Below are 72,089 nucleotides of genomic sequence, written 5' to 3'. Positions count from 1 at the left end.
ACAAGTCATGTGTATACATTTTTTTGGCACCTCCGATATTTATATTAATATTACACTATCAATTTAAGAGAGAGAGAATTACATACAGAGAGTTATATCATGTAAAATAGATTCCAACTAATCCATACTTTCGGTGGTTTTTATCTTTAGTCATACATACCAGAGGTGCCAAGAAACTGTATACACATGACTTGTATTCATCTTTTCTTATCGGTATATTGAGTATTATAGTTTAACACAGATTTTTCCATTCATAAAATGTGTATACATCTTTTGGCACCCTCTATACATCTCAAAGGAAATTATATGATTTTCAATTTACTTTGAGATATTTTTGTTGTGTCTTTATATTTTCTGATCATCGTTGTCATTAAGTGTAAATGCCAGAAAAATCAACCCATATTATTGCATATAATCAAGTGTATGATGTATATCATTATTTAAATCAAAATATCAAAGTGGATGTCTGTAGAAATAGTGGACATAAGTATCTTCAATTTTAAGAGCGCAATAGAGATATACAATGATAATACAATGATTTCATTGTATTAATTCTCTAATTTGTGTAATAGCAACAGTAGAGCAAGAATATTATTAATTTACTTCATGAAAATATAATAAATGGAAAAACAATTATTTCTAATAAATAGAAATGCATGCAACCATACATAAATATGATTATTTAGTTTATGAAAAATAATAAAACATAATTAACAGATGTACACATATAGCAAGCCAGCCTGAGCAATTGTTATTAAGGTCACAAATATTAGTTTTGATTCCAGAGACAGAACTAAGGCTTTAAATGCCATTTTTCTAGATTTAAGATAACTTAATATTTGGGTTTGAATCTCAACTCAATTTCTTAGAGGCTGCATGGAAGTGAATATGAATATTCTTAGGAATGATGGGGAATAAACAATTCTACCCTTTCTTGACACAAGATAAAAAATGATTTAAAAATTATATTTTATACACTATAGATATTTTGAATTTAAAAATTTGTTTTTTGATGTCTCTGTGTCATTTATCTTGTGGTTCAAGTCTTCTTTTTGGGACTTCACATTAGTTAGGTGACTTTTTTTTCCCTTAATTACCTTTTCTTTTTTTAAATTAAATTTATTGGGGTGACAATGGCTAGTAAAATTATGTAGGTTTCAAGTGTATAGTTCTATAATACATCATCTATATATCATATTGTGTGCTCCCCAGCCAGAGTCAGTTCTCCTTCCATCACCATATATTTGACCCTCTTTACCCTTTTCTACCATCCACCCTCCCCCCTTACCCTCTGGTTGTACCTGGCACAAATGGTTGTATGTGTCTATGAGTTTTTGTTTCTTAGTTTGTCATGTTCCTTTGTTTTTTTTAGTTTTATATCCCACATATGAGTGAAATCATATGGTTCTTGACTTTCTCTGTTTAACTTATTTTACTTAGCATAATAATCTTGAAATCCATTCTTGTTGTCGCAAATAGCAGTATTTCATATTTCTCTTGGCAAAGTAATATTCCATTGTGTATGTATACCAAATCTTCTTTATCCAATCATCTATTGAAGGACCTATTCTCTAAAAACAAGGCTTTTAAATTGGGTATCAAGTGAAAAAAGAAAGCTGGAAGAACCACAAATATGTGGAGATTAAACAACATTCTATTAAAGAACAACTGGGTCAAAAAAGAAATAAAAGGAGAGATCAAAAGATACATAGAAACAAATGAGAATGAAAATACATTCTATCAAAATTATTGGGATGCAGCAAAAGCAGTAATAAGAGGGAAATTTATATAATTACAGGCCTATCTCAAAAAAAAAAAAAAATCCCAGATAAACAATCTAACATTACACCTTAAAGAACTAGAAAAAGAAGACAAATGAAACCCAAAGTCAGCAGAAGGAAGGAAATAATAAAAAGCAGAGCAAAACCAAATGAAATAGAGAAGAAAAAGGCAATAGAAAAAATTAATACCACAAAGAGCTGGTTCTATGAAAAGATTAATAAAATTGACAAACTCTTGGCTAGATTCACTAAGATAAAGAGAGTGAAGACACAAATAAACAAAATCAGAAATGAAAGAGAAGTTAGCACGAATACCACAGAAATACAGGGATTATACAACAATACTATGGTGGACTATATGCTACCAAATTACATCTTCTTGTGCCACATAGTTTGACTTGGGGTTTGTCATTTACAGCAAATATTCCTAGTAAAATACAGACAAATAGTCATGATTGGAAGATGAATTAATGAATGATTTTATGAGTAGTTATTTAATATTTCCATGTCAGGCATAGATCAATATTATATACATTTTATCCTTCCAAGGGATATTTATTTTTATCAGAGGAAGTCTGCAGATTAAATTAGTTATTTAAAAAGAATAAAATTGAAGGCAAAAACTAGGGCAAAGAAATAGTTATGCAATTTTGGAAATGATGGACTTTGTGCCAGGTACATTATAGTTAGGAATATAGTAATTTCTCAGAATAATTAATGACTAATATTATTAAATACTTGTTGATAATGTGATTATGATTTGCAGAATTTTTTCCACGATAATACAAATGAAATAATATGAATATAAATAATAATATGAAAAGAAGTACTTAATGTCAACATTTAGCAACCAAGTTCTAAAAGTAATAGTTAAGATACTTAACAGGCATAAATTTGCAGTGTTTGTGATTGAGATGGAAACAAATTAACTGCATGGGTGGTTAAGCTTCTGTTTCCCTATATCCGTAGAACATGAAAACAATTTCTCAGAAGCATTTGAAAATGGGCAATTTAAGTGACACACTTAGAAGTCTATTTGTTCTTTCAGCTGTAGCCCAAAGTTTCCTATATTCTGGAGGTGTGTGATGAGATGAACTGATTTCAAAATAGCCAAAGTGTGAGAATTTCCTGTTCAGACCTTAAGTGACACATTGATGAAATATTTACTTTTTCCACTCTTGCTTCACTCTGAGCCTTCACAGGGCAGTCTGTGAAGGTCACAGATGTTGTTTGTACTTGGTCCTGAATTTCTGTTTTCATGTTTCTCCTTTTATGACCCAGCTATAGCAGGCCTCTTTTATGAGAGTCACCTGACCTCCCACTAAAGGATGCCCGACTTTTTGGCCAACAGAAGGTATGTGTCGCTACTCTCCTGTCTCTACTAGCCCATCTCAGATAGTGGGAGATTCCAAAGAATGTATGTGAAGCATCTGAGGTACAATTAATATACATCAAAGTCAAAGTGGAACATTGCTGTTTTCATTTGAATAATTTAGAGTAAAAAGCAACCTTAAAATATGAAATATGTTGAAAGAGTTCTTAAAACATTCAAGTTATTGCCTGCAGGAAATAATCAAGTGCATATACACATACCTATTTGGGTTTGTATATCAATGTAATTTAGACTGAAACCCACAGATACCAAGACAAGGAATAATTAGTTTTGGATTTTATAATCAGTGCAAGGTGCTTTGTTTTATAGTAAATGTTAATTTATATTTTGCCCAACTTTTATGAATAGATTCTTAAAAAAGAATTCATTGCATGATGAAGGCCAAACACAATTCCTTACATACTTATTTAGATGGAGTAAAAGCAGCTGGATTTTAAATAAAATTCAGGATGAGGTAGCTTCTGTAAAATGCTAAACTAAACTTCATTATAAACAAAAAAGAACTTTTAAAAAACTGAACAAAGTTGCAAAAAAGATGCACTATACTGATTATAGTCCTGCTTAATGATTTTTTTTTACAAGGTATAACTCATATGAATAAGAAAAAAAACCACATGGAAATTGTCACTAAAATAATAATTAAATATCTAATATTTATCGAGAGCTTGTAAGTGCCATGTTGAGTGTTAAGAGTTTTACATGCATCAGATCTTGCATATTATTATTTCCATTTTAAATTACTTCAGTAGGTTACCTGACAGTAAGTAACTTTTTAAAGACCACACATTGTAAGTTTAAAGGCCAAAGTTATTCCTGTCTCTCTGACTATAGAGCCCATTGACTGAATTATTAAATTACATTTTCTGGATTATTACAAATGCTTACACAACTAAAGAGGTCATCACTGACTTTGACAACCGAAGATTCAGCTTCGGTTGAATCAACAGTGTTTTTCCATAATGACCTATACTTTATTTATGATTTTATATGTTCATATCACACTCAGTAAATCAATTATTATTTTGTAAAATAACTTTTTAATACTTTCTTGTTAACTTTTTAATAACAATTTTTGTTGTTTTATTTTCAATATTGTTTGAGTTATGAAAAAGTAATAGTGTGTTGTGAAACATTTTCCAACATATAAAACATTTCTTTAAATTTTTACTTATTTCTCAGAACTCCTCAACCATTCAAAATAAAGGACCATTTGGTAACCCCTTCAATAAATAAAGGTAGCTCAGTAAATAAATGGAATTTAGTGCAGGAAATTACTATATAAACCAACACTACTATTACCCATCTTTGGAGCACTTAGTCTGTACTTTTGGATTTCAAAACCATCATAAACATCATGTCTCCTTTTTCTAATAAAACATTTCAATTTTTATTACAATCATTGTAATGGTGTTAAAATATTTCTGTGGACTCTGACTTTAAATTAATGAGGGTGTTATTATTCAAGAACTATGTTTCTTACTAATTATGCTCCAACAAATAATACATCGACAAATGTAGAATATATTAAAAATGTATTTAACCATAACACCTATTTAAAGTTCTAAAACATTACAGCATTTAAAACAAGACCTTTAGATTCTTCTACAGGGAAATGAGCCCACCTCACCCTCTACCCCACCCCTCTTTTACTGCAAGGATCTCGTCATTTGCATGTGCCATTATTCTTCAGTACCCTTATCTTAGAGCACAGTCTCTGACACCACTCAGCTGCAGAGATGAATAACCAAAGAGTAACCTATGCAGAACTGAATCTAGCTAAGGACTCCAGGAGACAGCAAATAAAACCTAAGGGCACTAAGAGTTCCATTTCAGTAACTGAGCAGGAAATAACCTATGCAGAATTAAATCTTCAAAATGCTTTTCAGGATCTTCAAAGGAATGACAAGAGCTACCACTGCAAAGGTAAAATATTTATTAGATACACAGTATAATTGTTCTAGGACGTGCAGAGATGTGGGGGACAGTAGGGAATATGTGGAGAAACACTTTTTATTTGTGGGGATCAGAGCTTGAAGTTGGAATACAGCATTCTAATGTGAAATCTGAGGACTGATTTTACTCAGGCATCGTTGTATTGTGTAGTCTTTGACCCACGACTCATGGAGCATTGTATTTCCATGGAGCACAATGCAGTGGTATATTCTGAGAGGAAGACTGCAATGGTAGATATTAGACTGGGATCCAAGTTTATGTATATGATTCCCTGTTCAGGAAGGTTCTCTGTGTGTAAACTGTCTAAAAAACTGTTTCTATCTCATTCCTCAGTGTTTCCCTTTCTCTCTTCCTGTAGATTTTCCATCATGTCCAGAGAAGCTCATTGCTGGGATTCTAGGAGTCACCTGTGTTGTCTTGCTGTCCACTGTGGTAACGATAGCTGTTACTACTTGTAAGTCAATTTTTGAAAGATTATAAGGAAGCCTTTTATTTCAATGATCATCAGTGCCTCTAAACATTTCATAATATGGACTAGAACTCTCATTTTAAGTATGCATTTAGACTAAATGTGGATGTTTTTCAGAATTTGTCAAAGGTATAAAGAAAATGATTCTAGACAGTAATATATATATATATTATTATATAAATATATATATATATTCAGATTTCATAACTCAAAGACATTCTTTAAGAGACTAAAAGAACTTATTGAAAAATACAGACTAATTCTTTAGATTGGGTAAACCAATACTGGAAGAAATGGTGATGTTTGTCTATAATCTTTTGAAATAGACTTCCTCCAAATCTTCATTATTTTATTTGTTGGTAAAATCAATTTTATTTCAAATGTTTCTCAACTTAAACAATACACCAAACTTCAAACTAACAGCCTAAAATTATTATGATTTATTTATATCAAAATTAAGTTTTTTATAAGAATTATTTTTTTCTAGCTTCTGGAATATCAGAGCAGAGCAATTCATCCCCAGTAACAGGAAATGAGAAAGGTACATTATGATTTTCAAAGTTCTGATATTGGTATAGTTTACATTTTTCTCTATCTCAAGGAATGCAAAATATATTTTTTGGGAGAACGCAATTATAAAATTTGGCAATAAGTGTTCATAAATAATGATTATAAGTGTTTCTTCTCATGCAACAATATGAAGAAATCTTCATTTAAAACACCATACCTATTGTTGCCAATTGGCTCAAATTTCCTGCTGCTTTAATAAGATGAGATAAATATCATTGCTATTCTAAAAAAGTGGGTTCATTCATTGACACTCAGGACATTAAAGATGGATATATTTGCTTATGTGTTTGCTCTATATGAGCACGTAAATTAGGGAAGGCGAGGTGACCCTTCTCTGGGAGTGTGTTAGTGTGTTTTGTTTTATAAGTGCCAGGCTTTGAGGGTGCATGGATACGATATGCACATATATGTTTATAACTATGCATATATGTAGATTAATGTTTGCTTTTTAAAACTCTAATTCTTATTGAATAATAATTCATAATCTTTCTCAGCCCATCATTGTGGTCGTTGTCCAAAGGAGTGGTTTACATATTCCAACAATTGCTATTACATTAGTAATGAACGTAAAACATGGACTGAGAGTCACATGGCCTGTGCTTCCAAGGACTCTAATCTGCTTCTTATAGAGAATGAAGAAGAAGAGGTAACATTTTAAATGTTTTAAAAAATTTATCAAAAGCTTGTATATTTGATGTTGTATTACCAGAGTTCATACATAGTTTTGTACATATTTTTAGTTTTTATTTTAAAGTCCATTAATAGTTCATTGACCCTATAATATTCTATTTATAATTTATACCACTAATGCACATCTGATAAGATCCAGTTCATGCTTTTCATAGGAAACCAGTTTTCTACAAATACTTTTTTTCTAAAATAAACTTTGCTATTTAATTTTATCATACATCAAAGACACTAAGCTTATCATAATTGTGCAGATTTATTATCAAGTAAATAGAATCACATAATTATTAATCAGATTACAAATAGAAGTTTCCAGCCCTCAGCAGCCCTGCTCTTCTTTATTCTCTTATTGCTTTTCCTCCCTTCTTATTCAACCACTGTCCTGACTTTTCATATGATGGGATGTCGGTTTGTTTTTGAACTTCATATAAATGGAATCATACAGTATACTTTTTTAATCACCCTGTCTTTTTCAATTCCATATAATAATTTTGTAATTTATCCATACTATTGTATTTTTCTGCACTTCATTCATATCTAATGCTGATTATATAAACGCAACATTTTAAAATCCATTCTCTCTGATGTCTCTGGATGGGGATGTGAGTCTCATGCCCTCAAGGATGAACAAGCTTCCTGGGTCCAGTTCTTTAGTCATAAGATCCCCTTTGCTGGTCCAATCCCCAAACCCCCTACCCTGGTGGGGGAAGGAGAAGCACTTCCTCTGGCTGCTTCTCTTAGCAGGTGTCCTGATGGATCACCATGCACACCTACCTGAGGAAGTTGCTGGACAGGATTCTCTCTCCAAAGCAGAGAAGGAATGTCTTCCTTGAGCCACCCCTATTGCTAGGTTGGGTGCTGGGAACAGCAGGCCTAGGTCACTTTCTTCTGTTGGGAGGGGATATGATTCTCTGTCACTCTGTTGTTCCCAATTCTGGGAACATTTCCCTTTTCTTCTTCCACCTTTCAGAGTTCTTCTTTACTTGTATCTTTCATTAGTTCTAAAATTTATCGTTGTACTTAGGAGGCAGTGGCAGGAAATGAGTCTCTGACACCTTTTATGGACCATTGGATTCCACCAACACGGAAATAGGTTGATGTAGTGCTTATCAGGTTAAAGAAAGGTATGGGCACAGAAAACCAAATTTTGGCTTCCATGTCATTTATTTTATTAATTGTAATACCTTCATTTTTTCTAAAACCTGAACTCTGAGAAACATAGAAAACTACATTGATTTTGTCACAGTATCAAATACATGCAATAAGTATTTGGAAACTTATTGCAAGCCCTGTTATGTTAGTTTTTTCAACATGGGTAACTACTAAATTACACAAATCAGAATTTTCCTTATTAACAGAACTATTAAGCCTAAATGTTTAAGACTTAATTTTAAATGTTAAATGTGGTTTTTGTCTTTAACACATATGGTTAGTGTTAGATTAGGATTCAACACTCTTAATTTGTTCTGCAATTAAGGATCCTATGAAAGAATACGCTACTTGCATTTAAAAAAATAATATAAACTTTCACAGTGATTATTTAAATAAAATTTCTTTATTTTGGGGTAGCAATTTCTGAGTTCCATATCACCTGTATCATGGATTGGAGTCTTCCGTAACAGCAGTGATCATCAATGGATGTTGATAAATGGTTCACCTTTCAAACTAAAGTAAGTTGTTTTCTAAATGCTACATGAAGAAAAATGTAAAAAAGAAAAATTCAGAAGAATGGTATTAATGCATTTGTTTAAGTTGAATTATAAACATGAGGAATAATGGTCAATGGTAATGAAATGTTGATATAAATATTAAAAAACGACAATCCAGTTTTCCCAATAACAAACTCTTTTTAATATTATATGAAAAATGTTGTTACCCATTTTGAAAATATTTCTCTATTACAGTTACATTGAAAATGCTATTGTTTCACGGAGTCCGCCCATATGATATAACAACAGAATATTCATTTTTCTCCATTACAGGATAGCAGAATTATCATCAGTCGGTGATGACTGTGCTGTGCTATCCTTATCTGGCCTCCAATCAAGTGTTTGTGGGTCTCCAAAAACGTATCTTTGCAAGCGTAAGCTTTAGAGTTAAAATACTTCAGTTGGGTTACTTAATTTTTCAAGTAATGGAAATAATATTATGATTGCATACACTTAAAATTTATTATATTATTTGTTCTAATAATGAAAAAAAGTTTTTGTAATAATTATTGGAAAATAATATACATATGCAAAAGTACAGATATCATTACTCTTAGTGTATTGCTTTTATTGTTCAACGTTATGTTTGTGGTATTCAATCTTTCGAAAAGATCATGTTGTATGAGTTAATTTATAGTAAATACCAAGAATAGGCAAACCTGTAGAAGGAGAAAGTGGATTCGTGGTTCCCAAGGGCTGAGGGTGTTGGGCACAGGAAATGACTGCTAACTGGTACACTGTTTCATTTGGGGGAGGAAAACATTCTTTTTTTTTTTTCACTTTTTAAAAACTTATTAATTAAAAAATATTTTTATTAAATTCATTGGGATAACATTGGATATTAAAATTACATAGGCTACAAGTTTACAATTCTATAATACATCATCTGTATATTGCATTGTGTGTTCACCACCCAGAGTCAGTTCTCCCTTCATCACCATATATTTGAACCCCTTTATCATCTTTTACCACCCCCTCCCCCATTTATCATTGGGAAATCTTTCTAAATTTTGATAGAGGTGATGGTTGCAAATTCTGTGAATACACTAAAAATTACAGATTTTTACACTGTAAATGGATGAATTGTATATAAACTACACCTCAATAAAACTTTTTTTTTAAATTAAAATTTATTGTGGTGACTATTGTTAGTAAAGTTACATATGTTCCGGGTGTACAATTCTGTAATACATCATCTATATATCACTTTGGGTGTTCACCACCGAGTCAGTTCTCCTTCCATCACCATGTATTTGAACCCTTTTCTCATCTACTATGCCCCTCCCCCAAACTCTGGTAACCACTATTGTCTTTATCTATCAGTTTTTGTTTCTTTATTTGTTTGTCTTGTTACTTTGTTGTTTTCAGTTTCATATCCTACATATCAGTGAAATCAAATGGTTCTGGACTTTTTCTGTCTGACTTATTTCACTCAGCATAATAATCTCAAGATCTATCCATTTTGTTGTAAATGGCACTATTTCATCTTTTCTTATGGCAGAATAGTGTTCCATTGTGTATATATATCACAACTTCAGAAAATATAGGTACTAAACTTACGAACCTTGGGTTCAAAGAGAGTCAATAAAACTGTTAAAAAAAACAAACCACCTGGCTTTATATATTTGGGGCTGCATTTGAACTTTATTTATAAAGATTAATCATTTTACAATATTGACTCTTTCAATCAATATCGTGCTTTATCCTTCCTTGTATTAGGTTTTCTTTAATTTCACTACTATATTTTTTATTTTTCTATATGGAAGTCTTACACAAACATGGGTATTTCACAGTCGTGATTTTGTAAATAGCATTCTTATGTGTGAATTTTCTTTAGCAATTTTTGCTGCTTTACACAGAAATGCAATTGAGGTTTACATGTTGATCTTATATCCAATGTCTTCACTGATTGTTTGTATTCATTCTATCATTTCAAATATATATATTCTTCTGAATTTTTAAACAGCTATTTCATTTGTAAATAATCACACTTTTATTTATTTTTCCCTGGTGCAGTTACTTTTTTCCTTGGCTTATTTTCACATGGTAGGGTTTTATTTCCAGTGTTGAATAGAAAGGACAGTAAACGTTATCCTTCCCTATTTTGGGCGAAAATATTTAAATGTTTCATCCATAAGTGTGAGGTTCGTTTTAAAGTTTTTTGCATCATACCTTCCCCATATAAATGCAATTCCATAATATTGCTGTTTTTCTGACAGAGTTTATAATTAATCAGTTTCATTTTTATTATTTTTGTATCAATCGGAGTGATAAATGTTTTCTCTGTATAACGTTTATGCAGTAAACCACCTTTATTTCTTTCAAATGTTAAACCAATCTTGTATTTCTTTTTTTTTTTCCAATTAAAGTTTATTGGGGTGACAATTGTTCTTAAAGTGACATAGGTTTCAGGTGTACAGTTCTGTAATACATCATTCTGTATTGTCCCTCTTTAAAAATCAGTGATTATATTACACATAGATTATGTTGTTTTTCTTCATCCATATTGACAAAGAGATTATAATGAATTTTTACTTATGTTATATACTAGACAGGTTTTAATATCAAGACTAATCAGGATGTGTTCCTCTTTTTCTATTACCTGGAAGCCTTTGTATAAGAGAACTGTCATATTTTTAATGTCATTTTTCACTACTGATCCAATCTGAACGTGAAGAATTTTTTTGTAGGAAAGTTTGTAAAACGAACTCAATTTCTTTAATACATGCAAGTTTTACTGAATTTCCTATTTGTTGTACTGCATTTTCATAATTTTCTATTTCATATAGATTTTAAAATGTATTCATAATATGCCTTTATTCTCTCCATAGTATCTGTAAAAATGATAATGCTATTCCTGAGTTTATTCTAGGTATTAAAGATCTGTATCTTCTCACTTTTTTCAATAGCTATTTATCAATTTTATTAAGTATTTTCAATGACAATAACTTTGACCTGTTGATCCTCTCTACTGGAATTTATTCTTGGTCTTAATTTTGTATTTTTTTCTTCTTCATTTGGATTAAATTCACATAATTTTATCTTTTTAGTTTAAATTTTTTGATATGCATGATTTTATTTATTTATCCTTTATTTGTAAGATATGTACTTAAGGCAATTAATATTTCGCATGACAGTTTTGCTGTTATGTTTTCCCTGTAATTCATATAAAAATTGTGATTGATCATTGTGATAATTTCGTTGGCCCATATGTTATTTAGAAATTTATTACTAAATTTTAAACCATCTAAGAATTTTTTAAATTAGATCAACACCACAGTTTGTTTGTAAACATATTATATGTGTCAATAATCAAATTGACCACACTTCATACATTTCATTGTATAATATTAACAACATACCAGAAACATCCACTGTACTTAGTTATAGTTTTGGTACTTTAAAATCTTTAAATACAAACTATATTTGAAGAACTGAATATAAAAGAAAAAGATGAATGGACATAAAAGAAAAAGGATTTTTAAATTTTTGATTATTGACTCTTATTTTTGGCAAAATCTAGTTAGAGAATTTTCAGCGAAAATGAATATCTATGGGTCTATTTAAATGTGGCTCGTGTGACTGAGAGATCATCTTAAAATTTTATTTATTTTTAATTAGTTAAAATTAAAATGTTAATAGTCACATTTCAAGTGCCCACCTGCCAAACTTGGTGAGTGGCTACTGCAGTGATACTACAGTGCTGTATATTTTATTTTAATATTCTTGGAATACAACTATATAGTGTATTTTTTAATACTTTCATGTGAACTTAAAAATATGAGTATTTTATACTAATCTACTCTGTGTGTTTGTGTGCGTGTGTACTAGATAATTGTCTGGTTTAACACTATAGTATTTCTGATATATCTACTTCTCCGATGGTGAGAGAGAATTGTTTAAAGCTCCATTTATAATTATTTACTTGTCATTTTTTTACCCATTGTGAACTAAGGACGTGATATATATAACATTGTTTAATTGAAAACATCCAAGTGATGGCTATAGGGATAAGTGTATCAATTTTAAAAAGACAAAGTTAAGGAACTTTGCATTGTTTGACATCATTAACAAATGATTTGTTATAATTCTATAATGTGGTAATGGAAAAAAAAGATTATTAAATTAGTTTATGAAAATGTTTCTTGAGATAAATGAAATTGGAAACACAATATACCAGAACATATGGGATGCAACAAATGCTATTCTAAGAGGTAAGTTTATGGCAACAAATACCTACATTAAGAAGTAAGACAGAATCCAAATAAACAACCTAAGTCTACAGCTTAAGGAACTAGAAAAAGAAGAACAAACTGAGCTCAAACTTAGCAGAAGAAAGGAAATAATAAAAAGATTAGAACAAAAATAAATGAAACAGAGTGCTGAAAAACAACAAAAAAAATTAACTAAAGTAAGAGTTGGTTCTTTGAAAAAATAAACCAGTTTGACAAACTACTAGTTAGACTAACCAAGCGAAAAAGAGATAGGACCAAAATCTACAGAATTATAAATGAAAAAGATATATTACAACTGAAACCACAGAAATTTAAAGGATCATGAGAGACTACTATGAACAACTATACACCAAACAACTTAAAAGAAATGGGAATATTGTAGAAACAGACAACTTACCAAGACTTAATCAGTATAGAACAATTACTAGTAAGAAGATTGAATCAGAAATCAAAGCTCCCAATGCAGACAAGCCCAGGACTATATGACTTCACCTGAAAATGTTACCAAACATTTAAAGAAGAATTAACACTAATCATTCTCAAACTCTTCCAGAAAATTGAAGAGGAGTGAACACTTCCATATCCGTTTTAGGTGGACAGCATTATCCTGACAGCAAAACCAGAAAAGGTCACTACTAGAAAAGAAAACTACAGACCAACATCCCTGATAAATATAGATGCAAAAAAGTCTCAATAAAATGCCAGCACCTCAATTCAGCAGCACTTTAAAAGGATCATTCACCATGATCAAGTGGGATTTATCTTTGAGATACAAGGATGGTTCAACATATGCAAATCAATCAATATGATACATCGCATTAATAGAAAGAAAGAAAGAAATATATGATTATGTCAATGAACGCAAAAAAGCATTTGACAAAATTGAACATTTATCATGGTAAAAACCTCAATGAATTAGGCATCAAGGAAATAGATCTCCACATAATATAGGTAGTATATGACAAGTACACAGCTAACATTATACTCAGTGGTAAAAGAATGCAAGTGTTTTGTCTAAGATCAGGGGGGTGACAAGGGTGCCCACTCTCATCACTTCTTTTCACAGTAGTGTCGGATTCTTAGAACAATCAGGCAAGATAAAGAAATAATAAGTATCAGAATTGGATAGGAAGAAGTAAAAATGTTTCTATTTGCAGATGACATGATTTTACATGTAGAAAATCTTAAAGACTCCACTAAGAAATGTAAGATCTAATAAATGAATTCAGTAAAGTTGCAGGGTATAAAATTAACATAAAAAATCCAGTAGTGTTTCTATATGTTAACAACAGAACTTCTGAAAAAGAAATAAAGAAATCGATTCCATTACAATAGCATTGAGAACAAAAACACACTTAGGAATAAATTTGACTAAGGAGGTGAAAGATCTCTATGCTGAAAGCTGTGAGACATTGATGAAAGTAATTGAAGACACAAATAAATCAACAGGTATCCCATGTTCACATATTGGAAGAATTAATATTGCTAAGTTGTCAACACTACCAAAAGCCATCTATAGATTCAATGCAATCCTTATGCAGACTCCAATGGAATATTTTACAGAAGTAGAAAATACTACTCCTAAACTTATGTGGAACTACAAATGATCTTGAATAGTCAAAGAAATCTGAGGAAAAACAGAGCAAAGAAAATAGTATCACACTTTCTCATTTCAAGCTATCTTTAAAACTATAGTCATCAAATACTGTATGATCTCATATGCAGAATCTAAAACAACAACAACAAAGAAGACAATTATAAAAATTAATCAGACTTGCGGTTACCATAGGTGGAGGATTAGTGGAGGGATTGAAGAAGGTACAAATTCCAGCTTTAAAATAAATATTATAATGTAATGTACAACATAATGACTATAGCTGACACTCGTATGATATACAGTTGTTCCCCTGTTTCTGCAGGAGATACTTTATAAGACCCCCAGAGGACTCCTGATACCATGAATAGTGCCGAACCCTACATATACTATGTATCATTTTCCTGTAATTACATACCTAAGATGAAGTTTAACTTATAAATTAGGCACAATAGGAGAATAGCAGCAATAACTAACAATAAAATAGAACAATATGAAAAATATACTGCAATTAAAGTTTTGTGAATGTGGTCTCTCTCTTTCAAAATGCCTTATTGTACAGTACTAATACTCCTTTTTTTGTTTGTGATGATGGGAAAGAATAAAATGGCTACATGATGACATGAAGTGAGGAGAAGGATGTATGTATTGTGACACAGCATTAGGCTACTACTGACCTTCTGTCATATGTCAGAAAGAGGATCATCTGCTTAGAATGATGCTGGATCATCAAGCCTTGACAATGTTGATGGTTGAATGGCAGGAGCAGACAATGTCAACAGTTAGGGATCCTCAGTAGTTGAAAGTTTTTGCTGAATGCTTTTGGAAGAGCATTGTAACTGCAAGTTTCTTTGTCTTTTAAACTCATCAAAGTATTGCTCCAGAGGTTGTAAGCCTTTGGTTATTGTGCAGGTGATATCAATCCTGAATTCCATCTGGTTATCTTATTCCATAATTTTTATAAAATAAGGGTTATTGGAACACAAGCCCTGTGAACCACAGCAGTCTCTCTCATAACCAAAATGGCTATTATGTGACAAACAGGCAGGTAGCAAACACACTGTGGAAATACAGATGGAAAAAGGGACGATTCGAGTCCTGGCCCCAAGTGAACAGGATAGTGTGAGATTTCATCATGTAAGGCAGAACACACACAATTTAAAACTTATAAATTATTTATTCCTTTTTCATTTAATACTTTGGGACTTTGGTTGATCGGTTTTAATTGAAACCATGGAAAGCACAGCTGAGGATAAGGGGCAACTATTGTATAGTAAAGGTGTAAATAGAGTAAATCCTAAGAGTTCTCTCATAAGGAGAATTTTTTTCTTTATTCTTTTCATCTTTATTTTTTTTTAATGTACTATACGAGAAGGTGGATGTTAGTTAAACCTATTATGACAATCATTTCAGAATATATGTGAATCAAACCATCATGATGTAAAGTTTAGTTTCTTTCATTGCTCATGTGTCATTTAATTGAGTTCTGAAAGTCTACTATTTTTCAAATAAGTCAGACAGAGAAAGACGAATACCATATGATTTTACTTATATGTGGGATCTAAAAAAATAAACAAAGCAGAAAATCTCATAGATACAGAGAATATTTTGATGGTTGCCACATGTGAGGGGGCTTGGGGTGGGCGAAAAAGGGGTAAGGATTAAGAAGTACAAATTGGTTGTTACACAGTAGTCATGGTGATGTAGGGTATAGTAAAGGAATATAGTCAATAATATTGTAAGAACTATGTATGAAGCCAAGGGAGTAGTAGATTATTGGGAGATCACTTTGTAAGTTATATAAATGTCTAACCACTGAGCTGTACACCTGAAACTAATATAGTATTGAATGTCATCTGTAATTGATAAACAAATAAATAAATAAATAAATATCTACTTTTTCTGCCCTTCCCATTTTTTTTTTCGTATGGGAAAAAAATTTTAATTACCTTTGTCTTACTACTACATAGTAAGACTTGGAATTTTGTCTTTTACAACAAACATTTCTATTAAAAAAAAGACCATTGTGACTTGAAGATGAATCAACAAAAAACATAATTTGTAGTTATATAATATTTCAATATCTGCCATAGTGATATAGTTCAATATTGTTGCATGTTTTATCTTTCATAGAGATATTAATTTTGTCAGAAGAAATCTAAATAACATATAAGAATGATAAAAGGAAGGAAGGAACTTTAAGAACTAGGGCAGAGGAATTGAGAAGGTAAGTGTGGGAGCTCATGATCATTGTGACAGTCACCATAAGTTGAAAACGTAATAATTCTTCAGAATATTAGTGACAAATATCATTAAATAACTATTGTTAATGGGATTATGATTTTAGATTTTTTTCTATTATAATGGAAATGACATAATGACAGTTTAAGGAAAAGTGTGTAATGCCAGAATTTAGCAGCCCCACCTAAGAGCAGAATTTAAACATCTCCGTTACTCTTAATAAGGCCTAAGTTGTCAGTGTTTGTGATTAAGATGGAAGCAAGTTAACTGCATGTGTGGTCAGGACTTTTGTCCCCAGAAATCTTTTAGAATAAGAAAATAATTTCTCAGAGACACTTGCCAATGGGCAAACTAAATGATGCACTACCAACCCAAAGTATCCTATATTCTGGAGGTGTGTGAGGAGATAAATCGTCTTTAAAAAACCCCAAATGTAAGGATTTCCTGTTCAAACTTTAAGTGACACATTAATGAGAAATCTGCTTTTTCCACTCTTGCTTCACTCTGAGCTTTCACTGGGCAGCCTGTGAAGACCACAGATATTGTTTGTTTACTAGAGTAACGTGGTCTCCCACGGCAGGATGCTCACCTTTCTGGCCTGAAGAAGGTATGTGTCTCTACTCTCCTGTCTCTCTACTGGCCCATCCTATGAAGTGGGAGATTACAAATGCTAGATATGATGCAACTGAGGTATAATTAATATGCAAATAAAAAAGAATAAATAAAGTATCTTTATTTAAGTAATTCCGTGTAAAAATCAAGAATAAAATATGGAATATGTTGGAGGATTTCTTAAACTACTCAAATTGTTGCCTGTGGAGAATTACTCAAGTGCATATACTCATTCATATTTGGATTTGAAAATTGAAACAATTTAAAGTAAAATCCCATGAGAATCATAACAAGGCAGAGTTATTTTTGGATTTTTGTAATTAATATATGTAGATATAATTATATGTTATATTTGGTATTTAAGCCAGCCTTTAAAAATTCTTAAAATGAATTCTTTGCACTGTGAAGGTAAACATAATTCTTCATAGACTTACTTAGATTAAATAAAAGCAGTGGCTTTTAATAAAAATACAGATGAGATAGCTCCTGTAAAATGCTACTTTAAGCTTAATTTAAACAAAGAAAAGATTTTTTAAAAAATTAAATGAAACATTGCAAGAAAAGACATCATATTGATAAAAAGATGCTTGTCTAATGCATTATGTTAGAGTCTAACTGACATAAACTAGAAATAATAACATATTAAATATATTAAAATAATAATTAGCATAACTAACATATTCTTGAGAGTTTATAAAGCCAGATTGAGTGTTTCACCTGCATAGTATCTACATATTTGTATATCTAATTTCCATTAGTAATCTAGGTTTCTAGACACTAAGGAACTATTTAAAGGTCATATATCATAAGTTTTGAGCCAGATTTAATTCTAGAATTCACTGACCACAGAGCCCATTGACTGAATTATTCAATTACATAATTTGATTCATTTCTTTGCTTTCAAAACTAGAGCTACCCTCACTGACTTTGATAGCCATAGGAATTTTTTGGAAGTTTCAAACACCAGTGTTCTTCTATAAACGATCCGGATATGTATTTATCATTTTATAATTGTATATCTTTACCATTAAATCCAAATTTATTGTGTTACATAAGTATTTAAAAAAAATTGTTGTTTTGTTCTCAATATTTTTTAGGTTTTGAATAAGCATAGTCTGTCTGTAACAGTTTTCAAAATATGACATATTTCTTTTTTAAAAAAATTAAAGTTTATTGGGGTGACAATGGTTAAAGTTTCATAGGTCTTAAGTGTAAAATTCCACAGGATCAAATATAAGGTGATGGAAATATTTCTTTAAAATTGTAATAATTTCTCATAACTTCACAATCATTCAAAATAAAAGATCATTTGATAACAACTCATTTCCTTTAATAAGTAAATGTAAGTCACTAAATGAAATTAATTTAGTGCAGGGAATTACTATATATGCCAACACTACTAATTCCCCATCTTTGAGCACTCAGTCTTTAACCTTATTGTATTTCAAAATTGTCATAAATATTGTGAGTCACTTTTTTCTAATACAGAATTTTAATTTTTAATACAGACATTATAATAGTGTTAAAAATAATTCTCTGTCATCTAACTTAAATTGAAGATATTTTTATTTATGAACTTCTTTTTTCTCACTAATTTATCACTTTTCATTGCTCCAACCAAAAATATATTGTCAAATATAGAATATCTTAAAAATGTATTTAACCATGACACACTTATTTAAAGCTCTAAAGCATTTAAAATAAGACCTTTAGACTCTTCTACTGCAAAATGAGGCCAACTCACCCTCTACCCCACCCACTTTTACTGCAAGGGATCTTGTCATTGCATATATTAATACCATTCATTGTTAAGTACCCTTACCTTAGAGCACAGTCTCAGACACCACTCAGCTGCAGAGATGAATAACCAGAGAGTAACCTATGCAGAACTGAATCTGGCTAAGGATTCCAGGAGGCAGCAAATAAAACCTAACGGCTCTAAGAGTTCCATTTCAGTAACTGAGCAGGAAATAACCTATGCAGAATTAAATCTTCAAAATGCTTCATGTGATCTTCAAGGGAATGACAAGAACTACCACTGCAAAGGTAAAAAATTTAATAGATATATCGTATAACTATTCTAGAATGTGCAGTTGGGGTGCAGAGATGTAGGGAAACAGTAGGGAATATGTGGAGAAATATTTTTTATTTGTGGGGTTCAGAGCTTGAAGTTGGAATACAGCATTCTAATGTGAAATGTGAGGACTAATTTTACTCAGGCATCGTTGTAATGTGTAGTCTTTGACCAACAACTCATGGAGCATTGTGTTTCCTGACAACGCAATGGTACATTCTGAGAGGAAGATTGCAATGGCAGATATGGGTCTGGGATCCAGTTTATGTATATGATTCCCTGTTCAGGAAGGTTCTCTGTGTGCAAACTATCTAAACAACGGTTTCCATCTCATTCCTCAGTGTTTCCCTTTCTCTCCCTGTAGATTTTCCATCATGTCCAGAGAAGCTCTTTGCTGAGATTCTGGGAGTCATCAGTGTTGTCTTGCTGGCCACTGTGGTAGCAATAGCTGTTAAAACCTGTAAGTCAATATTTGAAAAATTATGAGGGAACTTTTCACTTCAGTGATTGATTTTCAATGGCTCTAAATGTTTCATAATATTATGGAATAGGCCTCTAATTTTAACGTATGCATTTAGATTAAATGTGAAAGGGTTGACAGAATTTGTCGAAGATTAAATATCAGGATGATTGTAGAGAGCATTTTACAAATATACGTACATATATATGTACATATTTAAAAATGTATATACTTATAAATTCTGATTTCATAAATCAAAGTCATGCTTTAGAAGAGTAAAAGAGCTTATTGAGAAATACAAACTAATTCTTGAGATTGGTTAAATCAAATACTGCAATGCAGTTTAGTCTTTAGCCTTTTGAAATATATTTCGTCAAATATTTTAATTCATTAATTTTTCTTGTAAATTTAATTTTTTTCAGATTATTCTAATCCTAAACATTACACTAAATGTGAAAGTAAGAAACAAAAAGTGTTATGATTTATGTAGATAAATATTAATGAAGATCAATATTAATTAGAATGACTCCTTTTTTCTAGCTATTGTAATGCCAGAGCAGAATAATTCTCCCTTGACAACAGGGATCCAGAAAGGTACGGAATAATTTTCAGAGTTCTGATATTAGTACAGTTTATAGTTTGCAACTCAAGGTAGGCAAAAATAATAATGGGGTTTTTTGGGGGAGTATATAAATTATAATATTGGGCAATAAATGTTCAAAAATAATAATTTTAGGAGAATGCTCCTTCTTATGTAAGAATATGGAGAAATGTACATTTTAAATCACCATACTTATTGTTGCCGATTGGCTGACATTTCCCCCTGCTATATACTATGAGAAATAATTTTGCTATTCCAGAAATGTGGTTTTGTTCATTGACTTTCATGACATGTGTTAAAGTGGACATTTATGTTTGTGTTTTCTTTATTTGGGTACATAAGTTAGGGAGTGAGAGGATAACCCTTCTCTGTGAGTGTATGATTGTATTTTATTTTACATGTACCAGCCAGTGAGGGTGCATAGGAATGTTATGCACATATATGTTTACAGTTATGAAAATTAATTTTTACTTTTATAATTCAAATTGTTTTCGGATAATAATTTCTTCAGCATATCATCGTGATTGTTGTCCAAAAGAATGGTTTACATATTCCAACAACTGCTATTACATTAGCACTGAAAGAAAACTATGGAATGAGAGTCAGATGGCCTGTGCTTCCAAGAACTCTAAGCTGTTTTATATAGATAATGAAGAAGAAATGGTAAGATTTTAGTAAGATTTTATTAAAAGATTATTTTGGTCTGCATTAGATTTTTAGTATTCATTCACATTTTTGTATACATTGGTAGTTTATTTTAAAGTCTGTTAATACTCTATTGTTTAACTCTTTAATATTTTATTTATATTTCATGCTATTAATGTACATTTAGTAGTTTCCAGTTCTCATTTTCCATAGACAACAATGCGTGTATACGTGCTTTTTGTCTAAAATAAGCTTTGCTATTTAATTTTGCTGCATAATTTTAAATTATAGCAAGGAAAATGAACATATCATGATTGTGTAGATTGATATAAAATGAAAGGACCCATATAATTACAAATCAGATCATGAAAAGGAAGTTTCCAGTCCACAATATCTCAATCCTGTGTATTCTCTTAACTTTCCCTCCCCCTACTTAACCACTATTCTGATTTTCAATATTCTAAATTATCTTTGCTTAAATTTGAGCTTCATGTAACAGGGATCATTCATGATGCATTTTACGTGTCTCCTTTCATTCCCATATGATATTTTTGCCATTCATCCGCACTGTTGCATTTATCTGTAGTTAATTTTTGCTGCTGTATTACATGTACATGACATTTTTAATCTACACCATTCAGAATGCAGTTGTTTTAATGTGGGTATTGTAAATAATATGAAAATCCTTGTGTACATCTTTTTTCCAAATATTATATTTATAATTTACATATTATATATACATCTTATGTAGAGTATATTGTATTTATATAAATATAATACGCATTTATATAAACACAGGTGTATGTTTATAAGTGTGTTTATAAATAAAATTATATTGTTATAGTTGTATATTGGTGTAATTATAATATAACGTCTTCTATGTCTCAGAATAAAATTACAGGGTGATAAATGTATGTGTATGTCAAATATATTAAATTATTATAGCACTTTTTGGTTTATTGAGTAAAGACACATTTTACCAAATGGGCCTTTGATTTAAAACTTAGTACTATGAGTAATTTTAATGTTATCATTTTTTGTCATTATAGAAAAGTATCACAATGACATTAATAGGTCTTTTCCTAATTACTATTTAGTTGAACACATCCTTCTGGGCTACTAATCATGACATTCTCTTCTGTGAGAATGACAAATACTTGCTCATGTCTTTTGCCCATTTCTCCTATATGTTGTCTTGTCATTTTCCTTCCTGGCAGTTCTTGTTATATTTTGGATATGAGCTCTTTTTTGAATTTATGAGATGCAAAAAGCTTTTTTGACCTTGTGACTTACATTCTTATTCTCATATTGGCGTCTTTTAATGACCAGAATTTATTAATGTTAGCAGAGTCTACTATATCATTTTGGGTGTTACTGATCATTTTGGACCTACTTGTGAAATCAGTCAAGGTTCATGAAGACAATCTACATTATTCACTAGGTTTTATTATTTTCCTTTATTATCATTTTCTAATTGATGGATCATAATTTATAACAAAGATTATCTTTTCATAAATGACTGCATATGCATGTATAATTCTATATATACATATATGCACAAATATACTTTATATAGATAATGTGTATTATATATCTTTATATAGATAATAATGTATATAACATATGTATATACATATACATACACATATAGAACAATTATAAAAATATACTGTAATGAAAGTTATATAAATTTGGTCTGTCTCATTTGTCTCTCAAAATATATTATTTTACCATACCCATCAAGTGTGAGGTATGACAGCAAAAGTAGCAGAGATTTCTTTTTCCTTCATAATTTCACAGATGGAGCATTATTTCTTAGTGTAGATTTTAGTGATTTCTCCAGAAGATTTTTTGTCTTTTCTGATTAAATCAAGAACTTTCACCGTTTCACTTAAAGAAAGCAGTTTACAACCTCTCTTTGGCAAATTTGATTGCCAGTATAATTAGTCTCAGATTTAGGACCATTATTAAGTCAAATAAAGGTGACTTGAACACAAGCTCTGAGATGCTGCATCAGTGGATCTGATAACCAAGTGATAACTTTAAGGGATGGGGAGCATATACAGCATAGATACGATGGACAAGGGACGCTTCATATCCTGGGCAGAGGGAGTGGGGCGGGGAGTTTCATCATGTTACTTAGAATTACACAGAACTTACACTTCAATTTTTTAATTTTGGAATTTTCCTTTTAATACTTTTGGAGCCTGGTGGACCGTGGGTATCTGAAACAGCAGGTAATGGACACCACAAATAAGGGGGCACCTCTGTATGTAAATCACAGTCTACACAGCCTACAGCAGTTTGTGTAACATGGAGAAACCTTATCTCCCTTTTTTGTTCCTTTACTGTGTCCATTGATAATATAATTGTCTTAAATATTTTATCAATATACATTTAGAATCACATGACTGAATGTTATAATTTGCTTCAATGTATAATTTTGCCTCAATTATCAAAAATTTAGAAAACAGAAGAGGAGATGGATAGTCTATATATCTAGTAAGATTTTTATTTGTTTTCTTTTCCTTCCTGATAATCCAAAAGTAACTCTTTTATCATTTAATTTCTGCTTAGATAATTCCCTTTAGCTATTCTATTAGAATGGGCCTGGTGGTGGCTTGTTTTCTTAGTTTTTCTTTATCTGAGAATGTCTTGATTTCCCCTTCATTCCTGAGTGGTATATCCGCCGGACTTTTCTATGGTTTTTGGTTGGAATGAGGCAGTTAGCATCTAAACGCTTTCTGTCTTTCTAGCCTGCTCCTTTCGTGGTCCTTTGGAGAGACAAATGTTTTTTTCTGGACTTTTGTTTGTACCCGTGGGTGTTTGTGGTTTGCTGGCCACTGCAGCATCCAGTCAGAGATTAATAAGGTAAAAAGTAATTCCAGAGAGCTTACTGCCATCTCACTCATCAGGTCCGGAGTTCCCAGTTGTGTCATCTTTCTCATCACCTTTTGAATCTTTTTATGTAGAAGAAGGGATGTTAGCTGTACGAGTACTTAGTGGGATAAATAAAGAACGTCCACCTCCATGTTTCCAGAACAAGAAGTCTGATCTGCAGCAGCTTTAATTTAATTTTCTTAAGACTAATTATCTTGAGAATCTTTTTATGTACTTATTTGTCACCTTATGTCTTTTTAAAATTTTTTATTGAACATCGGGGCACATATATCTTTACGGATAAATGTTTTCAGAATTTTTGGTTGATACCCAGAAGAGGGATTGCTGGGTCATACGGTAATTCTATTTTAAATTTTTTGAGGAATCTCCACACTGCTTTCCATAGGGGCAGCACCAATCTCCATTCCCACCGATAGATGATTGGATAGAGAAGATGTGATATATATATATACACACACACACACAATGGAATACTATTCATCCATAAGAAAAGATGAAATAGTGCTATTTGGGAAAACATGGATGGTTCTGGAGATTATTGTGCTAAGATAAATAAGTCTGACAGAAAAAGTCAAGAACCATATGATCAGTGATGTATGGTATACAAAACTGGAAACAAAGGAACAAGACAATAAATGAAGAAACAAAAATTTTTATTAAATATATTGGGGTCACATTGGAGCCTTTAAATCTCCAACTATAATCATTGAATTATGTATGTCTCCTTTAAATTTTGTCAGTTTCTACTTCATGTATTTGAGAGTTCTGCTGTTAGGTGGTCGTATCGTTATAATTATTTAATCTTCTTGTAATGCCATGGTTAATATTTTGAAATTTTTTTTATTTCTAATAATATTTCTTGTTATAACAGCAATTTTGTCTGACATTAGAATGGCCTTTTCAGCCTCTTTCTGATTACAATTTACAGGGAATATCATTTTTCATCCGTTTACTTTCATTTTTAGTGCTTTTGAATATAAAATCTAATTATGATAGACAAGATCTAGATGGATCTTATATTTTTCACTCAGTATGACAATTTATGTCTTTCGACTAAAATGTTTATTTTATTCACATTTAATATAATTATTGGTATAGTTGGATTTAGGTCTCCTGTTTTGCTTTGTTTATGTCCATGTCTTTAAGTTCTTTTCTTCCATATTTTTGACATCTTTTGTTAAACACATATTATTATAGCATTCGATTTTAATTCCTCTGTTGATGGTTTGGCTATTTTTTTTTCATTTTCTTAGTAGTTCCTATAGATATTACAAATATATCCTTAACTTATCACCTTCTACTTCAAGTTAATTCTGAGTAAATTCCAGTAAAATATAGAACCTTAGCACCAATATAGCTCTATTTCCTCCCCCCTCTTTTGGGGTCTTGCTATTCCTTCTAACAATGTTGTACTGTGTCAGCCAGCACTGGTTTGTGAGCAAACAACAATAATGCACATCCTTCATGACCTGGCATTCATTATTTACACAAGGATTATTTGAAATGAATCTTTGTATGGATTTCTACACCACAAAAATAAACAAATATTAACAGATAAGGTTTTCTTCCCCCACCCCCGAATGAAAGGTTCCCGTTTACCAGCACAAAGTTGCATCCAGATATGATACAGACCCAACCATGCAGTGTTATAATTATTGCCTTAAATAATCTTATTTTTAAAAGAATTCACAAGAAGAGAAACACCGATGCTTAAGTTTATCCCCATATTTACTATTTCCTCTGCTCTTCCTTCCTTCCTGTGGATAAGGGTTACCATCCAGTGTTATTTACTTTTAGCTTGAAGAATATTCTTTGAGGACAGGTCTGCTAACAAGAAATTCTCTGTTTTTGTGTATGTTGTAAGGTCCTTATTGCAACTTCTTTTTTGAAGGACTGTTTTGCTGAAGTTAGAATTCTTGTTTGACAGGTTTTGTTGTGTTCCCCCCAGCCCTCGTACTTTCAGCTCTTTAAATATGTCACTCCCTGCTTACTATTCTTCATTATTTCTGATAACAACTCTCTATTAATGATATTGTTAATTTCTTATATGTAATGGGTTAAGTTTTCTTTTGCTTATTTCAAAGTTATCTCTTTTTTTTATTTGTTTGCTTTCTATTTTACATTTTATATTGTGGTAAAAACTGTTAAGATAAAATTCACCATTACAAATTAAAAGAAAAAAGACACAGACTTGATTTTCTTAGAGCAATTTAGGTTTCAGCAAAATAGAGACAAGACAGAGATTTTCTCTATATCCTTACTGGCTACTCATCTCCCTAATCTGGAATAGTTCTTCAGAACAAACGTAGATTCTGGGTGAGATAATGTGGTCTGGGTGCTGCTAAGGGAAGGGAAATATCTCACCCATTCCCTCGTTTTCACATTTTTACACTGACTCAATCTGTCATACTTCTGCATTTCCCCTCAGGATTATTTCTTTGTCTGTGTCTTTAATGTTTTTTAGTCATTTGATTATAATGTTTTGAGAAGTGGATTTCTTTGTGCTAATTCTCTTTGTAGTTTGCTGAGCTTCATATGCCTACAATATTTTTAAAATTAAATTTAAAAAGTTGTTCATTCATTATGTCTCAAAATTGTTTTTTTCCCTCTGTCTCTCTTTGTATTCTCAGTATATATTTACACCTACATTAGTTTTCTTGATGCTGCTTGAAAGGTCTTGAGGATCTGCTTATTTTTCTCTCTATTTTTTAGGGTAAATAGTTCTTTAAACACTATCTTCAATTTCTTTAATTCTCTGTCTGTGTCTCAAATTTTACGTCAATTTAGTAAATTTTGCATTTTAGATATGTTTTTCAATTTGCAGTTTCTATTTGATTCATTTATGTAGTTTTTATTTCTCTGTTTGGTACATGTTTTGTCACTGTCATCATATTCAAATATAGTTATCTGAACATATATTTATAGTAATTATTCTAAAATATTTTTTTCTAATAAATCTAACATCTTATCTCAATAAAAGGTTCTCTGACTGATTGTTTTCCCTGAGTAGAGAAGGCATTTTTTTGTATGTTTTCTATGATTAGATATGTTTGATAATATGATGTAGTAAACAGGGATTCTGTTTCCTGTGTCTTAGATTTGTTCTTTTTTGTAACTTGGAAAACTTTTACTGCTGAATCTTCTCCTATAGAGTGTGCTTGCTTATATCTCTTCTCAGATTTTAAAATTCTTATTGTTTGTTTTTATTTTTAGCCTGGCTTCCTAGGGTTTCCCCTTGTGCATGCATAACTTAGTTGACAACTAATGATTATATATTTTTAGTGTATTCAAATACCTCCAGTCAATGGAGGTATTGATGTACCTGTCAATCTGTTATTTGATGTACCTGTGTATACTGGGGAGAGTTCATAACTTTGCAATTAATTTTCAAGTCCCCTTTGCCTTTTATTTTTTATTGGGACCATCTTTATTTCCTCTAGAGAAGTGCATATTTGTTTCATCAGCCAAGAACGTGTAGAGAGTTAATGTCTTCTCTTCTTGTGAACTCTCCGTTTTATTTCCTCTCCATTATTTTTGTGGCTGGCTCTGCGCTGGACACAAAGGAAACTAAAAGCACGGACTAGAAAAAGGGTGGGTTTTCCTCTTTTAAACCTTGTAAATTCAGCACTTCAGAACTGAAAAAGTAGTGGGTAATTTAGTACCACCTTTCCTATTGCTAATCAAGTGTCCCCATGTGGCAACAACACCAGTGATTTGTGCAGCCTTCTCCAAATTGTAAAAACTACAATTCTTCTTACTCTCTGAGCTGAGGAGGGGGTGAGGAATGACACGGGAGCAGTCCTAGGCAAGAAGACTACAAATTTGCTCCATTCTTACTTGAATTGCTAGGAGCTTTTCCAATAATAAGTCACAAGTTATTATTAGTCTTTAGTCAATTGTCACAGCCTTGAAATTATTTGTGTCAATTTTCCTCTTTATATAGTCATAGGAATACATTTTCCTAATGTGTCCAGTTTATAAATATATAATGTAAATTGAAAGACTGTATAAAATAGAAAGAATTAACTTTATATTCCATTAAAATTTCATATTACTATAAAAGCTTTTATCTGACTTCTCATAAAATTTGTTTCCTACTAGAAATTTTTGAGCTCCTTTTGTTCTCTTTCATGGATTGGACTCCCGAACAGTACCGATGGTAGTTTGTGGGTGTGGCAAAATGGCTCAACTTTCTCTTCCAAACTGTAAGTTTCATGAGAACTCATATATTTTATGCCTTGAAGTAATTAATCTTAGAAAGAAAAAGCAATATGTGAACAATTGTATGAAGACAATTATTTAAGTATTTCCATATAGAAATTATACGAGGACTACTCAGATATAGGTATATAGGTACCAGTCTAAGTAAATTATTTATTCATTAAAATATTAGGTCATATATTATCAGATTAACGACATTACTTTCTGTATTTCAGGTTCTCAGTATCTTCAGGAATGGGCAAGAAGTGTTCATATGTGTTGTTTGACACACAACAGCTTTATTCTGAATCCTGTTTACAAATAAAACAATATGTTTGCAAGTACCAGAAACGTAGGCTTATCTAAAGTTGGTATAATGCTAAACTGAAAAGAACATATTTTTAGTTTATTTAAAGACCATACAATAATTTTCTTTGAATTATTTCTTATGATACAATTTTGAGGACAGCTTCACATTCACAACATAATTAAGATAGGTACTGAGATTTCCCATATTCCCCCCACCCCTACACATGCAGAGCTTCCCCCATGGTCAACATCACTCACCAAAATGATACATTTGCTACTGAGAATGAATCTACATCAATGCATCATAATCACTTAAAATCCATAGTTCATGTGAGGCTTCACCTTGGTCTTGTAGAATTGTTTTAAATCTATATTTTTATTAATTTTTAAAATATATATCCAAGTATATGTTATATGTTTCTTAAGCTTCCACTACTTATTAAAATGAATCAAGTATAAATTACAAATTTTAATATCAAGAGATGTTATTTGTAAATCCTCAATATGGTGAATAATTCCATTTATATTTTCAAATTAGTTGATTTGTCCCAGCCCTCTTTGTTGAAAATGAGGATTCAACAACACAGGCTGACAGAGTAAGTCAAAGTGGGGTTAGAAGACAAAAAAGTGAGAAAATTTGGTTAAAAGAATTATTAAATTTTTGTAGGGGAGATAACCTACAAACAGGAGAAAAAGAAAATTATAAAGAATACCCTAGGGTTAAAGAAGAATACCTGAAGGTAGAATGACTTGGAAGCCAGGTCTATTCACTCAGGATGGGTTTCAGACTTCACTGAACACAGTGCGGCTGCAGACAACCTGACAAAAACATGTTTGCTGAATTGCCCTGGATAGAGCAGATCCACAGTCTGCTGGCTGTTACTGGTGAGGACGAATCTCAGGCTGTGACTGGCAAGCAGGAAGACCTCCCCACCATGGTGTCCGCAGGCAGAGGTTGGAAAAGAGGGAACTATGACTGGGACTGACCACAAAAATTGCTGGAGGGTAAATACCACAGGACTTCCTGCATGCATGCAACTGGCAACCTCACCACAGAGCCAATGGGGAGAAAGCACCATGAAACCAGGAACAAGAGTTCTTTAGCTCTGGCATTGTCTCTCCAGTGACATTTTCTGGCAAAACAACATCATGCGAGTTGATAATGCAGAAAAAGTTATAAGGTCTATCTCCATTATCTCAGAGAGGGCAATGAAGGACAGATTGGGAGCTGAGATTAATAAATTGTTAATTGGACTTTGAGATTACCGTGCAAGAATTACAAAATTGATGCATGACATAATTCTTTATATAGTAAACCCTAAGGACTCCACCAAAAAATTATTAGAACCAATAAACAAATACAGTAAAGTTGTAGGATACAAAATTAATGTACAAAAATCCATGCATTCCTACATGCTAACAATGAAATTTCAGAAAAAAAGAAAATAAAAAGCAACACACATTTCTTTTGCAATTGAAGCAAAGAAGAATAAAATGTCTAGGAATAAACATAACAAAGGTTGTGAAGCACCTATATACTTAAAACTATAAGACATTATTAAAAGAAATTGAAGAAGACAGAAAGGAAAGATATTGTGTCTTCATGGATTTGAATAATCAATATAGTTAAAATTGCCAATTACCCAAAGCACTATACTGATTTAATGCAATTCCCATCAAATCCCAATGCAAATTATTATTTTTAATTAAAAAATTTTTTTCCTTGGACTGTCATTTATTTTTCTTTTTTTTAAAATTAAATTTATTGGAGTGACAATGGTTAGTAAAATTACGTAGGTTTCAAGTGTACAATACTATACTACGTCATATATACCACAATTTGTGCTCACTACCAAGAGTCAGTTCTCCTTCCATCACCTTGTATTGATCCCCTTTACCCTCTTCTACCACCACTCCCCTTACCCTGTGGTAACCACTAAAACTGTGTCTGTGATTTTTTGTTTCTTTATTTGTTTGTCTGGTTCCTTCATTGCTTCCAGTTTTATATCCCACTTATCAGCAAAGTCATATGGTTCTCGACTTTCTTTGTCTGACTGATTTTGTTACCATGATAATTTTAAGATTCATCCAAGTTGTTACAAATGGCACTATTTCATCTTTTCTTACGGCAGAGTATTATTCCATCGTTATATGTACCACATCTCCTTTATCTAATCATGTATCAAAGACACTTTGGTTGTTTCCATGTCTTGGCCACTGTAAATAATACTGTGATGAACATGGAGTACATACATCTTTATGGATACATGTTTTCAGATTTTGGGGGTATATACTCAGGAGAGGGGAAAGCATCAGATGTGTATGGAATCACAAATTGCTTGAATAGCCCAAACAATCCTAAAAAAATAGAACAAGGCTACAGGTATCATATTCCTTGAATTCAATTTATACCACAAAATGTCAATAATCAAAGAAGCATGGATTTGGGAGAAAGAAAGGCACACAGACCAATAGAAAGAATTGAGAACCCGGAAATAAACCCACATTTGTATGGGCAGATTATTTTCAACAAAGGAGCCAAAAACACACAATGGAGGAAAGAAAGACTTTTCAATAAATGGTGCTGGGGAAATTGGAAAGCCATGTGCAAAAGAATGAAAGTAGACTGCTGTGTGTCACCACACACCAAAATTAACACAAAACGGATCAAAGTCCTAAACATAAGACCTGAAACAGTAAATTACATTGAAGAAAGTATAGGTACTAAACTTATGGATATTGGGTTCAGAGAGGATATTATGAATTCGACCTTAAAGTCAAGGGAAGCAAAAGCAAAAATATATGATGATACTATATATCAAACTAAAAAGCTTCTGCACAGCAAAAGAAACCATCAACAGAACAAAGAAACATCCAATGGAATGGGAGAAGATGTTTGCAAACATACCTGCAATTATTTTGGACTAATATCCAAAATATATAAAGAAATCACACAACTCCTCTTCCTTTTAAATCTAGAATCCTTTTAAACCTTTTAAATGAAGAAACTGGAGACTTACAAAGTCTGGGTGATCTGAGCCCTGTTACCTCTTGCATCTTATCCTCTAATACAGTGTTTCTCAACCCTTTTTTTTTTTTTTTCCATTTTCTCCCTCAAACTCAATCTACTAAGGAGCTCTCACAGATATCCTTTTTTGGTCCATCTCCATGAAAATTCAAAACCACCGAAGTATCATACTTTTCTTTATGTACTTTATGTATACCTGCACTTTATACATAAAGTGAGATTTTTTTCACTACCGTCAAAAATCCATTTTTGTCCACTTGTCGTACACGATCACCCCTGTTGAGGATGCATGAGCTCACGCTGCTCCCTTCACTCACTCTGCTCCAGCCATGTCAGCCTCCTCGCTGATCCTCAAATATTCAGACGTGGTTCTTCAGTAGGAAATTTCATTAGTTGTTTGCTCAATTTCAAATGACCTTCTCCATTTATCTGCTATTCTAGTTTTCTCACCACATTTATGTCTTTATCCAAGCACTACATTCCCAAAGAATCCCAATTCCATCACAAATGTCACTCCCAATTCCACTTACTCTGTTTTAAATGATTTTATACAACATTTTGTTTTACCTAACTTATTATATATTTCATTTTTTTCTGGTTTAAACAACCAATTTTCTATCACAATTCTGGACTCTAGAAGTCTGAAATGAAGGTGCCAACAGGGCTGTCCTCACTTTGAAGACTCTGGGGGAGACTGTGCTCCATGCCTTTCTCTGAGCTTTTGGTGTAGCCTCCAGGCCTTGGCTTACAGACACATTACCCCAAGCTCTGCCTCTGTCATCTCATTGCTGTCCGTGTGGGTCTGTCTTTGTGTCTAAATAGCCCTCTTCTTATAGAATATCAGTTGTATTGATTAAGGGCCCACTCTACATCAGTATGACCACATGTTAATTTGATTACATTTGCAAAGACTCTATTTCCAAATAAGGTACATTCATAGGCTTGGGTGGATATTTATTTGGGGGAGGACATGGGAGTGTGACATTATTCAGTAAAATGTGAAATACAAAAAATGACCAAAAATAGCACGTCAACATCCAAATATTTTATCTGTGTATGGTTGTAACTGGGAATAGTATTTCGTTTGATGTTTGTGAAAACTCGATTCCAACCATGTATTAATTAAAGGTTGGCAGAGTGATGTGAAGGAATTTAGAAGAGAGGAGAAGAAAACATCCTGGCATAAAATCAGAAGCAACAGTTCACTTATTATTCATATCGCCGTGACATTTCGTACCTTTAAACACTCTTAACACTTTAAATTATCACAATAAAAAAACAAATAAACTAGTTTTCGTAGAGAGTTATGATAATTATTTGGGAACAATTAGCTCATACTCAGGTATATGAGGTCTGACAATTACGTCCACAAACTTGCCACCATGCGTGTACATTGGCAGCACTGTACAAACAGCTTGGTGAGGTTTCATAACCTTGGTATATCAGTGTCCCACAGCTGTGTTCGTGTCCACATGTGGTGGTGTCTTGATGAGCGGCGGCGTTCATTATTGTTGTGTGCTTTTGTGTGCTGTTTCAAGAAGGTCTGAGCTTGAATTAGAGCATCGAACAAACATTAAATTTCTTCTTAAACTTGACAAGAGTGGAAGTGAAATCAGGGATATGTTAGTCCAAGTTTATGGGATCATGCCATAAAGAAAATGGCAGTGTAAAATGGATTAAACGTTTTTCTGAGGGGAGAGAACCCGTCACTGATGAAGAGAGGTCAGGGCAGCCAGTAATGAGCAGAACTGACCAAAACACAGCAAAATTCACGGAATTGCATGTCAAAATCGTGAGAAGCATAGTAGGCCAAGTAAATATCAATAGAGAAACAGGAAAATCTTAACTGAAAATCTTGGCATGAGAAAGGTGTGTGCAAAAATGGTCCTGAAAGAGCTCACCGATGAACAAAAACAAAGGTGGGTGGAAGTTTGCCAAGACATTTTGGCGAGGCAACATGATGTTTCGGTCCATGTTATCACTGCTGATGAAACACCACTAAGGCCCTGAAACAAAGCGTCAAAGTGCACAACGGAAGTCAGCCAATTCTCCATGACCAAAAAAGTGCCATTAGTCCAAATCAAGAGTCAAAACGACATTGATAACCGTTTTTGATATCAGAAGGATTATTCATTATGAATTTGTACCAATTGGACAAAAAATTAACCAAGTTTACTATTTGGAAGTGCTGTAAAGGCTGTATGATAAAGTTAGATGAAAACGACCTGAATTTTTGCCAACAATTCATGGCTTTTGCATTATGACAATGCACCAGCTCGCACGGCACTGTCTGTGAGGGAGTGTTTAACCAGAAAACATAAGTGTATTGGAACACCCTCTCTACTAACCTGATCTGCTCCCCAATGACTTCTTTCTTTCCCCAAAGTTACAGAAATATTGAAAGGAAGACATTTTGATGATATTTAGGACATCAAGAGTAATATGACCATTCCAGAGAAAGACCATTCCAAAATTTCTTTGAAGGGTGGACTAGGCCCTAATATTGGTGCATATCTTCCCAAGGGGAGTACTTCAAAAGTGACCATAGTGATGCTCAGCAATGAGGTATGTAGCAGTTTTTCTAGGATGAGTTCACGAACTTAATTGGCAGAACTCATATGTCTATCTCTATATCTGTGTCTGTATCTATCTGTATCTGTATCTGTATCTATCTATATCTATATCTATATCTATATCATCTATATCTATATCTATATAATCATTTATATAGTCATATAAATGATTTATCTATAGTCATACCCATATCTATATCTATATCTATCTATCTATCTATCTATCATCTATCTATATATTTTTTTATAGTCAAGGAGGAACTTTGGGCAGTAGTTGACCAAAATGAAGAAGACTGAACATGTTAGTGTTTAGCCACCACATTGTCAAATCTTACAATCTGAAGGTAAAGTTTAAATCCTCATGCTTTCCCATTTTAACACATTCAAATAATCACCAAGCATAATATGTTCTAACCAACTTTCTTCTGTCCTTTTTTTATTATTAGTTTCAGGTGTACTAAACAATGTAAGAGTTAGACATTTACACCCTCACAAAGTGATAACCCCTCTCCCCAATCTACTACTCCTCTGACATTGTATATAGCTGTTACAATTCCATTGACTCTATTCCCTATGCTGTACTCTACATCCTGTGACTATATATATGTTAAATTATAGTTGACATTCAGTATTATTCAGCTTCAGCTTCAGGTGTACAGCGCAGTGATCAGGCATCTACATCATCCATGAAGTGGTCTCCCTAATGGGACAAGTGTCCATATGACACCATACAAAATCTTTACAACATTATTGATTATATTACCTAAACTGCCTTTCATATCCTTGTGGCAATATTGTGGTTACCAATTTGTGCTTTCTAATCCCCTCACCTTCTCCCTCAGCCTCACCCCACTCCCATCTAGCAAACCCTCAGTTTTTTCTCTATATCTCTGAGACTGTTTCTGATTAGTTTGCTCATTTGTTCTGTTCTTTAGATTCCACATATAAGTGAGATAATCTGGTATTTGTCTTTCTCCATCTGACTTACTTCACTTAGCATAATGTTCTCTAGGTCCACCCATATCGTTGCAAATGGTAAGAGTTCCTTCTTCTTTATGGCCGAGTAATATTCCATTGTATAAATGTACCACTGTTTCTTAATCCAGTCGTCTACTGATGGGCATTTTGGTTGTTTCCATGTCTTGGCTATTGTGAATATTCTTCTGTACTTTTTAATTGAGATCCATCTGTTTTCTTCAGATTACTGCAAGAGACTCCCAGAAGGTCTCTCATCTACCACTCTAGCCCTTTTTAAATCTTCTCTTCATGTTACAAGCAAAACAATCATGGCTTTTTAAAATAAGTCTTTGGAAAGGTTTCCTATTGGCCTTAAAATAGAAAAAAATTGCTCCATAGTCCTACAGGATATGACTCTTGCTCATCTATCCACCTCCACTCCCTTCTTTGCTCTCTAAGTTCAGTCTGACTATAATATCGGTTCCATGAATACACCAAGTTTGCTGTCACCTAGGAGCCTTTATAGTTGCTGCCTCTCTGAGTGGAAGACGTTCTTTAATGTCTCACATGTTTCAAAAAATAATTAATTCTTACTTTTCTCCCATTTCAGTGCAATGTCCTTTTTCATAGAAGCATGTCTTATTCTTATATGTATAGGTTAAATCTAGGCAAACATACCCGTATTTCATTTGTAAAATTTGTGACAATTATTAATTATATCAACATAAAGAAAAATGTATTTTACTTGCCGCTTGACTAATAAATTGATTAATGAATATTAATGTTCATATGAATTTAGGAATCAATATTTTTATTTGCGTGGCATATTTTTATTTAAACGGTAATTTTTTTCTAGGTGTATTTAGTCTTGCAGTTTACCAGCAAAGAGAGCACATTTTAAGATTATGTAGAGCTAATAATTTGCAGGACACTAGGCAAAGGCTGCATGGAAGTGAAGATCCTTAGCAAAGATGGGGAATAAACATTCTCCCTTTTCTTGACACAAGATGAGGAATGATTTAAAAATTACTTTTTCTACACTATAGATATTTTGAATTTAAATATTTGGTTTTTGAGGTTCCTGTGTCATTTATCTTGTGGTTCAATTCTTCTGTTTTGGTCCTCCACATTAGTTAGGCGACATATTTTTTAAATTACCTTTTTTTTAAATTAACTTTATTGGGGTGACAGTGGTTAATAAAATTTCATAGGTTTCAAGTGTACAATTCTATAATACATCACCTATATATCACATTGTGTACCCACCAGCCAGAGTCAGTTCTGCTTCCATCACCATTTATTTGACCCCCTTTACCCTCTTCTACCACTCACCCTCCCCCCCTTACCCTCTGGTAACCACTAAATGGTTGTCTGTGTCTATGAGTTTTTGTTTCTTTGTTTGTCTTGTTCCTTTGTTGCTTTCAGTTTTATATCCCACATATGAGTGAAGTCATATGGTTCTCAACTTTTTCTGTCTGACTCATTTCACTTAGCATGATAATCTCCATATCCATCCATGTTATCCCAAATGGCACTATTTCATTTTTTCTTATGGCAGAGTAGTACTCCATTATGTTTATATACCACATCTTTATCCAACCAGCTATTGAATAACATATTCTCTAATCACAAGCCTTTGAAATTGGATATCAACTGGAAAAAGAAAGCAGGAAAAACACACATATGTGGAAATTAAATGAATGACTTAAAGAATGAGTGGGTCAAAGAAGAAATAAAAGGAGAGATCAAAAGATCCATAGAAATAAATGAGAATGAAAATACATCCTATCAAAATGATTGGGATGCAGCAAAAGCAGTAATAAGAGGGAAATTTATATCATTACAGGCCTACCTCAAAAGAAAGAAAAAAACAGATAAACAACCTAACATTACACCTTAAAGAACTAGAAAAAGAAGACAAATGAACCCAAAGTCAGCAGAAGGAAGAAAATAATAAAAATCAGAGCAGAACTAAATGAAATAGAGAACAAAAAGACAATAGAAAAAATTAATGCCACAAAGAGCTGGTTCTTTGAAAATATTAATAAAATTGACAAACCCTTGGCTAGATTCACTAAGATAAAAAGAGAAAAGACACAATAAACAAAATCAGAAATGAAAGAGGAGAAGTTACCACAAATAACACAGAAATATGGATTGTACAACAATACTATGAAGGACTATATGCTACTACATTACATCTTCTTGTGCCACATAGTTTGACATGGGGTTTGTCATTTATACCAAATATTCCTAGTAAATACAGACAACTAGTCATGATTGGAAGATGAATTAATGAATAATATTATGAGTAGTTATTTAATATTTCCATGTCAGGCATAGATCAATATTATATACATTTTATCCTTCCAAGGGATATTTATTTTTATCAGAGGAAGTCTGCAGATTAAATTATTTATTTAAAAAGAATATAATTGAAGGCAAGTACTAGAACAGACAAATAGGTATGCAATTTTGGGAATGATGGACTTTGTGCCAGGTTCAATATAGTTAGGAATATAGTAATTTATCAGAATAATTAGTGAGTAATATTATTAAATACCTGTTGATAAAAGGATTGTGATTTGCACAATTTTTTTCCACGATAATACAAATGAAATAATATGAATATAAGTAAAAATATGAAAAGAAGTATTTGATGCCAACATTTAGCAACCTAGTTCTAAAAGTAATAGTTAAGATACTTAACAGACATAAATTTGCAGTGTTTGTGATTGAGATGGAAACAAATTAACTGCATGGGTGGTTAAGCTTCTGTTTCCCCATATCTGTAGAATATGAAAATAATTTCTCAGAAGCACTGGAAAATGGGCAATATAAATGACACACTTAGAAGTCTGTTTGTACTTTCAGTTGGAGCCCAATGTCTCCTGTATTCTGGAGGTGTGTGATGAGATGAACTGATTTCAAAATAGCCAGAGTGTGAGAATTTCCTGTTCAGACGTGACACATTGATAAGATATTTAGTTTTTCCACTCTTGCTTCACTCTGAGCGTTCACAGGGCAGTCGGTGAAGGTCACAGATGTTGTTTATTCTTGGTCCTGAATTTATGTTTTTAAATTTCTCCTTTTATGACCCAGCTATAGCAGGCTTCTTTTATGAGAGTCACCTGGCCTCCCACTAAAGGATGCCCGACTTTCTGGCTGACAGAAGGTATGTGTCACTACTCTCCTGTCTCTCGTAGCCCATCTCAGGTAGTGGGTGATTCCAAGGGTGAATATGAATCATTTGAGGTACAATTAATATACACCAAAGTCAAAATGGAACATTGCTGATTCTTAAAAAAGAATTCATTGCACGATGAATGCCAAACACAATCCTTATGTACTTATTTACATGGAATTAAAGCAGATTGATTTTTAATAAAAATCAGGATGAGGTAGCTTCTGTAAAATGCTAAACTAAACTTAATTATAAACAATCAAGGAACTTTTAAAAAATTGAACAAAATTGGAATAAAGATGCACTATACTGATCATACTCCTGCTTACTGAATTCTTTGTCAAGGTATAACTCATAAGAATCAGAAAAATTACATGGAAATTTTGCCTAAAATAATAACTAAAATATCTAACATTTATTGAGAGCTTCTAAGTGCCAGGTTGAGTGTTGAGTTTTATGTGCATCTTATCTTGCATAATAGTATTTCCATTTGAGATTAGTACAGTAGGTTACCTGACAGTAAATAACTTTTTAAAGACCACACATTGTAAGTTTCAAAGCCAAAGTTAATTCCTGTCTCTCTGACTATAGAGCCCATTGACTGAATTATTAAATTACGTTTTCTGGATTATTACAATTGCTCACACAACTAAAGAGATCGTCACTGACTTTGACAACGGAAGGTTTTTTCTGAAATCTTGAATCAACAATGATCTCCAAAATGACCTATACTTTATTTATCATTTTATGGGTTCATTAAATCAATTATCAATTATTTTGTGAAATAACTATTTAATACATTTTTTGTTGTTTAATTTTCAGTATTGTTTAGGTTATGTATAAGTTATAGTGTATTGTGAAACACTTTCCAATATATAAAATATTTCTTTAAATTTTTACTTATTTCTCAGAACTGCTCAGTCATGCAAAACAAAGGTCCATTTGGTAATCCCTTCAACAAATAAATTTAAGTCAGTAAATAAATGGAATTTAGTGGAGGAAATCACTATACATGCCAACACTACTGTTCTTCATCTTTAGAGCACTTAGTCTTTAACTGCTTTTGGATTTCAAAACTATCATAAATGTCATGTCTCCTTTTTCTAAAAAAACATTTAAATTTTTAGTACAGGCATTGATGTTAAAACGTTTCTGTGGACTCTGACTTTAAATTAATGGGGATGTTATTATTCATGAACTATATTCCTTGCTAATTATCTCTTTTTATGCTCCAACAAATAATATATCAACAAATGTAAAATATATTAAAATGTATTTAACCATAAGACTCTTATTTAAAACTCTAAGTTTTTAAATCAAGACCTTTAGATTCTTCTACTGCATAATGAGCCGAATTCACCCTCTATCCCACCCATTTTTACTGCAAGGGATCTCGTCATTGCAAATATTAATACCATGCATTCTTCAGTACCCTTACCTTAGAGCACAGTCTCTGACACCACTCAGCTGCAGAGATGAATAACGAAAGGGTAACCTATGCAGAACTGAGTTGGTCTAAGGACTCCAGGAGACAGCAAAGAAAACCTAAGGGCACTAAGAGTTCCATTTCAGTAACTGAGCAGGAAATAACCTATGCAGGATTAAATCTTCAAACTGCTTCACACGATCTTCAGGGGAATGACAAGAACTACCACTGCAAAGGTGAAATATTTAATAGATACACAGTATAACTGTTCTAGGATGTGCTGTTGGGGAGCAGAGATGTGGGGAAGCAGTAGGGAATATGTGGAGAAACACTTTTTATTTGTGGGGATCAGAGCTTGAAGTTGGGATACAGCATTCTAATATGGAAATCTGAGGACTAATTTTGCTCAGGTGTCGTTGTAATGTGTAGTCTTTGACTAGCACCTCATGGAGCATTGTATTTCCTGACAATGCAATGGTACATTCTGAGAGGGAGACTGCAGTGGTAGATATGGGTCTGGGATCCAAGTTTATGTATATGATTCCCTGTGCACGAGGGTGGTCTGTGTGTAAACTGTGTAGACAATTATCTCCATCTCACTTCCTCAGTGTTTCCCTTTCTTTCCCTGTAGATTTTCCATCACGTCCAGAGAAGCTCATTGCTGGGATGCTGGGATTCATCTGTGTTGTCTTGTTGTCCAGTGTGGTAACGATAGCTGTTATTCGTCGTAAGTCAATTTTTGAAAGATAATGAAGGAACTTTTCACTTTAATGATTGATAGTCATTGCCTCTAAATATTTCCTAATATTATGGAATAGGCCTCTAATTTCAACATATACATTTAGACTAAATGTGAAAGGCTTAACTAAATTTGTCAAAGATTTAAATATCAGAATGCAGAGAGCATTTTACAAATATATGTACATATATATTCGGTTGGTGCAAAAGTGATTGCAGTTTTTGCAATTATTTTTAACCTTTGAAATCACAATTCCTTTTGCACCAACCTAATACATATATATCCTGATTTCATAGTTCAACGACATGTTTTAGTAGAGTAAAAGACCTTATTGAGAAATACAAACTAATTGAGATTGGTAAAATCAAATACTCTAGTGCAGTTTGATCTTTTAGGCTTTTGAAATATATTTCCCCAAATCTTCATTAATTCATTAATTTTTCTTTGTAAAATCAATTTTATTTCAGATTATTCTAATCCTAAACATTATACCAAATGTGAAAGTAGGAAACACAAAGTGCTACGATTTATATAGATGAATATTAATCTTTAATAAGATTTATTCCTTTTTTCTAGCTACTGTAATGCCAGAGCAGACTAATTCCCCCTTGACAACAGGGATCCAGGAAGGTACAGAATAATTTTCGAAGTTCTGATATTACTACAGTTTACAGTTTGTCTGTAAATCAGGATAGGCAAAAATAATAATAGGGTTTTATGGGAATATATAAATTATAACATTGGGCAATTAGTGTTCATAAATAATAATTTTAGGAGAATGGTCTTTCTTAGGGAACAATATGAAGAAATATACATTTTAAATCACCGTACCCATTGTTGCCGATTGGCTTACATTTCCCCTTGCTGTGCTATGAGACAAATAATTTTCCTATTCCAAAAACGTGGTTTTGTTCATTGACTTTCATGACATGTGTTAAAGGGGATATTTATGGTTGTGTGTTTTCCTTATTTGGGCACAAAAATTGGGAGGTGAGAGGCTGACCCTTCTCTGTGAGTGTGTGATTGTGTTTTGTTTGATATGTACCAGTCAATGAAGGTGAATAGAAATGCTATGCACATATATGTTTTTACTTATGCCAATATGTAAATTAATTTTTATTTCTTTAATTCAAATTGTTTTTGGATGATAATTTCTTCAGCATATCATTGTGGTCATTGTCCAAAGGAGTGGTTTACATATTCCAACAACTGCTATTACATCAGCACTGAAAGAAAAACATGGACTGAGAGTCAGACGGCCTGTGCTTCCAAGAACTCTAGCCTGCTTTATATAGATAATAAAGAAGAAGTGGTAAGATTTTAAGTTTCCAACATTTTGTTAAAAGATTATTTTTTCTACATTATATTTGTAGTATTCATTCATATTTTTGTATACATTTGTAGTTTAAAATCTGTTAATATTCTATTGTTTAACTCTTTAATATTTTATTTATATTTCATGTCATTAATGCACATTTAATAATTTCCAGTTCTTACTTTCCATAGACAACCATGCTTGTATAAATGCTTTTTGTCTAAATTACGTTTTGCTATTTAAATTTGCTGTACAATTTTATATCAAGGACACTAAACATCATGATTGTGCAGATTGATTATAAACTGACAGGACCCATGTCATTACCAATCAGATCATGAAAAGGAAGTTTCCAGTCCACAATAGCCCACTCCTGTGTATTCTCTCACAAGTTTCCCTCCCCCCTACTTAACCATTGTTCTAATTTTTAATATTCCAAATTATCATTGCTTAAATTTGAGCTCTTGTAACAGGGATCATTCAGTATGCATTTTATGTGTCTCCTTTCATTCCCATATGATATTTTTGCAATTCATCCACACTGTTGCATTTATCTGTAGTTAATTTTTGCTACTGTAATACATGTGCATGACAGTTTTAATCTATACTATTCAGAAAAATAGTTTTTTTGTTTTTGATCAAAATTTATTGGGGTGACAATTGTTAGTAAAGCTACACGGATTTCACTTGTACAATTCTGTAATACATCATCTATATATCACATTGTGTGTTCAACACACAGAGTCAGTTCTCCTGTCACCATATATTTGATCCCCTTTTTCCTCATTTACTATCCCCATCCCGCCTACCCTGTGGTAACCAGTAAACTATTGTGTGTGTCTATAAGTTTTTTCTTCTTCATTTGTTTGTCTTGTTCTTTTGTTGTTTTCAGTTTTATATACGACATATCAGTGAAATCATATGGTTCTCTACTCTTTCGGTGTGACTTATTTTGCTGAGCATAATAATCTCAAGTTCCATGCATGTTGTCGAAAATGGTACTATTTCATCTTTTCTTTTGGCAGAATAGTATTCCATTTGTATATATACCACATCTTCTTTATCCAATCATCTGTCAAAGGACACTGGTTGTTTCCATGTCTTGGCCACTGTAAAAAAAGCTGCAATGAACTTCAGAGCACGTATGTCTTTTTGGATAAATGTTTTCAGATGTTTTGGGTAGATGCCCAGGAGAGGGATTGCTGGGTCATATGGTAATTCTATTATTAATTTTTTGAAGAACATCCACATTGCTTTCCATCGTGCCCTCACCAATCTGCATTCCCACCAACAGTGTATGAGGGCTCCTTTTTCTTCACAGCCTCTCCAACAATTGTTACTATTTGTCTTGTTGAAGATAGCCATTCTAACTGGGGTGAGGCGATATCTCATTGTGTTTTTTATTTGCATTTCTCTGATGATTAGTGATGTCGAACATTTTTCCATATGTCTATTGGCCATGTCTATGTCCCTTTGGAGAAATGTCTATTCAGGTCCACTGCCCATTTTTTAATTGGATTGCTTGTGGGTTTTTTTGTTGTTGAGTTGTATGAGTTCCTTATATATTTTGCATATTAGCCCCTTATCGGAGGCGTTGTTTGCAAAAATCTTCTCCCATTAGGTTCGTTGCCTCCTCATTTTGTCAATGGTTTATTTTGCCATGCAGAAGCTTTTTAGTTTGATATAAACTCATTCATTTATTTTAGCTTTTACTTCCCTTGCCTTTGGGGTCAAATTCATAAAATGCTCTTTGAACATAAGGTCCATAAGTTTAGCACCTATGTTTTCTTCTATGGAATTTATTGTTTCAGGTCTTATGTTTAAGTCTTTGATCCATTTTGAGTTAATTTTGGTACATTGTGGCAAACAGCAGTCTGGTTTCATTTTTTTGCACGTGGCTTTCTAAATTTCCTAGCACCATTTATCGAAGAGGCTGTCTTTTCTCCATTGCATGATTTTGGCTTCTTTGTCAAAAATTATCTGTCCTTATTTGTGTGGGTTTATTTTTCTGTTCTCATTTCTAGTCCATTGGTCTGTGTGTCTGTTTTTCTGCCAATACCATACTGTTTTGATTATTGTTGCCCTGTAATACAAGCGGAAGTCAGGGAGTGTGACACCTCCAGCATAATTATTTTTTTCTTAGGATTGCTTTGGCTATTCGGAGTCTTTTGTGGTTCCATACAAACCTGACAATTTTTTGTTCAATTTTTTAAAAAAGATGCCATTGGGATTTTGATGGGGATTGCATTAAATCTGTGTATTGCTTTGGATAATATGGCCGTTTTAACTATGTTGATTCTTCCAATCCATGAACATAGAATGTCTTTCCATTACATTATGTCCTCTTCCATTTCTTTTAAAAATATCTTGTAGTTTTCAGTATATAGGTCTTTCACATCCTTGGTTAAGTTTATTCCTAGATATTTTATTCTTTTTGTTGTAATTGCAAAAGGAATTTTTAAAAATTTCTTTTTCTGAGGTTTAATTGTTAGTATATAGGAATAGAATGGACTCTTGTATGTTGATTTTGTAGCCAACAACTTTACTGTATTCGTTTATTGTTTCTAATAGGTTTTTGGTGGAGTCTTTAGGGTTTTCTATATATCGCATCATGTCATCTGCAAAAAGTGACATTTTAACTTCTTCATTCTCTATTTGGATGCCTTTTGTTTCTTTCTCTTGCCTGATTGCTCTGTCGAGGACTTCCAATACTATGTTGAAAAGCAGAGGTGATAGGGGACAGCCCTGTGGTGTTCCTGAACGTAGACCAAAGGGCTTCAGTTTTTTATCATTCATTATAATATTAGCTGAGGGTTTGTCACATATGGCCTTTATTATGTTAAGGTATTTTCATTCTGTACTCATTTTCTTAAGTGTTTCAGTCAGAAATGGATGTTTGTATCTTGTCAAACACTTTTTCTGCATCTATTGGTATAATCATATGATTTTTGTCCTTTATTTCTTTTTATGTGATGTATCACATTGATCGATTTGCATATGTTGAACCATCCTTTTGCGCCTGGGATGAACCCCACTTGGTCGTGATGTATAATCTTTTTAATGCATTGTTGCATTCGATTTCCTAGAATTTCATTTAGGATTTTTGCATCTATATTCATCAGAGATATTGGTCTGTAATTTTCTTTTTTTGTGTTATCCTTACCAGGTTTTGGAATTAAGGTAATGTTGGCCTCCTAAAATGAGTTAGGGAGTATTGTCTCTTCTTCAATTGCTTGGAAGAGTTTGAGTATTAGATCCTCTTTGAATGTTTGGTAGAATTCACTAGTGATGCCATCTGGTCCTGGACTTTCGGTTTTGGGAAGGTTTTGGATGAATGATTCAATTTCCTTCTTGCTGATCAGTCTATTTAGATTTTCTAATAGAATATAGTTTTTTAAATGTGGGTTTCATGAATAACATTTTATGAAAATCCTTATTGACATGTTCTTTCCAATTGTTATAAAGTATTGTACTTATAATTTATATATTAGATATACATGTTATGTAGAATATATTGTATTTGTATGATATAGTACTATATTTATAATAGTTTATAGATAAAATTCTATTATTATAATTGTATATGTTTATAATTATAATATATTGTCCTCTACGTCTCAGAATAAAATTGCAGGGCCATAAATCTATGTGTGTCAAATTTATTAATTATTGCAGCATTTTTTTGGTTTATTGAGTAAATACACATAATACCAAATAGTGCTTAGATTTAAAACTTAGTATTATCAGGAATTTTAATGTTATAAATTTTTGTCATTATAGAAAATTATCATGATGACATTAATAGGTCTTTCCTGATTACTATTAGGTTGAACACATCCTTCTGGACGACTAATTATGCCATGAGATGTACCTGCCATGTCTCTTGCCCATTTCTCCTATACATTGCCTGCCATTTTCCTTCCTCGCAGTTCTTGTTATATTTTGGATATGAACTCTTTTTTTGACTTTATGAGATGTAAATAGCTTTTTTGACCCTGTGAGTGACTTACATTTTTATTCTCATATTGGAGTCTTTTAATGACCAGAATTTATTAATGTTAGCAGAGCCTAATATATCATTTTGGGTTTTAGTGATCATTTTGGACCTACTTGTGAAATCAGTCAAGGTTCATGAAGATAATCTCTTACATTACTCTCCAGGTTTTATTATCTGTTTCATTATCTTTATTATTTATTGTTTTCCTTTATTATCATTGTCTAACTAATGGATCATAATTTATAGCAAAGATTATATTTTCATAAATAACTATATAGGTATGTATAATTCTATATATTCATATATGCACTATTCGCCTTTATATAGATAGTATTATATATATCTTTATATAGATGATAATGTATAGAATATTATATGTATATACACAAACATACACACAGTAGTTCTCCCTTTATCTGTGGGGGAGACCCAGTGGATGCCTGAAATCACTGATACTACTGAAACTTGTATATACAATGGTTTTTCTTATACATAAATACTATGGTAAAGTTTAATTTATAAGTTGGGCACTTATGAGAGATTATGAGTGAGAGATTAACAACAGTAAGTAATAATAAAATAGGACATATAAAAATATACTGTAATGAAAATTACGGAATGTGGTCTGTCTCAGTTTTCTCTCAAAACATCTTACTTTATATACCAACCCACTTAGAGGTGTGACAACAAAATTAGCATAAATTTCTTTTTCCTTCACAATTTCATACATGGAGCATTATTCTTACTGTAGATTTTAGTGATTTCTGCAGAAGATTTCTTTGTCTTTCCTTATGAAATTGAGAACTTTCACTTTTTCACTTACAGGAAGCACTTTACAGCCTCTCTTTGGCATATTTGATTGCCAGTATCACTAGTCCCATGGTTTAGGACCATTTTAAATAAAATAAAGGTGACTTGAACACAAGCACTGAGATGCAGTGACAGTTGATCTGATAACCAAGAGAGTGAATGTTAAGTGACTAACATTAAGGGATGAGATATGCTGGACGTAGATATGCTGGACAAAGGAATGATTCATATCCTGGGCAGAAGGCAGTGGGACAGGGAGAGTTGCATCACATTACTTAGAATTACACACAACTTAAACTTGAATTTTTTAATTTTGGAATTTTCCTTTTAATATTTTTGGAGCCTAGTTGACCGTGGGTATTTGAAACAGCAGGTACCTGAAACCACAGATAAGAGGGCACTACTGTATATAAATCACAGTTTGCACAGTCTACAGCAGTTTGAGTAACATGGAGAAAACTTATCTCCTTTTTTGTCCCTTTATTGTGTCCATTTATAATATAATTGTCTTAAACATTTTATCAATATACATTGAGATTCACATGGCATAATGTTATAATTTGCTTCAACTTATAATTTTGCTTCAAGTATCAAACAATTTAGAAAACAGAAGAGGAGAAGGAAAGTCAATACATCTAATAATAATGAATAATTTTTATTCTTTGTTTTCTTTACCTTCCTGATGATCCAAGACTCCTCTTTTTCATTTAAATTCTGCTTAGAGAATTCCCTTTCACTATTCTATTAGAGTGGACCTGGTGGTGACAAGTTTTCCTTTGTCTGAAAATGTCTTGATTTCCCTTTCATTCCTCAGTGGGATTTTCACTGCAGTTTTCTATGCTTTTTGGTTGAAATGAGGCAGTTGACATCTAAAAGTTTTCTGTCTTTCTAGCCTCCTCCTTTTGTGGCCCTTTGATTAGAGAGAAAAGGGTTTTCTTGGGACTTTTGTTTGTACCCTTGGGTGTTGTGGTTTGCTGGCCTCTGCAGCATCCAGTCTGGGATAAATGAGGTAAAAAGTAATTCCAGGGAGCTTACTGCCATCTCTTTCATCAGGTCCTGAGTTCCCAGCTCTCTCATCTTTCTAATCACCTTTTTGAATCTTTTTATGTAGAAGGGATGATAGTTCTATGAGTATTTAGATGGAGAAATAAAGAGCATCCACCTCCATCTTTCCAGACCAAGAAGTCTGATCTGTAGCACTTTAATTTAATTTTGTTAAGACTAATTGTCTTGAAAATCTTTTCATGTACTTATTTGTCACCCTTATGTCTTTTAAAATTTTCTTATTAAATTCATTGGGGCGACTTTGGAGCTTTTAAATATCCAACTAATATCATTGAATTGTTTATATCTCCTTTTAGTTTTGTCAGTTTCTACTTCTTGTGTTTGAGAGTCCTGTTGTTAGGTGGTTGTATGTTTATAAATGTTTTATCTTCTTCTTGCAATGCCATTGTTAACATTGTTTTTCTTTTAATTTCTAATACTATTTCTTGTAGTACAGCTATTTTATTTGATAGTAGAATGGCCATTTCAGCCCCCGTATGGTTACAGTTTGTAGGGTATATCATTTTTAATCCATTTACTTTCATTTTTAGTACCTTTGAATATAAAGTGTATTTATGATAGACAAGATTTAGATGGGTCTTATATTTTCACTCAGTATGACAATTTGTATCTTTTGACTAAAACATTTATTTAATCACATTTAATATAATTATTGGTATAGTTGGATTTAGGTCTGCTATTTTGCTCTTTGTTGTATATCCATGTCTTTAGATTTTTTTCTTTCGTGTTTCCTGACATCTTTTGTTAAACACATATTATTATAGTGCTCCATTTTAATTCTCTGTTGATGGTTTCGTTTTGTTTTTTATTTTCTTAGTAGTTGCTGTAGATATTACAAATATATCCGTAACTCATCACTGTCTACTTCAAGTTAATTCTGACTATATTCAGTGAAACGTAGAAACTTAGCACCAATATAGCTCCATTTCCTCTCCCATCTGTTGGGATCTTACTATTCCTTCTAACAATGTGGTACCGAGCCAGACAGCACTGGTTTGTGAACAAACAACAATAAGGCACCTGTGACCTGGCATTCATGATTTACACAAGGATGACTCGAAATGAATCACTGTAGGGATTTCTACACCACAAAAATAAACAAATGTTAACAGATAATGTTTTCTTCCCCAGAACGAGGTGCCCATTTACCCGCGCAGAGTTGCATCCAGATATGATACTGAACCAACCATGCAGTGTTATAATTATTGCCTTAAATAATCTCATTTTTAAAGAAATCACAAGAAGAGAAACATGGATGCTTAAGTTTACCCACATACCATTTTCATTGCTCTTCTTTTCTTCCTGTGGATAAGAGTTACCATCCCGTGTCATTTACTTTTTGCTTGAAGAACATTTTTGGAGGGCAGGTCTGCTAACAAGAAATTCTGTTTTGTTTTTCTGTATGCTGTACGGTCCTTATTGCAACTTCTTTTTCGAAGGACTGTTTTTTGCTGAAGTTAGAATTCTTGTTTGACAGTTTTGTTGTGTACCCTGGTGCCCTACCCCATCCCAGTGCCTTCAGCTCTTTGAACATGTCACTCCTGCCTACTACTCTTCATTATTTCTGATAACAACTCATCTATTAATCATATTGTTATTTTCATATATGTAATAGGTAAGTTTTCTTTTGCTTTATTTCAAGGTTATCTCTTTTTTGTTTGTTTTCTTTCTATTTTACATTTTATATTGTGGTAAAAAGCGCTTAAGATAAAACTTACTGCTATCAATTTCAAAAAAAAAGATACAGACTTGATTTTCTTAGAGCAGTTTAGGTTCAGCAAAATTGAGCGAAGACAGAGATTTTCTATACATCCCTTTTTGGCTACTCATGTCCCTTGTCTGGAATAGTGTTCAGAACAAGTGTGGATTCTGTGTGAGATAATGTGGTCTAAGTGCTGCTGGAGGAGGGAAATATCTCACCCATTCCTCATTTTCACCCTGACTCAAGCCATGTCATAATGCTGCGTTTTCCCTTGGGATGCTTGCTTTTTCTGTTTCTTCAATGTTTTCCAGTGATTTGATTAAGTATAATATTTTGCGAAGTGGATTTCTGAGTGTTGATTCTGTTTGTAGTTGAGCCACACATGCTTGCAATATTTTAATATCAAATTTAAATGTTGTTTATTCATATGTCTCAAATTGTTTTTCTCTCTCTCTTTTCTTATTCTCAGTGTATATTTACGCCTATGTTAGTTTCCTTAATACTGCTTCAAAGGTCTCTGAGGATCTGCTTATTTTTTATTCTTCTTTCTCTCCATTATTTGGGAGAATTTTTAAAACTTCATCTTCAGTTTCACTAATTCTCTCTCTGTGTTTCAAATTTTATGTAAATTTAGTAAATTTTGTATTACAGGTAATGTTTTTCTATTCACAATTTCTGTTTGATTTAATTATGTAGTTTTTATTTCTGTATTTTGTACGTGTTTTGTCTTTGCCATCATATTCCACTATAGTCATTTGAACATAGTTTTCTTTAGAATTTACATATATATGTATATACATATATATATATATCATTAATTTAAAGAATTTTTTCTAATAACTCTAACATCTTATCTCAGTAAAAGATTCTTTTCACAGATTGTTTTCCCTGAGCACAGAAAGCTTTTTTTGTGCGTTTTCTAATCTTTATGATTAGACATTTTTCATAACATCATGTAGTAAACACTGACTTTGTTTCATTTTTCTTAGATTTATTCTTTTTTGTAACTTGGAAAACTTTTACTGCTGAATCTTCTCCTATAGAGTGTGCTTGCTTATATCTCTTCTTAGATTTTAAAATTCTTATTGTTTGTTTTTAGTTTTAGCCTGGCTTCCTAGGAATTTCCCTTGTGCATGCAAAACTTAATTGACAACTAACGATTATATATTTTTAGTGTATTCAGATACGTCCAGTCAATAGAGCTTCCACACCCTGTTATTTGATGTCCTTGTGTGTGTATATGTGTGTACTGATGAGTGCTCATAACTTTGCAAGTAGTTTTCAAGTCCCTTTTAGCTTTTATTTTTTACTGGGATGATCTTTATCTCCGCTACACAAGTGCACATGGGTTTCATCAGGCAAGAGTTCTTTTCTAGTGAACCCTCCCTTTTATTTCCTCTCTGTTATATTTGTGGCTGGCATTGTGCTGGACACTAAGAAGGATATAAACTCAGATGAGAAAAAGGATGGGCTTTCCTCTTTTTAACCTCGTAAATTCAGCACTTTGAGCTGAAAAAATAGTGGGCAATTTAGCACCCCCACCCCCACTGCTAATCAAGTCTGCCCCTGTGGCAACAATACCATTGATTTTTGCAGCCTTTTCCAAATTGTAAAAACTGCAGTACTTTTTACTCACTGAGCTGTGGTGGAGGTGGGTGAAGGCGAGGTGGGAGGGCGGGACAGACACGGGACAGGTTCTAGGCAAGAAGACTACAATTTTGCTCCATTCTTACTTGAATTTCTAGGAGCTTTTCCAATAATAAATACGTCACAAGGTATTACTAGTCTGTGATCAATTTTTGCAGCCTTGAAATTATTTGCGTCAATTTTCCTCTTCACATAATCATACTAATACATTTTCCTACTGTGTTCAGTGTGTAAGTATATAATGTAAATTGAAAGAGTATATAAAATAGAAAGAATTAACACTATATTCCATTAAAAATTCATATTAGTATAAAAGCTTTTATTTGACGTCTCATAAAATTTGTTTTCTCATAGAATTTTTTGAACGCCTTCATTTATTTTTCATGGATTGGACTCTTGTACAGAGCCAATAATAATGTGTGGGTGTGGCCAAATGGCTCAACTTTCTCTTCCAAAGTGTAAGTTTCATGAGAACGCTTATATTTTATGCCTTGAAGTAATTAATCTTAGAAAGAAAAACCACTATGTGAACAAATACATGAAGACAATTATTTAAGTGTTTCCATACAAAACTTATACAAGGACTATTCAGATACAGATATATAAGTATTAATCGAAGTGAATTATTTATTCATCAAAGTATTAGGTTATCTATTACCAAATTAATAATATATTATGCTCTGTATTTCAGGTTTTCAATTCCTTCAGAGATGGGAAAGAATTGTGCATATGTGATGTTTCCTACATACAACTTTTATTCTGAATCCTGTTTAGAAACAAAACAGTATGTTTGTAAGCACCAGGCACGTTGGCTTACCTAAAGTTGGTATAATACTTTCTACAAAAACATATTTTTAATTCATTCAAAAATCATACAATTCTTTCCTTAGAATAACTTCTTATGGTACTATTTTGAGTACAGTTTTATGTTCTCAACAAAATTAAGATAAGTACTGAGATTTCCCATGTTTCCCCATCCCTACACCTGCATAGCTTCCCCCATGATCAACATCACTTGACACAATTGTACATTTGCTACTGAGAATGATTCTACATTGAGGCCTCATAATCACTTAAAATCCGTAGTTCATGTGAGGCTTCATCCTTGGTGTTGTACAGTTATATTTAAATCTATATTTATATTAATTTAGGGTATATGCCTAAGCAAATAATGTGTTCTTGAGCTTTTGCTGTTATTAAAATAAATCATATGTAAATTAGAAATTGTAACATCAAGAGCTGTTATTTGTAAGTCCTCAACATGGTGAATAATTCCATTTATGTTTTCAAACTAGTTGATTTGTCCTAGCCCTTGAATGTTACAAATGAGGATTCAGCAACACAGGTAGACATATGTCTAAGTCCTAGTGGAGTCAAAAGACAAAAAAGAGAAGAAATTTGGTTTAAAGAATTACTGAGTTTTTGTAGGGGAGATAACCTACAAACAGGAGATAATAGAAAATCATAAAGAATACCCTAGGCCCTAGAGAACATTATGCTAAGTGAAATAAGTCAGACGGAGAAAGAGAAATACCATGTGATCTCACTTACACGTGGAATCTAAAGAACAGAATAATGAGCAAACTAAAGAGAAATAGTATCAGAAATAGAGGATAACTGATGGTTCCTAGATGGGAGGGAGGTGGGGATGAGGGAGAAGGTGAGGAGATTGGAACGCACAAATTGGCAACCACAATATTGCCATGGGGATATGAAAGACAGTTTGGGAAATATAACCAATAATGTAAATAATCAGTAGGGTGTCAGAAGGGCACTTGTCTCATTAGGGAGACCACTTCATGGACGGAGCAGATACCTGACCACTGAAGTTTACACCTGAAGCTGAAGCTGAATGATACTAAATGTCAACTATAATTAAATATATATGTAGTCACAAAATGTGAAGTACAGTATAGGGAATAGAGTCAGTGGAATTGTAACAGCTATGTATGCTGTCAGAGAGGTAGTAGATTGGGGAGAGGGGTTATCGCTTTGTGAGGGGTGTAAATGTCTAACTGTTACATTGCTTTGTACACCTGAAACTAAAACAAACAAACACACAAACAAAGAATACCGTAGGATTAAAGAAGGGTACCCAATGTGGAATGACTTGGAAGCCAATATAATCCCTCTGGGTGGGTTTTAGACTTCACTGAACACAGCGACAGCAGACATATTTTCTGGGCCCTGGGAGAGAGCAGTTTGACAGTCCGCTGGCTATTACTGGTGAGGATGGATCTCCGGCTGTGACTGGCAAGCAGGAAGTCCTCCCTACCACGGTGTCCTCAGGCAGAAGTTGGAAAAGAAGGAACTATGACTGGGAATGGCCCCAAAAACTGCTGGAGAGTGAATACCACAGGACTTCCTGCATGCATGACACTGGCCACCTCACCACAGAAGCCAAAGGAGAGAAAACACCATGAAAGCAGGTACAAGAGTCCTTTCCCTGGCAATGTCTCTCCAGTGACTTTTCTTGGCAAAACAACATCATGAGAGTTGATAATGGAGAAAAAGTTATAAGATCTAGATCCATTATCTCAGAGTGGTCAATGAAGGACAGATTTGGAGCTGAGATTAATAAATTGTTAATTGGCCCTCGAGATTACTGTGTAAGAATTACAAAGTTGCTATATGACATAATTCTTTATACAGAAAACAGTAAAGACTCCACTGAAAACCTATTAGAAATAATAAACAAATACAGTAAAGTTGCAGGATACAAAATCAATGTGTAAAAATCCCTGTATTGCTGCATACTAACAACGAAATTTCAGAAAAAAAATGGAAGAAAACATTTATTTGCAATTGCAACAAAATAGAATATACTATCTAGCAATAAACTTAACAAAGGATGTGAATGAGTTATATGGTGAAAACTGTAAGACTTTATTTGAAGAAATTGAAGAAGACACAAAGAAATGGATAGATATTCTGTGTTCATGCATTGGAAGAATTAATATTGTTAAAATTACCATATTACCTAAAGCACTATGCTGATTTAATGTAATTCCCATCAAAATCCCAGTGAAAATTTTTAAAGAAATAGAACAAATAATCATGAGATTTGTATGGAATTACAAAAGAGCCTGAACAGCCAAAGTAATCCTAAGAAAACAAGCAAACAAACAAACAAAAAACAAGGCTGGAGGTATCATATTAGTAGGCTTCAATTTTTACTACAAAGTGACAATAATCAAAACAGCATGCATTCGACAGAAAAACAGACACAAAGAGCAATAGGATAGGATTGAGAACCCAGAAATCAACCCACATATATATGAGCAGATAATTTTTGACTAAGGAGCCAAAAACATACAGTGGATAAAGAAAGCCTTTTCAATAAATGTTGCTGGGAAAATTGGGAAGCCGCGTGCTAGACAATGAAACTAGATTGCTCTCTGTTACCATGCACCGAAACTAAAACAAAATGAATCAAAGACCTAAACATAAGACTTGAAACAATAAATTGCATAGGAGAAAGCATAGGTACTAAACTGATGGACCTGAGGTTTAGAAAGGATTTTATGAATCTTACCTCAAAGTCAAGGGAAGTAAAAGCAAAAATAACTGATATCCAACTAAATATCAAACTAAAAATCTTCTCCAAAAAAACCATCAACGGAACAAAGAGGCAACCAACATAATGAGAGAAGATATTTGCAAACAATACCTGTGATTGGTTTGGGCTAATATCTAAAATACATATGTAAAGATCTCATACAACTCCTCATCTTTTAAAATGTAGGGGTGGCGTTCCATGCTTCACGATGAGGAAGCTGGAGCCTTAGAAAGCATGAATGATCTGAGCCCTGTTACCTCTTATCCTGTAATGCAATATTTCTCAACCATTTTTTGTTTTTTATATTTTCTTCCTCAATCTAGAGATACTAAGGAACTTTCAGAGAGATATTTTCTTAATCCATCCCCAAGAAAATTGAAAACCATCAATATATTACACTTTTCTTTATATATATCTGTACTTTATACATAAAATGTGACTTTTCACTACCATCAAAAGTCAGTCTTTGTCAACATTCAAAAAAGAATTATCACCTATTCTCCTCAAACTATTCCAAAAAATCCAGAAGGAGGGAAGGCTCCCAAACACTTTTTACAAGGCCACTATCACCCTCCTCCCAAAGTCAGACAAAGACATTACAAAAAAAGAAAATTATAGGCCAATATCCCTAATGAACATAGATGCAAAAATCCTCAAGAAAATATTAGCGAACAGAATTCAGCAATACATTAAAAATATCATACACCATGATCGAGTGGGATTTATTCCTGTTATGCAAGGGTGGTCCAACATCCACAAATCAATTAATGTGATACACCACATTAACAACATGAAAAATAAAAATCATACGATCATATCAATAGATGCAGAAAAAGCATTTGACAAAATCCAGCAGCCATTTATGATAAAAACTCTTACGAAAGTGGGAATAGAGGGACCATATCTCAACATAATAAAGGCCACATATGATAAACCCATAATTAACATCAGACTCAATGGGGAAAAGCTAAAACCATTCCCCTTAAGATCAGGAACAATGCAAGGTTGCCCACTTTCTCCACTTCTATTCACCATAGTGCTGGAAGTTCTAGCCACAGCAATCAGACAAGAAAAAGAAATAAAAGGCATCCAAATTGGTAAGGAGGAAGTAACATTGTCATTATATGCAGATGACATGATACTATATATGGAGAACCCTAAAGACTCCACCAAAAAAGCTATTCGAAATGATAAATAAATTTAGTAAAGTAGCAGGATACAAAATTAATATTCACAAATCAGTTGCATTTATATATACCAATAATAAAATATCAGAAGGAGAAATTAAGAAAACAATCTCATTTACAATTGCTTCAAAGACTATGAAATACCTGGGAATAAATTTAACCAGAAACATAAAAGATCTGCACTCAGAAAATTATAAGACACTGAAGAGAGACATTAAAGAAGATACAAATAGATGGAAACACATACCATACTCATGGATAGGAAGAATTAATATAGTTAAAATGTCCATACTACCTAATGCAATATACAGATTCAACACAAATACCATCAAACTACCAAGGACATTTTTCACAGAAATAGAGCATATAATCCTAAAATTTATATGGAACAATAAAACACCCTGGGTAGTATCTGCATTCTTGAGAAATAAGAACAAAGTGGGAGGTATAGTGATACCTGACATCAAATTATACTACAAGTCTACAGTGATCAAAACAGCATGGTACTGGCATAAAAAGAGACACATAGATCAATGGAACAGAATAGAGAGTCCAGAAAAAAATCCATGCCTATATGGCCATTTAATCTACGACAATGGAAGCAAGAATGTACGGTGGGGTAAAGACAGTCTATTCAATAAATGGTGCTGGGAAATCTGGACAGAAACATGCAAAGAGATGAAGCTGGACCACCTCCTTACACCATATACAAGAATAAATTCAAAATGGATTAAAGACTTACATGTAAGACCTGAAACCATAAAATTCCTAGAAGAAAATATAGGAAGAAACTTTACAGATATTACCTGGAGTAAGATTTTTCCTGATATATTCCCTCGGGCAAGGGAAGTAAGAGAAAAAATAAACATGTGGGATTGCATCAAACTAAAAAGTTTTTTCACAGCAAAGGAAACCTTCAATAAAATAAAAAGGGATCCTCCTGAATGGGAGAAGATATTGTCCAATGATATATCCGATAAGGGGTTAATATCCCAAATTTATAAAAAACTCATTCAACTCAACTACAAAGGAAAAAAAAACACTTAAAAAATGGGCAGAGGACATGAAGAGACATTTTTTTAAAAAGGACATATAGAATGCAAACAAACATATAAAAAAATGCTCAGCCTCACTAATCATTACAGAAATGCAAATAAAAACCACAATGAAATACCACTTCACACCAGTCAAAATGGCTATCATCAATAAATCAACAAACAACAGTGCTGGTAAGGATGTGGAGAAAAGGGAACCCTTGTGCACTATTTGTGGGATTGCAGGTTGGTGCAGCCACTATGGAAAACAGTATGGAGGTATCTCAAAAAGCTGAAAATGGAACTACCTTATGACCGAGGAATTCTAATCCTAGGTATCTATCTGGAGAAATCCAAAATTCTAATTCAAAAAAATTTGTACACCCCTGTTTATTGCAACACTGTACACAATAGACAAGACATGGAAACAACCCAAATGCCCATCGGTAGACGACTGGCTTAAGAAACGATGGCACATTTATACAGTGGAGTATTACACCATAAAGAAGAATGAAATCTTATCATTTGCAACAATATGGATGGACCTAGAGAACATTACGTTAAGTGAAATAAGTCGGACAGAGAAAGACAAATACCATATGATCTCACTTATATGTGGAATCTAACGAAAAGAATAAATGAATGAACTAATCAGAAACAGTGTCAGAGACACAGAGGAACATCTGAGGGTTGCCAGATGGCAGAGGGCTGGGGATAAGGGGGAAGGTGAGGAGATTAGAAAGCACAGTCGGTAACCACAAGATGGCCACGGGGATACGAAAGTCAATTTGGGGAATGTAATTAATAATCTTGTAAAGATTTTGTAGGGTATCCGATGGGACACTTGTCTCATTAGGTAGACCACCTCGGGGAAGATGTAGATGATTGATCACTGCACTGTACACCTGAAGTTGAAGCTGAACAATAATGAATGGCAACTGCAATTATACATATATATCTAAATATATATATATATATATACACACACACACACACACACATACATATATATACATATACATATATACATACACATATATGTATATAGTTACAAGAAGTGGAGTACAGCATTAGGAATAGACAGTGGAAATGTAATGGCTGTGTGCGATATCAGAGGGGTAGTAGTTAGGGAGAGGGGGGTTATCACTGTATGAGGGATATAAATGATAAATATTTAACTATTACATTATTTTGTACACGTGAAACTAATAAAAAAAAGTCAGTTTTTGTCCACTTTTCAACCATATCACCCCTGTTGAGAATGCATGAACTAACACTGTTCTCTTCACTCACTCTGCTCCAGCCATGTCAGCCTCCTTGCTGATCCTCAAATATTCAGACAGGCTTCAATAGGAAATTTCATTAGTTGTTCACTCAATTTCAAATAGTTTTCTCCATTTATCTGCTATCTTAGTTTTGTTACCAAGTTTACGTCTTTGTCCAAATACTACACTCCCAATGAATCCCAATGGAATTTCAGTGTCTTCTCACAAATGGCACTCCCAATGCCACTTACTCTGTTTAAAATGCTTTCATACAACATTCTTTTAAAAACCTTCTAACATATTATATATTTCAATTTCTTTTCCGGTTTAAACAACCAATTTTCTATCACAGTTCTGGAGGTTAGAAGACAGACACGAAGGTGTCAACAGGGCTGTCCTCACTTTGAAGCCTCTTGGGGAGACTATGTTCCAGGCTTTCTCTGAGCTTTTGGTGTAGCCCCCAGGCCATAGCATTTCTTGGCTTACAGACATATTACTCCAAGCTCTGCCTCTGTCATCTCTTTGCTCTCCCTGTGGGTCTATCTTTGCATCTAAATAGCCCTCTTCTTATAGAATATCAGTTGTGTTAATTAAGGGCCCACCCTACCTCAGTTACCACATATTAACTGGATTACATTTGTGTAGACTCTATTGCCAAATAAGGTCACATTCATAGGCTCTGGGTGGATATTAATTTGGGGGAGGGTGTGAGAGTGTGACACCATGCAGTAAAATGTGAAATACAGAAAATGACCAAAATGGCAGGTCAATGTCCAAATCTTTTATTTGGCTGGCATTGTAACTGGTAATATTATTTGGTTTCGTGTTCATGAAAACTTGATTCCAACCCTGTATAAATTAAAGGTTGGCAGAGTAATGTGAAGGCTCTCACAAGAGAGGGGAAGAAAACATCCTGGCATTAAAATCAGAAGTAACAGTTCACTTAGTATTCATATCACCATGACATTTCAAATCTTTAATACTGGTAACACTTTGAAATATCCCAATAAACTTTAATTAAAAAAAGAGAAATATCACAATCAAAAATTTAGATAAACTAGTTTTAGTGGAGAGTAGTGACAATTATTTGGGAATAATTAGCCCTTACTCAGGTACATACATATCACACTTTGCATGACACTTAAACTTCTTAACTTTATCAGTGTTGTGTGTCTTCTTCTTTCTACAAATTAAACTCTTGTCCTCTTGTCAGGATCAATAAGACAGAGCACATAAAATTTAAATGACTGATAAATATAAAAGAGTAGTGCAAAATATGAATGATAATAAAGCCCAGTTAACTAGAATGTCTTCTATGAAAGGGTGGGAAAATCCACAAAATATGGGTATGATGATGTAAAATTACAGCGTCTCATTTTCATAGAGATTGTCCAGTTGTTCTATGATTAACACAAAAGAATGCTATATGAATTGTCTTAACCAGACTGTGGTTTTCTTAACTTGAATGATCTCAGGTTAGAAAGTGCCAGAATTTTAATTTAATTTAGAGAAAAATCTTATCTTTAAAATACCTCATTTTTAAACGACTCAGACCCATCTTGACTGAAAACTACACTTGTTGGTTATTATTTGTCATTTGTGACAAGGATGAACCCAGAAGGCATGATTCAAAGTGAAATAAGCTAGCCAGAGAAAGATAAATACTGCATGCTGTCATTTATAGGTGGAATTAAAAAGAAATCAAATTCATAGAAACAGAGTAGAAAAGCGATTGCCAGAAACTGAGGGTAAGGAAAATAAGGAGAGATTGGTAAATGGTATGAACTTTCATTTATAAGATGAGTAAGATCTGAGGATTTGATGTATTACACGGTAACTGTAGTCAATTACACTGTGTTGCATCATTGACATTTACTAAGAGAGTAAAACTTAAATGTTTTAACTTAAAAAAAAAGTACAAAGAATAAATCACACAGATTTAAAATATCCCAATTGATATGTAACCCACCTGAACACAAGCTTATAGAAGAGAATAATATAACATGTTTTTAACTCATTCTTTAAGGGTAACTATGTAAAGCCTTGTGAACAGTGTAGAATTATACTTCTAAGAAGTATAATTGAGGTAAGAAAACTATGGGATGAAAGTATGCGGTCTTAAAGCATGTGCTTCATTAACACAAAAGAAAAGAAAAGCCATCAAAAACAACTTTGCCTAAGTGAATTTTCATCAGGAAGAAAGGTTAGCAGAAGTTTTCCTATTTTCAGAGAAAAGTACTGAATTACTTCAAGTAATAAGCTTGACTTTCATGCCATCGGTTTTTAACTTTCTTAACTAATAAAATGCAGAAATGGTTATGGCATCACGGAGCTCATTTCCATTACAGCATCGGAGAGAGAAACAACAATATGACTGATGTTTTTACTCTTTAACCAATTGGCTAGCTGGATAAATTAGTCTAAAATGAGTTATCTGGGAAACTCACAGCTAATTACTGTACTTGTATCTTTTCATGACCATATCAAAATTACAACTAAATTACAGAACAGCCGTCATTGAGAATAGCCTGAAGTCTAGCTGAATAGAAGTCCTATAACTAAGGAGATACACAAAAACCCATGTGGAAACTGGTAGGAGGGGCAGAGACATAGAATGCTTTTTCTCATACCTACCTGTGGCAATTAAAAATTGGGAGGGAAATCTCAGCTGTAGAGTTCCTTCTGAGCAGCAAGGGGACCCAGTTCCATACGAGGCTCCCTAGCCCAGGGTTCCAGTGCAAGGACGAGAGGTTCCTACAACTTCTGGCTGTGAAACCAGTGGAGAATGTGACTGAGAGAGATGTAGAAGTCCCAGGCATTTCTCTTAAAAGGCCCATGCAACAAACTTACTCACTGATGGACTCAATCATTTTGAGCTCCAGTGCTGGGGCAGCAGCTCAAAAGGCACCAGGGACTTATTGGGAGGAACTGAATTTTGTGGCTTTAGCACAAGTACTGGAGGGGTTTCTTTCTTCTAGACAGTTGTGCTGGTAGGAGCCATTGTTCCTTAGCTGAGCCTTCATTCCACTGGTGTGCAGATGCAATCTGCATTCTTACCTGAGTCTCCATCAACCTGGGTAACACCATTTGCCTGCTCTGATGATTCCTTGAGACTCTCCTGCACCCAACATGTGAGACCACCTCAGCTGCTTCCAGTGGCTTTTCCATACAATTGGCTTGTGTTGGCTCATACTTCAGATGTTCCTAAAATCTCTCAAAGGTTCACAAATGGCAAAAAAGCAGGGTCTGGTCTTAGTGTACCCCATACCTCTTGCTAAGCAGCCCCAAGCCTGGCAGTAGTGGCAGCCAGCCTGGCTACACAGCTTAGCCTCTCACAGGCACCTTGAAGCCCAGCATGGGGGGATGACATCTACTGATTGCTTTGTAGCTCATGCCAGGTGGCTCCTGGCAGGACACAGTTGGAGGCCCTTCCTAAGAAGCTCTGCAGCTGGCACACCCTGTAGCTGGCTTTGGACAGCACCAAAGCACCACCTGGACACCTCCACAGATAACATGCCAGAAGGGAAGAGTGGGCAGGCACCAGAGCCCTACTAAGGTGAATCCTGCTCTATAGGGTCATCCACTGCACAATAGCATCTCTACTATAGTCACAGACAGTCTACACAACCAATCAGCATGAGGGTGAATCTCTCCCATTGACATAAAAAGAGCAACCAAGGTTCAACTACAACAGGAGGGCAAACACAACTCACACAAAAGATAAACCGGCAGTACCCAGCTTAGGTGACCCAGGAGAATGCACCACTGGGCCCCACAGGGCACCTACTACCTAAGGCCAATCTACCAAGACCAGGACACATAGCAGATCTGTCTAATACAGATACAAATAAATGGGAGCAGCCAAAATAAGGAGACAAAGAAACACGTCCCAAATGAAAGAGCAGAACAAAGCACTCAATTGAGACAGGAAATCTACGAGATGAAGTGTTCAAAACACTGGTTATAAGGATGCTCAATGATCTCAGGAAAATATCAGCAAGGAGATAGGAAACAAAGTGGAGTTGAAAATGTAAAACATAAGTAGTCAGAAATGAAGAATGCAATACTGAAAGAAAGAATACATTAGAGATAATCAACAGTAGATTAGAAAAAGCAGAGAACTGAATCAGCGATTTGAAAGATAAAGTAGCAGAAAACACCCAATGAGTATAGCAAAAAGGAAAAAGTATCCAAAAAAAAAAAATGAGTATAGTTTAAGGGGTCTGTGAGACAACATCAAATGTACCAATATTTGCATCATAAGGGTACCAAAAGGAGAAGAGAGAGAGCAAGGAATTGAAAATCTCTTTGAAGAAATAATGATGTAAAACTGCCATAAGCTGGCAAAAGAAATAGACATACAAGCCGACGTAGTGCAGACATTCCCAAACACGATGAACCCAAAGAGGCCTACATCCAGACACATCATAATTAAAATACCAAAATTAAAGACAAAGAGAGAATCTTCAAAGCAGCAAGAGAAAAGGTCTTAGTTACATACAAGGAGCTCTCCTAAAACAGTCAGCTGATTTCTCAAACTCTGAAGGCCAGGAAAGATTAGGACAAAATACTCAAAGCAATAAAAAGCAAGGACGTCCAAGCAAGACTACTCTATCCAGCAAAGCTATCATTTATAATCTAAGGACACCAAAGAGCATCCTAGACAAGAAAAAGCTATAGGAGTTCGTCACCACCAAACCAGTATTAAAAGAAATGGTAAGGGAACATCTTTAAGGAAAAAAGAAATGATAAATAATATGGATAATATGGATAATAAAATGACAATAATTACATCTCTATCAATAATTAATTTCAATGTAAATGGTTTAATAATCCAATCAGAAGGGAAAAGGTAGCTGAGTGGATAACAAATCAAAACCCTTGCATATACTGCCTACAAGAGACTCACTTCATTTGAAAGCCACAGAGACTGAAAGTAAAGAGATGGAAAAAGATATTTCATGAAAATGGAAACAAACAAACAGAAGGCTGGGGTACCAATACTTACACCAGACAAAATAAACTTTAAAACATAGGCTATAAGAAGAGGCAAAGAATGACCCTGTGATCCCAATTTTGGGTATTTATATTAAGAAACCCAAAACACTACTTTGAAAAGACATATGCATCCATATGCTCATTGTAGCATTATTTACAATAGTAAACACATGGAGGCAACCTGGCTGTCCATCATTGGATGAATAGAGAAAAAAGAGGTAGTACATATATACAATGGAATGTTAGCCATAAAAATGAATGAAATCTTGACATCTGTAACAACATGGATAGTCCTGGAGGGTATTGTGTTGATGGAGTAGGTCAGGCAGAGAAAGACAAATGCCATATGATTTCACCTACCTGTGAAAACTGAAGAACAAAATGAATAACAAACAAAACAGAAGCACCTCATACATACAGAGAACATTTTAATGGTTGACAAATGGGAGGGGTATAGGGACATAGGTGAAAAAACTGAAGGAATTAAGAAGTACAAATTGGTAGCTACAAAATAATCGTGGGGATATAAAGTACAGCATATAGAATATAGTCAATAATATTGTAATAACTATATATGGTGTTGTATAGGTACTGGATTTACCTGGGTGATCAATTGGTAAAATATATAAATGTCTAATCACAATGTTGTACACGTGAAACTAATATAATATTGTATGTCAACTGTAATTGAAAAATAAAAATTATTTTAAAATAATTTTTAAAAATTGGTATTATTAAAATTAAAAAACATATAACATATATACACTCATTGGATTATTATATATATACTCATTGGAATATACACACCTGTATATATATAATAATACATACAACTTTTTTATCCAGTCATCCATTGAAGAAACTTCAGTTCTTTCCATGCCTTAGTTAATGTATGTAATGCTGCAATAAACATGGGAATACAGATATTTCTTTGAGATACTGTGTCATTTTCTTTGTATATATACCCAGAAATGGAATTGCTGGGTCACATGTTACTTCCGGTTTTAATTTACATGGGAATGATGGGTAAACATTGCCCCTTTTTTTGATAAAAGATGGGAAGGATGAAAAGAATTCCATCTGATACATAGTAGATTATTTAGATTTAATGTTTTATTTCTTTTGATATTAATGTGTAATTTAACTTACGTTTTCAAAGTCTACTTTTTCTGCATCCTCATTTTTGGTTAAGTGAAATTTTTAAAAATTACCTTTATTTTCCCCCTACATAGTTAAACTTGAGTTTTTTCTCATTTACAACAAATATATCTATTAATATACTGACTATGATTGGAAGATGAATGAATGAATAATATAATGAGTTGTAATTTAATGTTTCTATCTCTTACATTGTGATATAGTTAAATATTCTTTAATGTTTTGTTCTTCACAGAGACACTAATTTTTATCAAGGGAAACCTAAATAACTTACACATAAATAATATAATTAAATGCAACAATTTAAAAAACTAGGGGAGAGAAATTGGGAAGACAGTTTTGGGAATTGATAATTGTAACAGTTAAAATAAAGTTGAAAAGGTAGCAATTTTTCAGAACAACAGTAACAAATATTAAATACCTATTTAATTAATTGGGTTATGATTTTAGATGTTTTTCATTCTAATAGAAATAACATAATAAATATATATAAAAAAGTGGGTAATGCCAGTATTTAGCAACCTTGTCTAAGAGTAGAACTTAAACATCTAAGATACTCTTAAAAAGCCAAAGTTTTCAATGCTTGTCATTAAGATGGAATCTACAGCATGAGTCGTCAAGTCTGTTGTCCGCAGAAATCTTTTAGAATATGCAAACAACTTCTCAGAGGCGCTTACCAATGGACAAACTAAATGACATGCCACAAACTCAGAGTCTCCTACATTGTGAAGGTGTGTGATAAGATAAACTGTCTTCAAAATAGCCAAAGTGTAAGAATTTCCTGTTCAAACTTTAAGTGACATAGTGGTGAAATATCTACTTTGTCCACTTTTGCTTCACTCTCAGACTTCACATGCAGCCTGTGAAGACCACAGATATTGAGTTTGTACAGGAGTAACCTGTTCTTCCACTAAAGAATCCACGACTTTCTGGCCTAAACAAGGTATGTGTCTCTACTCTCCTGCCTCTCTGTTAGCTCATCTCATGAAGTGGGAGATTGCAAATGCTAGATGTGATGCAACTGAGGTATAATTAATATGAAATGAAATCCAAGAAAACATTGGTATCCTGATTTGTACAATTCAGGCAAAAAACGAGAATAAAATATGAAATATGTTGGAGGATATCTTCAAATAAGTGTAGGCTTGTAGAAAATTACTAGTGACTGTACACACATGCATAATTGAGTTTATAAATCAACATAACTTAAAGTGAAATCTTATAAGCATCATGACATGGAACAGTTTGCTTTAGATTTTGTAATTAATAGATACAGTTATATGTGTATGTTGTTTTATATTCAGTCAGCCTTTAAAAATAGATTCTTAAAATGAATTCATCATGTCGTGAAGGTCTAACTTAATTCCTCATAGATGTACTTTGATTAAATAAAAACAGTTTGACTTCTGATAAAAATCAAGATGAGGTATCCTGAAGAAAACCCTTATTTAAACTTAATTTTAAACAATCTAAAGACTTTTTAAAAATTGAACAAAACATTGAAAAACATTTCACAGTTGTCATAATGTCTGATGAATTATGTTACATTGTCTAACTGACATGAATCAGTAATACTAACATGGCAAATGTATTAAAGTAATAATAAAATATGGAACAAAATACTGAGAGTTTATAAATGTGTTTGAGTATTGTGCTTTACATGCATTATATCTTACATATATGTATTCCCACTTTAGAGTAGTAAACTAGGTTGCTAGATGCTAGGTAAGTTTTAAAAGTCATACCTTGTAAGTTTCCAAGCCAGAATTTTTTCTAGATCTCACTGAAGGCAGAGCCCATTGACTGAATTATTATATTATGTTTTTTGGTTTTTTACACTTGCTTACACAACTAAGGCTACCCTCACTGACTTTGACAGCCATAAGACCTTTCGGGAAGTTTGCACCCAAACTGTTCCTCCATAAATGAGCTACGAATTTATTTATCATTTTATGATTTAAAATCCCAGCCATTAAATAAATTGCAAATTACTTGTGTAAAATAAGCGTTTTTAAATTTTTTTATGTTGTATTGTTTTTATTCTTTATTAGTTTTGGATAACTGTAATGTGTAACATTTTTCAACATATAAAATATTTCTTTAACATTTTAATGATATCTCAGAATTCCAGTTATTCAAAATACAATATCATTGATTATACCCCATCTACCCTTTTAGTACATAAACATAAGTGACTAAATAAAAGTAATTTAGTGCAGGAAATTACTATATGTGCTAGCACTATCATTCCCCCAACTTTAGAGCCCTCTATCTTTAACCTGTAGTGGATTTAAAAATTGTCATAAATATTGGTGTAACATTTTCTTTTCTATACAACAATTTAATTTGCACACAGACATTTTTACAGTGTTAAAATGTTGAAGTGGAATCTGACTTTAGATTAATAAAGATATAAGAGTCATGAATTTCTTTATCCCTAATTTATTACTTTTCATTGCTTTAACCAATAATATAGTGTGAAACATAGAATATCATTTTAAGAACTATTCTTCTGTCATGAAACACTCATTTAAAGCTCTAAGACAATTAGAATATGACCTCACATCGGTACACTGTAAAATGAGCACTGTTACTTATCTCACACTCTACCCACATTGACTACTCTAGGAATCTTGCTATTATTCACACCATTTATTAACTAAAGTTATCACAGGCACCATACCTGACATTACACAGCTGCAGAGATGGATATCCAAATAGAAAACATCTCAAAACTGAATCTGGCTAAGGACTCAAGGAGACAGCAGCCAAAAGGTAAGGGCATGAAAAGCTCCATTTTACTAATTGAACAGCAAACATCCTATGAGGAATTAAACCTTCAAAGGCTTCTCAGGATCATCAAGGGAATGACAAGAATGACAACTGCAAAGGTAAAGCATTAAATAGACCCAGAGTATAACTGTTCTATAGGATGTGCAGCTGGGTGTAGAGATGTGGGGAAAGAGTAGGTAATAAGCTCACATATTTTTAATTAGCAAGGATAAGAGCTTGAAGATGGAATACAATATTCTAATATGAAATCTGAGGACTAATTTATGCAGACATCGTGGTAAGGTGCAGTCTTTGACCAACAATTCATGGAGCATTATATTTCTTGAAAATGCAATGGCATACTCTGAAAGAAAGATTGCAAGGGTAGATATATATATATATATAGCGCCAAAAAATGTGTGCACATTTTAAGAAAGGAAAAAACTGTATTAAAGTTGTAATACTCAATATATATCAATAATAAAAAATGAATACAAGTTATGTTTCACTTCTGCAATTACAAGAGGTGCTCAAAGTGGTTACCATCAGCGTAATTTTAATACAGTTTTTTCCTTTCTTAACGTGTGTATACATTTTTGGGCATCCTCTGTGTATATAATCCATGTGTGTAAATGTCTGAACGATTGTCTCCATCTCTCTTTCTCACTGTTTTTATTTCTCTTCCTGCAGATTCAGAATCACCTCCAGAGAAGCTCATTGCTGGGATCCTGGGAGTCTTTTGTCTTGTCTTGTTGTACACTGTAGTTAGAATGATACATTTTATTCCCAGTAAGAACATTTTTGAAAGATTATAAGGGAACTTTTTACTTTAACGATCATCAGTGCCTCTAAACATTTCATAATATTATGGAACAGAACACTTATTTTAAAGTATGCATTTAGACTCAATGTGGAATGTTGTTCTGAATTTGTCAAAAGTATAAATAACTTTTGTCAAAAGTATAAAAAGTATAAAAGTATAAATAAATGATTCTAGAGATATATATTCAGATGTCATAACTCAAAGACATTCTTTAAGAGACTAAAAGACCTTATTGAGAAATACTAATTCTTGAGATCAGTAAAATCAATACGCGAAGAAATGGTGACATTTGATTCTATAAGCTTTTGAAATATTCTTCTCCCAAATGTTCATTATTTTATTTTCTCGGTAAAATCAATTTTATTTCAGATTTTTCTAAACTTAAACAATACACTGAACTTCAAATTAACAGCCTAAAATTATGGTTTATTTAGATAAAACTTAATTTTTTAAAGGAATTACCTTTTTTTTTTCTAGCTATTGTGATACCAGAGCAGAGTAATTCACCCCCAATAACAAGGATTGAGAAAGGTACATTATGATTTTCAAGTACTGATATTAGTACAATTTATATTTTTGTCTATCTCAAAAAAATGCAAAAATATAATAGACTTTTTAGGGGCAAACACAATTATAAAATGGGGCTATCAATGTTCATAAATAATGATTTTGAGTGTACCTTCTTATGCAATAATATGAAAAAAATCTTCATTTAAAATCACCATACCTATTGTTGCCAGTTGGCTCAAATTTCCTACTGCTTTAATAAGATGAGAGAAATACCATTGCCATTCTAAAAAAGTGAATTCATTCATTGACTCTCAGGACATAAAAGATGGATATATTTACTTATGTGTTTTCTCTATATGAGCACGTAAATTAGGGAAGGCAAGGTGACCTTCTCTGTACTGTGTTAGTGTGTTTTGTTTTATATATGCCAGCCTTTGAGCATGCATGGATACGATACGCACATATATGTTTATAACTATGCATATATGTAGATTAATGTTTGCATTTAAAATTCAAATTCTTGTTGGATAATAATTCATAATCTTTCTCAGCCCATCATTGTGGTCATTGTCCAAAGGAGTGGTTTGCATATTCCAACAACTGCTATTACATTAGTAACGAACGTAAAACATGGACTGAGAGTGAGATCACCTGTGCTTCCAAGGACGCTAATCTGCTTCTTATAGATAATGAAGAAGAAGAGGTAACATTTTAAATGTCTTGAAGAATTTATCCAAAGCTTATTTTAGTTTATATTGTATTAACAGAGTTGATACATAGTTTTGTACATATTTTTACTTTTTATTTTCATTTCTGTTAATAGTTCATTGTTTGGTTCTATAATATTCTATTTATATTTTATACCACTAATGAACATTTGATAGTTTCCAGTTCATGCTTTACATAGGAAACCAAGTTTCTACAAACACTTCTTTTCTAAAATAAACTTTTCTATTTAGTTTTATCATACATTGAAGACACTAAGCATATCATAATTGTGCAGATTGATTATCAAGTAAATAGAATCACATAATTATTAATCAGATTACAGAATAGAAGTTTCCAGCCCTCAGCAGCCCTGCTCCTGTTTATTCTTTCATCACTTTTCCTTCTTCCTTATTTAACCACTTCCTGACTTTTCATATGATGGGATGTCGGTTTATTTTTGAACCTCATATAAATGGAATCATACAGTATGCTTTTTTAATCATCCTGTGTTTTTCACTTCCATATGATAATTTTGCAATTTATCCGTACTATTATATTTATTTGCACTTTGTTCATATCTACTGCTGAATTATGTAAATGCAACATTTTAAAATCCATTCTCTCTGATGTCTCTGGATGGGGATGTGAGTCTCATGCCCTCAAGGATAAGCAGGCTTCTTGGGTCCAGTTCTTTAGTCATAGGATCCCCTTTGCTCTTCCCATCTCTAACCCCTTACCCTGATGGGGGAAGGGAAGTGCTTCTTCTGGCTGCTTCTCTTAGCAGGTGTCCTGATGGATTACCATGCAGACTTGCCTGAGGAAGTTGCTGGGCAGGATTCTCTCTCCAAAGCAGAGGAGGAATGTCTTCCTTGAGCCACCCCTATTGCTAGGTTGGGTGTTAGGAACAGCAGGCTTAGGTCACTTTCTTCTATTGGGTGGGGATGTAAGATTCTCTGTCACTCTGTTGTTCCCCATCCTGGGGTACTAAACCATGTCCCCTTTCTTTTCCATCTTTCAGAGTTCTTCCTACTTGTCTTTCATTAGTTCTAGAATTTATAGTAGTTGTACTTAGCAGGAAATGGCAGAGAAATGAGTCTCTGACACCTTGTATGGACCATTGGATTCCACCAACATGGAAACAGATTATAGGGCTTATCTGGTTAAAGAATGGTGTGGGGCACAGGAAACCAAACTTTTTGCTTCCATGTCATTTATTTCATTGATTGTAATCCCCTAATTTTTTTCTAAAACCTGAACTCTGAGAAACAGAAAACTACATTGATTTTGTGACAGTATCAAATACATTCAATAAGTAATTGGAAACTTATTCAAAGCCTTGTTATGTTAGTTTTTTGAACATGGGTCACTACTAAATTACATAAATCAGAATTTTCCTTATTAACATAACTACTAAGCCTAAATGTTCAAGACTTAATTTTAAATATAAAATTTGTTTTTGTCTTTAACACATATGCTTAGTTGTTCGATTAGAATTCAACACTCTTAATTTGTTCTGCAATTAAGGATCCCATGAAAGAATACATTACTTGCATTTAAAAAATAATATAAACTTTCATAGTGATTATTTAAATAAAATTTCTTTATTTTGGGGTAGCAATTTCTGAGTTCCATATCACCTGTATCATGGATTGGAGTCTTCCGTAACAGCAGTGATCATCAATGGATGTTGATAAATGGTTCACCTTTCAAACTAAAGTAAGTTGTTTTCTAAATGCTATATGAAGAAAAATGTAAAAAATTAAAATTCAGAAGAGTAGTGTTAATGAATTTGTTTAAATTGAATTATATACATGAAGAATGATGTTCAAGGGTAATGAAATGTTGATACAAGTGTTAAAAAATGACTATCCAGTTTTTCTAATAACAACTCTGTTTAATAGTATATGAAAAATGTCATTACCCATTTTGAAAATGTTCTTCTATTACAGTCACATGGAAAATGTTATTGTTTCATGGATTGCGCCCATACGATGTAACAAAAGAATATTCATTGTTCTCCATTACAGGATAACAGAATCACTATCAGTCAATGATGACTGTGCTGTGCTATCCTTATCTGGCCTCCAATCAAGTGTTTGTGGGTCTCCAAAAATGTATCTTTGCAAGCGTAAAGTTTAGAGTTGAAATACTTCAGTTGGGATTCTGTTGAATAACTTTATTTTTCATGAAATGGAAATAATATTATGATTGCATACACTTTCAGTTATATTATTTGTTCTAACAATGAAAAAGGTTTTCATAATAATTATTGGAAAGTATTGTACATATCCAAAAGTACAGATATCATTACTCTTAGTGTATGGCTTTTATTGTTCAACATTATATTTGTGGCATTCAATCTTTCTAAAAGATCATGTTGTATGAGTCAATTTATAGGAAATGTCAAGAACAGACAAACACATAGAAGGAGAAAGTGGATTCGTGGTTGCCAAGGGCTGAGGGTGTTGGTCATGGGCAGTGACTGCTAACTGGTACACTGTTCCGTTTGGGGGCAGAAACATTCTCTTTCTTTTCACTCTTTAAAAATTAATTAATTTAAAAATACTTATTAAATGTATTGGGATAACATTGGTTAGTAAAATTACATAGGTTTCAAGCTTACAATTCTATAATACCTCATCTATATATTACATTGTGTGTTCACCACCCGGAGTCAGTTCTCCTTTCATCACCATATATCTGACCTCCTTTACCCTCTTCTACTACCGCCTCACCCCCTTACCCTTTGGGAATCTTTTTCAATTTTGATAGAATTGATGGTTGCAAACTGTGAATATACTAAAAATTACTGATTTATACCCTGCAAATGGATGTTTTTTGTCCGTAAATTACACCTCAATAAAACTGTTAAAAACCACTTGGTTTTATGTTTCGCACTGCATCTAAACATTAAGTTATTTATAAAAATTAGTCATTTTACAGTATTAACTCTTTCAGTCAATATCATGCTTTCCCCTTCCATGTATTACGTTTTCTTTAATTTGACTATTTTTTTTTAATTTTTCTATATTAAAGTCTTACACAAACATGGGTATTTCACAGTCTACATTTTGTAAATAGCATTCTTATTTGTGAATTTTCTTTAGTAGTTTTGCTGCTTTATATAGAAATACAATTGAGGTTTACATGGTGATTTTATATCCAATGTCTTCACTGATTATTTGTATTAATTTTATC

At 33.0% G+C, this 72,089-nt stretch overlaps 3 protein-coding genes across 3 annotated transcripts; all 3 read left to right on the top strand.

The window, feature by feature from the left end:
- Positions 1–4,888: 4,888 nt before the first annotated feature.
- Positions 4,889–9,330, top strand: LOC117028727 (NKG2-A/NKG2-B type II integral membrane protein-like). The gene is made up of 6 exons (XM_033117618.1): positions 4,889–5,097; positions 5,486–5,581; positions 6,084–6,137; positions 6,661–6,812; positions 8,423–8,523; positions 8,836–9,330. Exons 1-6 carry the CDS (start codon positions 4,911–4,913, stop codon positions 8,945–8,947), a joined length of 702 nt encoding a protein of 233 aa, XP_032973509.1. The 5' UTR covers positions 4,889–4,910; the 3' UTR covers positions 8,948–9,330.
- Positions 9,331–19,103: 9,773 nt separating this feature from the next.
- Positions 19,104–28,537, top strand: LOC117028922 (NKG2-A/NKG2-B type II integral membrane protein-like). Its single transcript, XM_033117760.1, has 6 exons — positions 19,104–19,290; positions 19,683–19,778; positions 20,319–20,372; positions 20,891–21,042; positions 28,027–28,130; positions 28,362–28,537. Exons 1-6 carry the CDS (start codon positions 19,104–19,106, stop codon positions 28,489–28,491), a joined length of 723 nt encoding a protein of 240 aa, XP_032973651.1. The 3' UTR covers positions 28,492–28,537.
- An 11,114-nt stretch (positions 28,538–39,651) lies between these two features.
- LOC117028671 (NKG2-A/NKG2-B type II integral membrane protein-like) lies at positions 39,652–71,030 on the top strand. Its single transcript, XM_033117527.1, has 6 exons — positions 39,652–39,838; positions 40,234–40,329; positions 40,918–40,971; positions 41,502–41,653; positions 70,507–70,607; positions 70,919–71,030. The coding sequence occupies exons 1-6, from the start codon at positions 39,652–39,654 to the stop codon at positions 71,028–71,030; spliced, it is 702 nt and encodes a 233-aa protein (XP_032973418.1).
- The last annotated feature ends 1,059 nt before the right edge of the window (positions 71,031–72,089 follow it).

This window comes from Rhinolophus ferrumequinum, chromosome 10 (assembly GCF_004115265.2).
Source record: "Rhinolophus ferrumequinum isolate MPI-CBG mRhiFer1 chromosome 10, mRhiFer1_v1.p, whole genome shotgun sequence".
Lineage (NCBI taxonomy): Eukaryota > Metazoa > Chordata > Mammalia > Chiroptera > Rhinolophidae > Rhinolophus > Rhinolophus ferrumequinum.
The sequence above is the reverse complement of the archived record's forward strand: the minus strand, read 5'-3'. Positions and strand labels throughout refer to the sequence as shown.

What these genes read in the sequence shown, in the direction of transcription:
- LOC117028727 (XM_033117618.1), top strand. Translation starts at nt 4,911, where the DNA reads ATGAATAACCAAAGAGTAACCTATGCAGAACTGAATCTAGCTAAGGAC. An exon ending in AACGATAGCTGTTACTACTT is followed by an intron (nt 5,582 to 6,083) that starts GTAAGTCAATTT and finishes ATTTTTTTCTAG; the next exon opens with CTTCTGGAATATCAGAGCAG. An exon ending in AGTAACAGGAAATGAGAAAG is followed by an intron (nt 6,138 to 6,660) that starts GTACATTATGAT and finishes AATCTTTCTCAG; the next exon opens with CCCATCATTGTGGTCGTTGT.
- LOC117028671 (XM_033117527.1), top strand. Translation starts at nt 39,652, where the DNA reads ATGAATAACGAAAGGGTAACCTATGCAGAACTGAGTTGGTCTAAGGAC. An exon ending in GACAACAGGGATCCAGGAAG is followed by an intron (nt 40,972 to 41,501) that starts GTACAGAATAAT and finishes TAATTTCTTCAG; the next exon opens with CATATCATTGTGGTCATTGT. An exon ending in TAGATAATAAAGAAGAAGTG is followed by an intron (nt 41,654 to 70,506) that starts GTAAGATTTTAA and finishes ATTTTGGGGTAG; the next exon opens with CAATTTCTGAGTTCCATATC.
- LOC117028922 (XM_033117760.1), top strand. Translation starts at nt 19,104, where the DNA reads ATGAATAACCAGAGAGTAACCTATGCAGAACTGAATCTGGCTAAGGAT. An exon ending in GACAACAGGGATCCAGAAAG is followed by an intron (nt 20,373 to 20,890) that starts GTACGGAATAAT and finishes TAATTTCTTCAG; the next exon opens with CATATCATCGTGATTGTTGT. An exon ending in TCAACTTTCTCTTCCAAACT is followed by an intron (nt 28,131 to 28,361) that starts GTAAGTTTCATG and finishes TCTGTATTTCAG; the next exon opens with GTTCTCAGTATCTTCAGGAA.